Source organism: Erpetoichthys calabaricus, chromosome 10 (assembly GCF_900747795.2).
Source record: "Erpetoichthys calabaricus chromosome 10, fErpCal1.3, whole genome shotgun sequence".
Taxonomy (NCBI): domain Eukaryota; kingdom Metazoa; phylum Chordata; class Cladistia; order Polypteriformes; family Polypteridae; genus Erpetoichthys; species Erpetoichthys calabaricus.
The window spans coordinates 105,539,300-105,611,388 of record NC_041403.2 but is presented as its reverse complement, the minus strand read 5'-3'; the positions used below and the strand labels follow the sequence as shown (position 1 = coordinate 105,611,388).

At 39.7% G+C, this 72,089-nt stretch overlaps 1 protein-coding gene across 1 annotated transcript; it reads right to left on the bottom strand.

Annotated features, from left to right (window-relative positions):
- Positions 1–12,167: 12,167 nt before the first annotated feature.
- Positions 12,168–62,696, bottom strand: srms (src-related kinase lacking C-terminal regulatory tyrosine and N-terminal myristylation sites). The gene is made up of 8 exons (XM_028811700.2): positions 61,961–62,696; positions 29,556–29,677; positions 28,359–28,525; positions 21,728–21,872; positions 17,982–18,140; positions 15,413–15,594; positions 14,973–15,129; positions 12,168–13,102 (listed from the first exon to the last, which is right to left on the bottom strand). Exons 1-8 carry the CDS (start codon positions 62,308–62,310, stop codon positions 12,918–12,920), a joined length of 1,467 nt encoding a protein of 488 aa, XP_028667533.2. The 5' UTR covers positions 62,311–62,696; the 3' UTR covers positions 12,168–12,917.
- Between the last annotated feature and the right edge of the window lie 9,393 nt (positions 62,697–72,089).

The window sequence follows — 72,089 nt, the reverse complement described above, 5'->3', positions numbered from 1 at the left end:
TCTTTAAGGAGATTAAATATTACTGAAGAAAGAAAAAAAAAAATAAAACAGCCAAATGGGGCTATGCATACGAACTTAAAAGGTTTAAATAAAACAGAAATATATATTTTATTTTTACTTGCTTAACTTGTGGAGGGTGTATCCTGTAGCAAAGCCCTAACTTTTTTCGTGAAAGCCCGTTTCAGTCAATAAGTCTTAAAAACAGGTGTAAAGATATTGACAATAAGCTACGCAAACCCAGGAAGACATGGAATCGTTTAAATCAAGTATCATTACATCTTCCTTTCTTAAAGAGAAGTAAGGCAGTACTTACAAGCTTAAATATTTATATATAGACATACATACATATATATATATATATATCTATATCCGAAGCCGTGCAAGCACACTCTTGAGAATGCAACGTATAGTTGTACAGAAGAAAAGCAATCTTGCCTCAAATGAATGGCAACCTTTTGTAGGTCTATGAACTTAATTTAAACTTTAGGTTTACACGGTTGTTTCTTTCCGAAGTACCTGCACTCATGAATATGTCTGTATGTGTCAGTCGGTCAAATCCACGCGCTTCGCACCGGCGAAGTACCGATTTTAAATTTTTATTAAGAAGAAAAGAAAACCTTGTTAAATTGAGGGAAAATATACTAATAACAGTTTGTTAAGGATCTGTTTTTTTGTGAAGCTGCCTTCACTCGAGTGATCACTTCGAGCTGACTTGCTGGCCAACTATAAGCGTTACCTGGTAGGTAACCACCCATACAATCAGATTGTGAATCAGACTACGAATGCCGTGAATGTAATTACCCCGATCTACATGTTGTCAAATAAACGAACCACACACCGTGGCGCAATTTTAGGGGCTTCGCCTGTAGCGCTGATGTCCGAGGTTTGATTCCCGTAAGGGAGTGAAGTGAGTGGCTGGTTACCTACCAGGTAACGCTTATGGTTGGCCAGCAAGTGAGGTAACATCAGCCACGGTGCCTTCAGTTGTGAGAAGCAGATCATAGAATGGTTGAAAATAGTTTACTGTCAAATAATGCAAAGAGTACGCGACACGTCTTTCCCCCTTATTCTTGGCTCATCAGGCGTACACACTCACTGCACTCGCTTACGGTAATCGAACCTCGGACGTCAGCGCTAGAGGGGCTTTGCAGCGGTGAAGTATTGCTTTTAAATTTTAATTAAGAAGAAAAGAAAACCTTTTTAAATTAAGTCTTAAAAAGAGGTGTAAAGATATTGACAATAAGCTACAGAAACCCACCAAGAAATGCAATCGTTTAAATCAAGGCGCGAGTCGAAAAACACCATCCCATAATATTAGTTAACGATTAACACATTTGTATATGTATTGTAAGCATACAACTGATAATATGTTGCACTTATTTATCTGGTGTACCGACATTTTTGCGCGTTTAACGTCTGAAATCTAACGTGGTTTGTGCCCTTCAGAATGAAAACAGTTTGCATTTACCTTTTTAATAAAAGGCGAGCTTTTAAGCCTGAGAAATCACCCTGTAAATGCACACGTTTAATTGCACATGTGTTAATATGTATGCTTACACAGTATTAAAAGACACTGAAGAACGTCATTTACCTTTGTTCCCGCGTTTGATAAAAGGCAAGCTTTTAAGTCTGAGAAATCACTCCGTAAATGCACACGTTTAATTGCACATGTGTTAATATGTATGCTTACACAGTATTAAAAGACACTCAAAAATTAACAAAATTTACCTTCGTTCCCGCGTTTGACTCGTGCTGTAAATCTCTTCCTTGTTTTTAGTTCACGTGATTGCGTAGGAGGCGTGATGACGCGATACATGACTCCGCCTCCTCCATTAGAGTATATGGACAAAAAACAGGTTCCAGTTATGACCATTACGCGTAGAATTTCGAAATGAAACCTGCCTAACTTTTGTAAGTAAGCTGTAAGGAATGAGCCTGCCAAATTTCAGCCTTCCACCTACACGGGAAGTTCAAGAATTAGTGATGAGTGAGTCAGTCAGTCAGTCAGTCAGTGAGTCAGTGAGGGCTTTGCCTTTTATTAATATGTATAGATAAGCTTTTCACCTATATACCTAGCATGCTTATGAAATATTATTCCTTCATATGCAAAATATAATTTATTTCTGCCTATTATTATTATTAGCAAGCTTTTTTATATGTCATATGTTTTACATTCATGTTTTTTTGCTGTCTATTTGTGTTTCTTGGTTTGCATTTCAGAGAAAGTTCATTGTTTCCTGAGAGTTCTAGCAAGGGGATGTAGCTTCTAGTTAACCCTCCGTTGGGCTCAACTGATCTAACAGGCACACAGATGATGCAATTTCTCATGTTCGGATTGGTGGAGCTGGACCTGCCACTGAACCATCCTCACACATCACGGGCCTGTAAACCACGTGATGAGTAATTGCAGATTTGACATCATGGAAGGCAGACATGGTGTCAGAGATAATTGCATTGCACCTGATGGAGGGTTAAACACCGATTGGTTTCTGTTACCACACAGTATTATGTTAAAGATACTCAACCTTTTAATACAACTGCTGGCTCATGGGTACATGATGCTCCCCCTTGTAGGTCAGAATGCATTGAGGCATGTAATTGAAAAGCTGAGGGAGTGCGCTCACTCTTGTATATGAAATCATAAAATGTGGGAGGAGGTTCCACTTGGAGATCACAATGCATTTAGACTTGTATGCGACTTTGAAAAATTGAATGTTGTACTCTTATTGGAGATCAGAGCACTTTCATAGTTTTACGTGCTATCAAAGAACAAGGGACAAGTCCTCATTTAGTTATGCGCAATGTGCTATAATGACTTTCAATAGATGGAGGGGTGTTGGAATTTGCCTTGGTGACCCTAGGCCAGTGCCTACTTAGTCTTAGCCTAGAGCCGGCCATAGTTAATAAACACTCTGGGTAATTAGAGCCCTACAAGTGACCCACAATTGCCTCACTGGGGTAAGTCCTGTAGGTCCATGGGGAGAAAAACAGACCCAAATTGTGACACTCCTAGCTCCACAATAGACAGCTGAAAGGCACAAATAGATTTTGTCATGGATAAATACATTAAGTTTAAACTATCCCTTCAAGACAGAATTCCTCCAAAAACATGTAGAATCATTCAGACTTTTTTCTACAATCTGGTAAATTTAGTGTGACATGGTGCAGGAATGACAGGCTGTGCAAAGGTAAAAGTGGGGTCGTCCTGCTTGATCAACAAAAAAAGTCCAACAAAGGAAATGCTTCCTGGCATCACATTTTATCCTTTATGCAAAGGATACACAAAATAGGTCACCATATTAGGGGGTCGTTCACATGAGCCATCCGGCGGGTTGCTCTAGTTGTAAATGATGCCTCCTTCCAGGGAGACAAGTTACTTATAGTAGACAAACCGAAGGGGCGGAGCTAAGTGCACTCACTGGGTGATTTTTCTCTGTGCTGCTGGGAGAGAATGCGAAGATAACTTTAGCAACAGCACCCTGGTGGGTTACTGCATGCCTCAATCAAGCCTGTGAGGAGATTCTCTGATGTGCATGTGTGACAGTAGTAATTTTCTGTTTTGACAGCAAATGTCTCCTGTCTTGACACAATGGTTTTCCAGTGTTACATTATTTGGTGACTCTAACCTTGTCCCATGTGAATGAACCTCTGTGTGCATACATCCCTGTGAAGGTATAAGCCTTTTTTGCATCCGATGCTGATGGGATAGGCCCTTGCCCCCACTGACACTAAACTGGATGATCAAGTTTAATAATGAGTGGATGTACCATATAAATGTAAAGTCTTGACCAAAACTGGACAAAACAAGATCAGTTTTTACTGTGCTGACTGCTTTACAACATGTGATGAACGGTCGGGTCCCATGCCCGGCCGGGACGCCCCTGCTGCTTATGTTCCGGGGGAGCAAGTATGGGCAGCTCAATACCTCCCCCGGGGATGCTTGGTGGCAGCCTCCCTGGCTGATGGGGATTCCTCAACCTCTCGCAGGGCTCCATGGGAGATGGAGTTCTCCACAGCCTGGTTGGGACTCGGGGTGGCCGCTGAGGGGGTTGGGGTTCTGGATTCAACAGACGGGCTGGACGTATCTTTAGCCCCACCCGGAAGTACAATTGGGACCAGGTGGTCAAACACCTGGAACACTTCCGGGTGGGATATAAAAGCGGCCAGCCACCAACACTTGAGAGCCAGAGTCGGGAGGAGGAGGACTAAGTTTGAGGAGGAGTGGTGGTAAAGGAGAAAACTGTTGTGGGAATACTGTGGTGTTTGGGACTGTGTATTGCCTGTGGGTCACAGGGAAGACGTGCGCCCATGGGTGAAGAAAAATAAAATCTTTGTTTATTTTATACGTGCCTCTCTGTCCATCTGTGTCAGGTTAGGCGCCTACATAGCGCCTTTGTTACAAACAGCATAACCAATTTCAAGGAATAATACCCATGACTAGATCAAAATCAGATTGACGATGGTAGTCAACTGTACACTGTGAAAAAAACAACTGTTATGTTTTAGTTGGACTCTCATTGCTAGAAGGAAAGTTAGCTTCATTGGTTTGACCAAGATTTCCTGTTCTCATGTGAGTAGCAAGGCGCAAACAACAGCAAAAATGGCACTGACATCTGGTGAGAGATCAAAGTAATTGCATAAAGCAAACTACCGCGTGGACGTTTTGCCTATTATCTCTGAACTGTGATAGATAGATAGATAGATAGATAGATAGATAGATAGATAGATAGATAGATAGATAGATAGATAGATAGATAGATAGATAGATAGATACTTTATTAATCCCAAGGGGAAGTTCACATACTCCAGCAGCAGCATACTGATACAAAAAACAATATTAAATTAAAGAATAATAAAAATGCAGGTAAAAACAGACAATAACTTTGAATAATGGTAACGTTTACCCCCCGGGTGGAATTGAAGCATCGCATAGTTTGGGGGAGGAACGATCTTGTCAGTCTGTCAGTGGAGCAGGACATTGACAGCAGTCTGTCGCTGAAGCTGCTCCTCTGTCTGGAGATGATGCTGTTCAGTGGATGCAGTGGATACTCCATGACTGACAGGAGCCTGCTGAGCGCCCGTCGCTCCGCCACAGATGTCACACTGTCCAGCTCTGTGCCTAAAATAGAGCCTACTTTCCTCACCAGTTTGTCCAGGCGTGAGGCGTCCTTCTTCTTAATGCTGCCTCCCCAGAACACCACCGCGTAGAAGAGGGCGCTCGCCACAACCGTCTGATAGAACATCTGCAGCATCTTATTTCAGATGTTGAAGGACGCCAGCCTTCTAAGGAAGTATAGTCAGCTCTGTCCTCTCTTGCACAGAGAATCAGTATTGGCAGTCCAGTCCAATTTATCATCCAGCTGCACTCCCAGGTATTTATAGGTCTGTATCCTCTGCACACAGTCACCTCTGATGATCACGTGGTCCAGGAGGGGCCTGGGCTTCCTTAAATCCACCACCCGCTCCTTGGTTTTGCTGGTGTTCAGGTGTAGGTGGTTTGAGTCGCACCATTTAACAAAGTCCTTGATGAGGTTCCTATACTCCTCCTCCTGCCCACTCCTGATGCAGCCCACGATAGCAGTGTCGTCAACGAACTTTTGCACGTGGCAGGACTCTGAGTTGTATTGGAAGTCCGATGTATATAGGCTGAACAGGACCGGAGAAAGTACAGTCCCCTGCAGCGTTCCTGTGTTGCTGACCACAATGTCAAACATGCAGTTCCCGAGACGCACAAACTGAAGTCTGTTTGTAAGATAGTCCACGACCCATGCCACCAGGTATGAATCTACTCCTATCTCTGTCAGCTTGTCCCTAAGGAGCAGAGGTTGGATGGTGTTGAAGGCGCTTCAACCTTCTCCTGGTATGCGAACTGCAGAGTGACAAGGGCGTGGTGGACCTGTGGCCTCAGGTGGTGAAGCAGCAGCCACTAGGACGTGATACCTTTGGGACTGGGGTGATACAAGATGTTTTCCAAAGCTATGACTTGTCGGACTCCAATTTTCATACAAGTGATCGAAAATGAATGTGAGGTTCCAGCTTTATTTGACTGGTCCCCAGCTAATCACGGTGCTAAACGGGTTCATGTAGCTGATACGCCTACGGCAATGTTCACCAGGGAGGAGTGCCACTTAGCAATGATAAGATGTAGAAACTAGATTGCAATGCACTGCGACTGTGATCGCTGTTGCTGCTGCTGCCTCAGCCACGTGAAGACAGCTAGGCAGCAAGCCTGCTGCACATTCTTGTTACACTGGCAGCAACAGACATTTTATCTTGATTGCTGTGTGAAACCAGCAACCATCACCATAATCAACTATGGATAGCACAGGTACCAATTTTCTTGTTGTCAAAAGTAAAACAGGATTTATTTCACTACAGAAAGAGCAGTTTAAGTTACTGAAGAATTCTTGGAACATGTGCTTTAAAAGACAATTTATCAACCCATTTGCCCAAACAGATAACTGTATATGATAAAACAAGTTCAACTGTATTTATGGAATAAAAAGCCAGACTCGGTGAGACATAGAAAATGTAAAAAATGTAGTATTCCCCTCATTTAACACTGGTTTTATCTGAAGTGGAGACATTTGACTCAAGCCAAAGTGCTGTGGACTGTCTATGGTCACAGAGGGTGCTGAAGCGTAAAGTACAGTATCATCAGCATAACAGCGAAATACAGTTTCAGTGTTGGCAGATATTTTCAACCCCGTTTTCAGATACTGACCAGGTCTTTATACTGGAAAAAAAAGAAGGACAGTTAGACATGGAAAGAATTAGGACTTGAGAAAACCCCATGTAATTGCTGTTTGGCAAGGAATATGGAAACAATTAAAAAAAATTGGAAGAACACATGGTCTATGCCACTGGGGTGTTTTCCAATGCTTTGGTTTTCTACCCAAGGTTGAAGATCTCTTGTTGCTATCAGTTTTTACAGGCTAGCACTGGAAGGGGATGAGCTGGAGACAGGGAGAATGTGACACCAGCGGACATAATTTTCTCCTCCATTCTAATGCAGTGTAGGGTTGACAAGTCAGGGGAACCCCCCATTTTTGAGGGAAATCAGGGCCATTAGGTGAATAAACACGGGCAACTTCCATAGGAGGAAATATAAGGGGACAAAAGTATAACATGGGAAGATTTCTTAAAAATGAGGGATGATCGTTTTCACATGAATAACCTTTTTCATGTGAATTACCTTGAAAGTGGAAGATTTATATCTATGTTTCACTCAATATTCCCAAACTTTATATGAAGATTCAGATCTGGGGCATCAAGCATAACACTGTGCATAGAATTCGCACTATAACATGACGTAAGCACAAAAGCGGAAATGTGCTTACGCGCAAAAAAATCCAGATGCATAAATCTGTGCGAACGTCAGCTTCCACGTTCTTCCACTCCATAAGTCCTGGTTAGCATGAAAAGTAACGTACGTTCACACGCCTGCTGTCCCGCCCCAACTCCTCCCAGAATTACGCCTCTTTGCATATGCAAATCAATATAAATAGCCCTTAAGATCAGCCTTCTGTGAAAAGACAATAGCAGAAGCACGAGGGAAAATAGAAGGATTTCAGTGAATACCAAGTGGAGGCAAGGAAAAACGTACTATTTGTTGGTTTAAACAGTGGTATAAACAACAAAAGGAAGTTGACTGAGTGACAGAGAAACTCGAAAGCTCAGGTTCAAAAAGTCATACAGTGCCCGAAATAAAAAAGAAGTTGTTAGATATCAAAGTCACCATGAAGCGGGCGAGTCACAGCCCACCGTCTGAGTGTCATATAAAAGCTTATTAGGGTACAGAGAAAAAAAAATAGACATTTCGTGCTTTTTTCTCACTGTGTGCCAACTTTAATCTCTAAATTTCCACTTTAATCACATAATTTACTTTGTCATTAAAGCAGAACATCATACACTTCATCTTAAAATCGTTTAATGTTTAGTTTCTCAAATCCCATCGTAACTAAAGTAGCATGTTAAATGCTTTGTTTTGTATTTGATCTTCTATGTGCCCTATGTGTGTGAATCACTATGTGCTTCCAGGCTTTCTCTTCGTCTTACAGGACACAGAATCCATTACATTCATAATATTACAGCTCTCTGAATAATTAAAATACTGAGATGTATATGTGATATCATTTTCATGATGATAGGAGTTAAAGCATGTTATTAAACATGAGAACATGGTGGCGCAGGATGCTTGCTGCACCATGCGCGACCTTCGATGAAATACTTTATTGCAGCAGTACTGTCTCTTTTAAACGTACTAACCCCCAATTCCTGTCCTTACTCTTCTTTCTCCAAATACCCAATCGCCACACACTCAGCTCTGTAATTGAAGTTAAGCCATCTGTAAGCTTAGAACGCCGATTCTTCAAAACTTTTAAGGAACATTGAAATATCTTCATAGTACATGTTTAATTATTCTATCCATCTATCCTTCCAGCACCAGCAAAAATACAGCACAAGGCAGGAACAATCCGTGAACGGAGCACCAGCGCCTCACTAGCGCTGCGGCACCGTGTCCTCACATGTTTAATTATTAACAATATAGATTATTTAAATGAAGTTAAAAGTTTTATCTGTATAATATAATAAACATATTTTGCTGCATTTCATCTTAAAAATGATATTGTCATCATATGTAAATATGTGCTTTATAAAGTGGCTCAGGTTGTGCAATATTATAACTGCATCGCAAGTTTACAGTGAGGTAATTGTACTTATAAGTACAAACAGTTCTACAAGGAGCACTTGATGGACTGATTGAGTGCATTTATAGTTCTTGGGATGAAACTGTTTCTGAACCGCGAGGTCCGTACAGGAAAGGCTCTGAAGCGTTTTGCCGTGGCTGAGGCAGCGTGTGCTTGATGCTGTATACCGATAATTCTCTTTCCGATCAGCTGCTGTAGAGTTGTGATTCCACACTCAGATACAGTGATATAAATACTCAGAGTGGTGCAGTGGGAGTAATATGGAAAAAAATGATCCGCTGTGGCAACCCCTAATGGGAGCAGCTGAAAGAAGAAGAAGAAGAAGCTGCAGTGAGAGTAACAACGCTAAAGCAGCTATTGTATTTAGAATAGTTTGACCATTCTGTGGACCATTATATTGTTACAGGTTAATTACAATCAGATGCATTAAACTAATAAACAATATGCAGTTAATTTCAGTGTATTTATAAAGCCGCGTCAGGGATGTGGATCTAAAAAAGAAAGGGTAACCACATAGAAACAGTAGCACTGCTTTGACGCTGGGTGCCGCCAGTCTGCAAAACTGAGCACAGAACTTGCGTACGCCAGGGTATGAGCTACTGTGGAAATGTGTGTGGGTTTACGCCAAGTTTAGGTTTTATACATCGCGATTTGAACGTGGAAACGTTCTTACGCAACATTTTTGTGCGTACGCACTATTTATACATGAGGCCCCTGGTGACTGTGGAGACTGTGTAAGGCATTCATCATCATATTGGTATTCATGAAACCACTCTTGAATTAGCTTAGGAGTGTGTATGGGGTCATTTTATTCCCAAAATAGGGGAAAAATCCTGAGAAATCAGCATTCGCAACATGGGGTTCACTTGGTCCTGTGAAATGACTGTAAATATTCATGACTATTATACATGAATACAGAGCAATCGCCAGACCTACTGTAATGAATGCCACTAGATAGCTGCTTATACCATGTTCAAGAGATGGAAACTGACAATTTTAGTTGAAGGTATTCGCTGGCTTTTTCAAAATAAATTAATCTGGATATAGGAAATAAAGTAAAAGAAGACTCTGACCCGAGTTCTACACTGATTATTACAAACAAGGCTTCTTGACTCATTGGTATATTAAAAAACTTTATTAAAATAAATCACAGATAACGTCTGTGAATTCCTTTTCTTGTGCTCTACTTTTTGACAGTTTTCTCTGTTAATACTATGGTAATTTAAGTTCTCCATTACTATAATATCTCCCCCTAAAGTTGCACTTTTAATATTATTAAAATCATGCAGATTCACAGTATTATCTGTGTTGGGGGGGCTTATAGCACACTCCCAATTCAGGTATGTATTCTTAATGCTTTCTAATCCAATACATATATCTACAGTAAAACATGGATTATCACCCATTTGCAGCAGATAATCACTCAGTTTGTTTTACATAAACAACAAATCCACCACCTTTTCCTTTTTCCCCCTCTCATCATTCTTACATACAATCTAAATTCATTAACACAGGCAATTTTTTTATGTATTATAGATTTTGTTTTGGTCTAATTTCCTTAGCCTAATAATTTCAAAGTTCTCTTCTTTTATGTGAAATTATTACCCTGGCCTGTCCCTAAACTCGTGGCTCACCCCATTTCTTTATACAATCCCCCACTAACCTACTCATACTCCTCGCCAACACATCGGAGTCAAGGTTGAGCTCCACTAATTCCTGAAAATTACTGGACTCTTCCAGCTATGGGGTTCATGCCCCTGGATAGTGCGCAGAACTTACCTTGAACTTATACCTAACCATGACCCATTGGTCTGTCGTCTTCTCATACTTCATTTTAGATGGGCAAATTATCTGTTCAAAGGACACCAGGAAAATTAACTGAATTCTGTACTACAATGCAGGCTAACTAGCTCCTCCTCAAGTTCAGCAATTCTGAGACTGAGGTGTTATATTAGCTGGTGTCTGCCCTGGATTGAGACCTCCTGGAAACAGTGCTCATAGAAGTAAGCTTCAAAAAAGTCCATAAAAGAATAGGAATGGAATTGTATTCACTATATTTATATGATTTTCTTGAGTGACTAAGCCCTTAAAAATAAAATGTTTAAAAGCAGACACAGATATTGTTTAATACATACTAACCCCCTTTAAACAACGGTATTTGCTATTAAAAATACTTTCACACACTTGCTTTCATGTTTGTTTCCCTTGGTGACTATTCACTGTTTTCTTTCTCTCTGCTCACTGTCGACACTGTACCTGATTCAATGCCCTCTGCTCTGGGAATGTGTACTTTACCTTCTCTCAAGTTGGTGACTGCTCACTATTGGTTAATTATCTACTGATTTAGTTTCCCTCTGGGTGCTGCCTATTTTTGCACTTCTCCTGTGCCACAGATGCTGTAGAACTGAATACAAGTCCTATGTGCACACTATAATATTGTTCTTACTGTAGCAATTTTTGAGGTTGTATTTTGTTGGCATTTAACAACTATCCTGTGAAGTGTCTATCTATCCCTATTGAGCTTCGACTTGCACAACTGTTCTTTTTGTTTACACAATTTGTCAATGTGTGGTATATGTCATTATTTTTGAAACCATTTACCAAGACACACAGAAGAATTTTGCAGTTTTTGTGACCAATGCACATGCAATTCATGAGCAGTATATTTGGCCTCTATGAAACAATGTTTCACCCCATCTTGCTTTGAAAACCCACATATCAAAATGCTAATTGTCAGACTTCTTTCGTTCTGTAGCTGACACATACTGGTAAAAGGCAAAGAACCTAATGAGCCTCACTTTATAGCATCATTTGTAATTGTGATTTCATAACTTTAGTAACTCCTTCGGTACTTGATTTTCCTGTTATTTTGTCCACCCTCTGCATTCTTTCATACTTTTTCCTTACCAGACTTTTCTGGATGCGTGCCAAAGCATTTGTGCATCTTGACACAAAATAAGAACATACCGTCTGGTTTTTGAAATACTGCAGCCATACTTACATACAAATAAAAATATTCCTTATCTATTTCTGTCCGACAATTGTGACTCGTACTTTTTTTTCCCCCAGCTTAGTTCCTGGTTCACTATGAAACTGAACCACACAGCAAAAATATAAAGTACACAACATTCCTCAAAGTTTATTACCAAACAAGACAAAGATACACAAAACAAAGATGACAAGATTATCAATGAAAAAATCTAATATAAAAATACATGACTATTCACTTTAGAAATTACATCTACACAGAATTTTTCAAACTTTATATACAGTAGCAGCAATTTATTTTTTTTAAACTTCAATACTCAAAAACAAGTCATTTTGTTGTAAGTGTATGCTTTGATTATTAAATAAATTCTTATTTAATATAAACATTTATTTTATTTATCGGCTGCAAAGTATTTGCAAACTTAACAAAATACATTTTTCATTATCAAAATTGTGGTTGCTGACCTGCATTCATCTTCAAAAAAGTACACATAAAATGGGTATAAAAGAACATTTTTTAAAAAAGAAATTATAAAAATATGTGAAATTCATATTCCAGAAGAATTTCTGATAATGTAAAAGAGTTACACATACATTTACATCCTTTACATTCATTCAATGCAAATGCAAAAATGATTTTAGAGATAGATAATTATTTACTATACCCTGTAAGAACGGGCCAAAAGTAATTAAAAACAACCGCAAAAAATCACTGTAAGGAATTAACACATACCCTGAGAAGCTGCGTGAGGTATTACAGATTTGGAATACTCATCAATAAGTCCTTATTTGAAGTTGATCACCTTTACCATTTGGGTTGGAATTAAAATCATAATTTAATTTAGATGTAAACTTAAAATTAAAAAAAAAAATAGTATTAATAAAGCAATTTCTGCTGTACCATTGGACAAATGAACTTTAAAATTACAAATCTTTCAGTACAGTTTGAGAAGTCTTTTATACTGTTGACAGCTCCTAGGGAAGAAAATTTCATAATTAAAAAGGACAAGATCCAGAGGGTTAGGCATACAAAGTTATTCAAATATTCCTTGTAAGAACACAGAGGTTCATTTCAGAGGTTTAGAGGCTGCATGTTCATCTTTAATCTAGAGTGAAAGAACAATCTCCAAGAACTCGAGAGCTGAGTCTTTAAAGAATGATAAATAAGTGATAAAGGGAAGCAGTTTACATGGACAAGTAGTTCATGCTGTCCTGCATTTATTTGTGCATCCTTGAAATGAAGGCATGAAGGTGGCTCTGAAGATGATGAAAAGATGGTCTGTCATCAGGATTTTCTTTCCAGCAGTTTGACATTATTGTATAAACCTCACTGGAACAGTTTACTGGGCAAGGCATTCTATAACCCAGATTTAGCATTTCAACCACTTCTTTATTATTCTTTCCTGTAAAGTACAATAAATAATAGGCTGAAAAATCCTTTGTGTAAGAAATGAATTCATTCCTGAATGGTCTTTTATTGAGTTTGCGTTTTCTTTGTTCTTATGTTTTGAGTCCACCAATATTAGAAATGTTACTTACCTTAGACTGTACAGACATTAACATGTTAATATTTTTATTCATATTCTTAATTTTTACTAAATGATATTAGGGTGTAACCACTACAGACAGTCAGACGAGGTCTTGAGGTGCTGCCAGTTATGACAAGCAGGTACTCAAGAGCTATAATACATAATAAAAATGTAAATTCCTCATTTCATCTTAAATAGCCAATCATTGCTGCCAGATCTAAAATGTATCTTAAAATTCAAATGAGGATAAAAACAAAACAAGAAATATAAAGAATCACTTAAGACATTATCCTTTAAGTTGTTTAGCACTATAAATGCATTTATGTTTCATTGATGCAATCAATTATTTTTTGATCACATTCATTCCAATGAAGGGCGTTAAGCAATTTAACATTTATTTATGATTTCATTCTTTGTCAGGAATCCCAAACTAAAAATGTATTTAGTCAAAGCACTTTACAGATCTCTAACACAGAACCATAGAATGAACGATTCTGAATATTTTTTTTTTCACATTAATGCTAGGACAAGTCAATTCACTGCTTACTTCATAAACAGGATTTTTAAAACTGAAAGATTCCTTTTTGGGGTGGCACGGTGGAGAAGTGCTAGCGTTGCTGTCTCGCAGTAAGGAGACCCGGGTTCCAGAGGCGGCCTTTGGGGGTGGCGACTAGGGTAATCGCCCCAGGCCCCGCGCCTGAAGGGGGCCCCACAATAGGAGATTCTTTTGTCACCGTCTGCTCATCATACAAATATGCGGGGCCTCTGCAAGACATTCAAATCCGTTATAGACTGAAATACAGTACGTGGTGGATTTCTTCTAATTCCTGTGACCGTTGCGAGCGCGGAAAGAAGCTTTTCAAAGTTGAAACTTATCAAAAATTATCTACGATCAACAATGTCGCAAAACAGACTGCACAGTTTAGCTATTTTGTCAATCGAAAAGGAACTTGCCTCAACATTGGACTACGAGGATCTTATCAACGATTTTGCTCAGCGAAAAGCCAGAAAAGTGGACTTCCATCTGTGACTGTCAAAGCAGCTGTTTGGCAAGTGTTCGTTTTATTACAAGTGTTCTGGTTCTCTGTAATTAAATAAATTTGCCGACTCCAGCGGGTTCGGCAGAAACGACTGTTATCTAGTTTGTTAATTTTGTGTGCAAAATGTTTCTGAATCATTAATTAAGTTGGTTAAAGGCCACTAAACCAATATAAGAACAATTATAATACGTAATGTAATCAAACGGCCAATGGTACCTACATAAGGCACCATGTTTTTTAACAATAATAAGGCGTACAGCATTAGAGGCGGACAAGCCCGTGAGCATGGTGGTACGGTATATAGCCTACACTTAAGGCTTTCAGCCCCGCATATGACACTCGCCCAAGGCCCCGCGTACTCCTAAGGCCGCCACTGCAGGTTCGCTTCCCGGTTCCTTCCTGCATGGAGTTTGCATGTTCTCCCCGTGTCTGCGTGGGTTTCCTCTGGGTGCTCCGGTTTCCTCCCACAGTCCAAAGACATGCAGGTTAGGTGCATTGGCGATCCTAAATTGTCCCTAGTGTGTGCTTGGTGTGTGTGTGTGTGTGCGCCCTGTGGTGGGCTGGTGCCCTGCCCGGGGTTTGTTCCTGCATTGCACCCTGTGTTGGCTGGGATTGGCTCCAGCAGACACCCCGTGACCTGGTGTTAGGATATAATGGGGTGGAAAATGACTGACTGACATTCCTTTTTATATAGCTTTGCTTACCTTCATAAGGCATTTCCCCATATGTCACAATTTCATACATAAGAATTCCAAATGACCAAATATCAGATTTTATAGAATACTTCTGGAACAGGATAGCCTCTGGAGCTGTCCATTTCATTGGGATTTTGGTGGTACCACTTACTAAATAGATGTCATCCTACAAAAGAAAAGATTTCTTGCAAGTAAGTTTTTTGTTAAAATAAAACTTAGCATTTAAAGAAAACAAACATAAGCTTTTTCAAATGATGTAATAAAAATAAATATGTAAATTAGGTACTTTGTTAATTTTTTTTGTCAATTTGGAACAGCTGTTTATCTTTTGCTTAAATATTGTAACAAGAATAGGAGAAGTAGTTTCAGTGAATCCAATATTTTGCAAGGCAGAATTTTACCATCATGTCAAGTAACAGGAAATGAGTTACATTTAAAATTTGGATTACCTTAATAATACGGGCAAGACCAAAATCTGCTACTTTACAAATAAGCTCATCCCCAACAAGAATATTGCGAGCAGCTAGGTCTCTATGAACTATTTTTCGATCTTCCAGATATGCCATTCCTTCAGCCACCTGAGCAGCCATGTACATCAGTTTAGGTGTGGCTAATGCTTTGCCCTCTTCAGCTAACAAAGGGGAAAAATACAAAACATGCAATTGTTGTAACCAGAATTTGCAATGTTAAGCTCTACTCACTGTATATGATACAAAAAAAGAAAAAAAAGAAAAACATACACAATACATTCAAGGGTACATTTCTAATTGCTGTGTATCCTCGTCCCTAATGTATCTAAGATACACTGCTGATTATTAACGTTTGTTTAATGCTAAAGTTATTCATTTTAAGTCAGCATACATACTAGTAGAGTTTATCTGTGTTAATAAAATTCACAATCTGTCACAAACAGCCTCTCAGATCACTTTTTCCATGCAGTGCTAGCTGGTGTTGTATAACACTGTTCATTCAATAAATGTTATTTATATATTAGAAAAAAACTGGGTTTTTTTTCACTCAGATGTATTTGATCAATATCTCATTGCGGTTGAAGACCAGAAAGTATTTACTGAAAAATATGTAATAACAGATTAACTATATGTGTGTTACTACACAATTTGAAAAACAATGAAAACAGAATAAGCTGAATTACCTAACATATGGAAATTCAGGTTAAACTAGAACCATAAGTCCATAAAGTCCATAAAGATGTGTAGTCTCCACTATATTTTAATTAAGTACAACAAAACTCAAGAAATATTTACTTTCATCTGAAAGACAGCCTTTGAAACTCCCACTTATTTTTCACTTAAAATAATTTTTACTTGGAAAATCCCTTTTAACAATTAAATCCACCAGAAGGAAATTTGCATTAAGCATTTTATTATAAATATTCATCCATCCTTCCATTTTCTAATGTAGGAACCAACCCTCATTGTCAGTTAGCCAACATCTCTGGGACAATGGAAGAAAATCAGAGCGTATTTAAACTCCAAACAGGTAGGGCCCTAACTGGGCTTTTATGTCAGGATCCCACTATTGCTATCTCACAGCTTCTACTACTGTGCCACCACGATGAAGTGATGAAGACAAGTTACATTTATATTTATTTGCTTAGCATATGCTTTTATCTAAAGCGATTTGGAAAATAAGTAATCATCAGTCTGGGGGACTGTTTTGGAAGTTTTTCAGGGGAAGGTTATAAGCTGATCATCACAAGTGAAGCATTCAGAACAAAATACAAGCTAGAGACAATTCCTAAGTTACCAAAACCGAACAGCTAATATCAGTTAGACAGAAATTAATCAAGCACAAGTCTTAAAATGCTTCTTAAACACATTGCGGAAGTAAGAAGTTTGAATGGAGGTGGGCAGCTCATTCCACCAGCTAGAAGCTACACTTGAAACTCATTAAGATTGAGATTTTCATGCTACCCGGAGGTGGCATCACCAGACGCACACTGAAGTGACTGAAAAGGACCTCACAAGTGTCTACAAATGTATACGTGCTGACTTGTTGTCTACTCTGTAGGCAAGAATCAAGGATATGAACTTCATATATGTCACAACATTGAGCCAATATAGTAATCCGAAAGGCTGTGAGGCTGCATTTTGAATTATCTGCAGCAGCAAGAAGACACATGTCAGTACTCCGGGGGTTTGCAGTAGTCTAGATGTGACCAAAGCTTGAATGATGAATTGTACTTCATACTCGGTCAGATATGCTCTAATCTTGTGGATGTTGTATAAAGACAATGAGCAAAACTGAGAGACAATAGCAACATGGTCCTTAAAGGACAGCTGGTCATTGATCACAGCCTTAAGGTTGGGTGCAGACTTGCCGAATATTAGCAATGCTCAGTCAAGCTGAACAGGGATGGGGTGTTGAATAAATAGATGAGCTAGAATCACAAGAAGATTCCTCTTTAACAGACTGAGGTAGTGGTCCTTCTTCCAGTTTGCAATATCAGTAAAACATGCAGAGATTCTAGCTGAAACCATGTGGTCCTCTGGAGGGAATGATAGGTACAGCTACTGATAAAAGAAATCATGGGACTTGATGGTAGGGAGAAGAGGAGGGGGCCCAACACAAATCCTTATGGCACACCCTCATGCTTGCCTGATGCACCCTTGACATCTCTTCATTTTCAAGGCACAGGAGAGATCTAGCAGGATAACGACAAATGAGTGTTGGTAGTTCTGGCTCTGTTTGGTGTGCAGTGGCAGAATGTATGTGCCCAGGTGAACTTTAGCAGTTTTTGGCTTCAGAAAGTGTTATCACAGTATGGAAAGCGGACACATAAAGCTCAAATAAGAATGTGAACCAGTAGGCATTTACGGTCAGAGAGTTCCACTTGAAGCTTTTCTGTAACATTATCATACCTAAGTCACAGAAGAAAACAATAAGGAAGAAAGTACTATTTACTGACAGAGTGGTGCACTTAAAGGAAATCAGATGTAAGCAATGTAGTACATTCTATTATTATTATTATTCTAAGAAAATTGTACATTTACTCACAATGAAGAAATGACAGGAGGCTGCCTTTAGACATTAGCTCTGTAACAATGTAAATGGGCTCCTTGCCAGCACAAATTGCATACAACTTAATTAGCTTGGGATGATGAAGATTCTTTAGTGCCTGTATTTCTTTTCCAAATTCATCATTACCTATGTGTTCTATAACCACACAAGAGAAAACAAAGCAATTAATGTACAGAAAAATTTAAAAAATAATAAACTATAAATGCATCCCTATCCTGCCCAGGACAGGAACATACCATGCTAACAAAAAGCAGAAATTGAAGATGCTTAAAATGCTTAGTATTCAATTATCTTTAGTGAAATTAGATTAAGTTCAATTAGAAAAAAACTTTAAATATTAATTCCTTGGGGAAATTCAAATGCATACAGCAGCAGAAAAATAAAAAAACAAGAATACAGTCTCACAGGACAGATCATCCAATGACTCAACAAATTATTAAATAAATAAACTTAATGAGTACATCATGTGGAAGCAATGAATTGCCCGATAGCAGTGGGCAGAAAAGACTCCCAGAAGTGTTTCTTAGCACACTCCAAGAGAAATGCTAAACTGTAAAGAGTTACATTTATTTGACCGATTTTAGATTTTACTGGAAACCTTAATGAACTTCCTTGTTCGGGCATGATTACAAGAAACTAGTTTTACAGCATATTTTTAAGTATAAACATTTGTTTCAAGTTAAACCTCTTAAAATGGCTTTGAGTTTATAATTATGACTTTACTTCAGTGTTGTCTTCTTTTTCAATTCCTACAACTGGTAGAGTCAGGTTTGTAACAAATGTCACTGCAATGCTTCCATATGCTGTACTCTGCAGTATTAAAGAACTCCAGAGTGACAGTACTAAACACTGCACTGCTGTACCACAGCTTCACTGAAATGGAAGCAATTTTTTATATATTGTAATGGGCGGCATGCATGGGCTGGCATTCCTGCTGGGTTGAAACAAGTACCCTTACCTATCCAGAAGGCCAGTATAATGGAAGGAGCAGGGAACAACAACAACAACATTTATTTATATAGCACATTTTCATACAAAAAGTAGCTCAAAGTGCTTTACATAATGAAGAGAAGAAAAATAAAAGACAAAATAAGAAATTAAAATAAGACAACATTAATTAACATAGAAAGGAGTAAGGTCCAATGGCCAGGGTGGACAGAAAAAACAAAAAAAAACTCCAGAAGGCTGGAGAAACAAATAAAATCTGTAGGGGTTCCAGGCCACGAGACCGCCCAGTCCCCTTTGGGCATTCTACCTAACATAAATGAAATAGTCCTCTTTGTAGTTCGGGTTTTTTCGGGAAGACTATCAAGTGTGAATACTTACTCCCCTGATCAGGTAGATGGCAGCATCCCTGGGCTTTGGTACCCACAGGGCTTACTGAGAACTGGAGTCCCAGGATGCAGCCTTGTTGGGGTCTATGGGTGCCACCAGGTGGGTGCTGCGGGGATTTACAATCTCTACTTTATGAGAATTCTGCATGGCCCGGAAATACTTCCAATGGACCTTGTCCTAACACCAGAAATACTCCTGGGTCTTTGATATGGAATCAGGTGGAAGAAGGACAAAGCCTATCTGGGAGGACAGGAAAAGAAAGAAAGAAAGAAAGAAAGAAAGAAAGAAAGAAAGAAAGAAAGAAAGAAAGAAAGAAAGAAAGAAAGAAAGAAAGAAAGAAAGAAAGAAAGAAAGAAAGAAAGAAAGAAAGAAGTGAGTATTGGTTCATGCGATTATGGAGAAAAGCACCTGTGTGAGGCATTATTGTAATAGACCTTGCCTTTGACTTGTGCCTGGGGTTTGAGGTGTTGCAGTGCCCCCTAGTGGTCACAATCTACTCTCTATACAGTATATAAAATCCTAAGCCTAAAAGTGCAACGAGTTTGTGCAACAATTTTATGTGACGATTTTATGTCACTTTTTTTGCCCTCTTTAAATTAGGCTTATTTTAAAACCTACATATATATGTTTGGTATCATTCTTTTCAGGATTTATTGAACTTTAATGTGATGTTGCTAGATTTTCAGATTTGTATTCCATTTTTAAATTATAAACTAGAAAATATCAAGAACTCATGTCCCGCGAGACGAGACTTTGTGCCAAAAGATTTAACGAGGCCGGAAATAAAAGACAAAGAGTAGGATAGCTGCTGTACAGGCTTTTAAATGTTCGAAGCGCCATGCGAGATGCATCTGCATCATGCAGCATGGCAGCAGCAGGAAGCCAGCAGGTGAATGAGCAAAGAGGAGGTAAAAAAAAAAAAAAAAATATTTGTTTCCCATTGTATCACCATTTAAGAGGGGTTTTCAGAGGGGCAACCGCGTCTCCTTAGGGTGCGTTCAGCCCCCCTCTTTACAACGTGATCGGCAGAGACGCGAAGTGGCTGGCGTGTAGTGCAGGCCGGGAGGGTTGGCAAGTGAAGCGAGCTGGGGGCGAACCCCCTAGTATAAGTATATAATTGTAATCAGATATTTACTGAGTGAAACATCTAAGGGACTGAGGCACCAGATTAATTTTAATTGCTTTGATGGCAATATGGGTCATTGGCCAGATCCACTGTAAAATACATACTAATCATAATATATAATGATGATATAAAGGAACAAATCAAACCGAAACTGGCCAAGAAAATAATATTTTTTAAAATATTGGTTAAGGACAGAACCGTGAGGGATGTGAGGTCTTGTTGCTACATTAACCATTGCGGTAAAGGCTTTCAAATTGCTTTACTTTTGTGGGGGACAGGTGGTGGTGCATGTGGTCAAAAAATATACAGTGGGATGGAAGAGAATAACAGAACTCCTTACAGTATATCTAAAAAAGCAAAGAATAAGAACCTGTACTTTAGCAGCTGAAATGCCTAAATTTCAGAATCTTTAAAAATATTTACAAATGTGTTAATACTCAGCTAAATCCTGGGCTGAAAGGAAATGGAGAGTTCATCGATTGGTAGGGCCTCACTGAGAAATGCATGAATATGAGTTGGCCAGCTTGCATAGGTGGTCAGGTGTGTTTCAGTCTGATGTCATATTATGAAAACTAAGGACCAAAACTGGGAAGCTGATACCTTACAGTGAGGTAAGTAGAAGCATTTTTTTCTTTTTCATTCTCCTTATATAAAATGTTTATGGAAACATTACAGATCTTTTATGAACATTTTTTAAGTGGATTTTCATTACTAAATCTGTTTTGCATTCTGTTTTCATAAATCTCCCAGGCAGAAAAATGACGCTAATGATGCTGTCAGTATTGTCATTCACAGCAAAGGTGATGTACTCAAGATCAATAGCATGTCATCCATTACAGGCACTAAGGTGGTCCTTAATCCGTGTATAACATCTAAAATAAGAATCATACACTTATTTAAGTAAAGTAAATGGTTATTTTTTTTATCAAACATTTTGACTGCTTCCATCTGTCAATTTACTACTTTATACAGCATTATTTGTTGCACTTATTCATACTTAAGGTAGACCTTTGGATTGTGTAAATAAAACGTTATGTACATAAACGTTGTAGAGCTGTAAGGTAATAACAAATAGCAGTAGCTATGAATTGTTTATCAAAGCATAAATCCATAATACTCAAATTCAAACATTAAAGTTTAAATATGTCAATTTCTTTATGTTGAGTCCTTTGCTGGTATTTTCACAACTATTATTAATGCAAAAGAAGAACAAAAATTGTTACCACTCAACAAAAAAATAACGAAATAAAAGAATTCACACCTTGTTTTAACATTTTGATTGCTACATTTTTCTTTTCTTTCTTCCAAAGACCCTCCCAGACTTCACCAAACTGCCCCTCGCCTAGTTTCTTTTTAAGAACAAACTCTTCATGAGGTTTCTCCCAGGAATCTGGTAAGTACTGCCTCTGGGGGGGAAAAAAAGTTACAAAAAACTTACATACCACAGATCAAGTCTTTCTTACACAGAATTAATCATTTGAAAGCTGTTTTCTGTTTATAGACTACATTTGAGGAAAATTAGAGGTGACATGTTCAAAATTCACTGCAGTTCAATTATGTCCAAATGATTTACATATATGGCTCTGGTAAAATTACCAACACTGGTCAAAAAAGCATATCTTGTCCAACTGGTAAAACAAGAATAGCATGTACATAATCATCATATATAATTATTAAAATATAACAAACTGTAAGTACACCCATCATCTAATGTATTAAAAAAAGTTGAACCAACTGTTTAAGTCCGTCAATACTGTCTAGGAAATAAGAAAGGTGCTGTCAGATGAACAAGAATATGTGGTTTTTTAAAATCACTCAGCATAAACACTGTTAATATGTAAATAAATCATACTAATTACAAAATAAAAAGTCAAAACCACTTCAAAAGTAAACCACGACACTAGAAGCAGATGTTAATCTCAAAATTAAAAATAAACAAAAAATGTATTTCTGAAAGCAAGTTAGACAGCACAGTAGCAGCATTATGGACTGGCCTTACTTTTCTTCTTCTTGATCAGGTGAGGTTCTTAGGAGGCAACATGACTGACTGGAGTGACCAGATCAAACTTTTTGTAGTAAGATCTTTTCGGTGCCTCTGAAGTATTCACTGATACTTTAAGGCAGTAGGGTTGTATTGAAACAATAATAAATATTGCTTTTAACATTTTAAAATTACTACAATACTGATTTTCATGGTATCAGTTCTACAGCCTATATTATAAATGTATTTCCAGCTCGCCATGGCTCAAGCTGCAGCCCCATTTCCTTCCACTCATAGGTGGATAATAAGATGTCATTTTCAGCTGGGTTGGACTTTTCACCAGCACACTTAACTGACAAAGAAGGCTGCAGGACTGGCGTCTGGAAATACTCTGGCTTTGAACAAAATGGGAATGGAAAACCACAAGATTTATGCAGACCTGTATTCAAGACTTCCAAGCGAGTCAATACAAACTAATTTGAGAGGTATGTTATTTCTAATTTATGAAAACATTAATAAAGTATAAACCTGTAAACTTTTATGTTTAAAGTAGGGATGTGACATTTATTTTTTTCTACAGGTTAAAATTTTTTTGTTGCCAGTTAAAAATTGAATACATCAAGACAGGTGTCTGCAGCTCACTTTTATCCTGTACTGTACATTCAGAGCAACAGTCTTTAGCACTATCAGGCTCCATCGCTCCTTCAATTTTTAAACCCTCTCTATGAAGTCTGCTGCCATAGTGCATTACTTGCTTTTATTAATTGTGATTTTAAAATTATTTTCATGACATTATTTACATAGTGCTTGGGTGCATAAACAGTGGAGTTACTCTACTGTGTAATCATACCTGTGTTTCAGAGCATATATTTAGTACATTTGTGGCCCAACAACAACACGCCCTGGCCTCATGGAGGAGCACGTTGACATGCTAGTCTTTCTTGCAAAAAATCTGGAAAGTTACAAAGATATTGTATTTTATTTACAGAAAAATGCAATATACACTAATTGCATTTATGCAAAGCTTTTAAGTGTCTTCATTTTCTGCACATTTGTGTACAAAAGTGCATATTAACATTCTTTTGACTTGAATGTTTATTTTATGTTAATGTGTATTTTTATGTATACTGCTTACCAAATGCTTGCAATTAACATTTAATGACATTCGTAACATTTCACTGTACTACCACAGTAAGAGCATTTGTTTTCAATGTAAAAAACTGTGGACAGGATTTATACATTTTTTTTTCATTGTTGATAAAACTTTACTCATTTTGTACAAAAGATTGCACTACTTGAAGTATCTGCATTTAATGACTAAACTTTCTATTATTCGTTTTCATCCATGTTAAGATTTTGATGTGGTAATACTTTAGTTTAGGTACTGCAAAAATGCATCCGTTACTCATTTACCATTATGAAACTAGACCTCATCAAAGGCTTCTTTTGGTCTTCATAATAGTTATAAAATATCAGCTCATATTCATCTCTGTGTGGTGTGACATAGTGACAAAACCTAAAGGTGTTACCTTTAATGCATACAGAACTTCAATGTATTTAAATACCATATACCCATACCCATATACTGTATTGGGAACTGAAAGGGGAATCAAATATCATTATTTTTCATGATATTATATCAAAGTTTGAAATACTGGTATTGTGACAACCCTAGGTCATACAAGAGTAGATGCTTCTGGACTATCTTGTATTTGTCCTGATGGACAGGTAGCCCACCTTTGGGAGACAAAAGGGGCATCCTCACTACAAATCCAATTCAGCTAGTTTCTTTTAATTTGAAAACACACACACACACGCACACACACACCCACACAAAAACTGGTTCTAAAAATACTGAACAAAAAAACATCCAAAAATATATTCCAATTAATAACAAATGTTTGCTCTATTGACAGGGTCTAAGAAAAACTGCTGTTATTACTTGTAACTGCCACATTCAAACTGACATCTCATCAGATTTTTGCCTATAAAAGGATATGTTCCTGGTGTGTGTGGAGCAAAAGTGCACTATTTTACAGTGTCAATTAACATATTTGTTATTTAAGAAAACCACAAATTCAAGTTGATTATGTTTCTTCACTAATTCTTAATTTTAAATATTAAATAGAAAGAAATCATTTTATCCTCAAAAGAGATGTTAATTTACCGACTGCTTTAACAAATCAGACAATGAACCAGAAAGTGAGGTTTAAACAACAAAATTTGCTAAAAAGTATATGGTTTTTAAATGTAAAAGTAGCTGTAGCAATGGAAAAATATGTGCAAATGAGAAGAGTCCGATATTACGGACTGGTTATATCTTGGTCAAAGTTAATTCAGTTAATTTGAAGCAGGCAGGCACATTCCTTTGTTCACTTTGAGATACCATATTCAGGTGATCACCCCATGTAAGATTACAAATTGTCACTTAATTTTCTGTTCTATCAATGTTAAGCACTGAAAAAAATATTTTTTTTATTTAGACTTTAAGACAATAAAATAATAAACCAGTTCAATTAAAGAAGAAAGATGACACATTTCACTTATCATAGTACATTAGCGTGATGTCTTTACCCAAGGCAATGTTCTGTACAGGATTTTGATACAGCACAATTCTTTATATATACTTTGTGCAGTTGGAATACAGGGTAAGTGACTAGTTCAGGGTCACATTTTGAAAACCAAAAAAGAAATCTTGTGCTTTAAAATTCTTAGTAATAACACTATAATAACAGCACCCTGTAAGATAGTTACACATTTTTTAAAATGAAGGTCATATAAATGATTATACCGACTGTAGATTTAACAAAGGAATAGTACACACCTGTATATAAAGAATAGATAGATAGATAGATAGATAGATAGATAGATAGATAGATAGATAGATAGATAGATAGATAGATAGATAGATAGATAGATAGATAGATAGATAGATAGATAGATAGATACTTTATTAATCCCAATGGGAAATTCACATTCTCCAGCAGCAGCATACTGATACAATAAATAATATTAAATTAAAGAATGATAATAATGCAGGTGAAAAACAGACAATAACTTTGTATAATGTTAAATGTTAACGTTTACTCCCCCCCCAGGTGGAATTGAAGAGTCGCATAGTTTGGGGGAGGAACGATCTCCTCAATCTGTCAGTGGAGCAGGACAGTGACAGCAGTCTGTCGCTGAAGCTGCTCTTCTGTCTGGAGATGATACTGTTTAGTGCATGCAGTGGATTCTCCATAATTGATAGGAGCCTGCTGAGCGCCCTTCGCTCTGCCACAGATGTTAAACTGTCCAGCTCCATGCCAACAATAGAGCCTGCCTTCCTCACCAGTTTGTCCAGGCGTGAGGCGTCTTTCATCTTAATGCTGCCTCCCCAGCACACCACTGCGTAGAAGAGGGCGCTCACCACAACTGTCTGATAGAACATCTGCAGCATCTTATTGCAGATGTTGAAGGACGCCAGCCTTCTAAGGAAGTATAGTCGGTTCTGTCCTTTCTTGCACAGCACATCAGTATTGGCAGTCCAGTCTAATTTATCATCCAGCTGCACTCCCAGATATTTATAGGTCTGCACCATCTGCACACAGTCATCTTTGATGATCACGGGGTCTATGAGGGGTGTGGGCCTTCTAAAATCCACCACCAGCTCCTTGTTTTTGCTGGTGTTCAGGTGTAGGTGGTTTGAGTCGCACCATTTAACAAAGTCATTGATTAGGTCCCTATACTCCTCCTCCAGCCCATTCCTGATGCAGCCCACGATAGCAGTGTCATCAGCGAACTTTTGCACATGGCAGGACTCCGAGTTGTATTGGAAGTCCGATGTATATAGGCTGAACAGGACCAGAGAAAGTACAGTCCCTTGTGGCGCTCCTGTGTTGCTGACCACAATGTCAGACGTGCAGTTCCCAAGACGCAGAAAGTGTAATTCTGAATGATGAAGAATTCACCTCAAAACACTCTGTACTGCTTCTTTCAAACTACAAAATAGTCAATCTGCATTTCTGATGTGAATGTGGGTTTTTGGTAATGGCATCCAACCCAACACACCAAACATTTCTTTTCACGTTTATGGATGCTTCAGCTTTAGCTGTGGATATGTATAACAGCATGGAAATGCTATAGCTTGCTGTGATTTTAGTGTGTCAAGGTACCATGAGCAATTATCCGAAACACTAGAAAGTTTTGCTACTGGTTGAAAAAGCACACTAATAACAAGCTAAAATTTAGTAGTACTAGGGTGTTGTACCATGTTAGCCATTATGAATGTAGTGAAAAGTCAAGCAAAATGACACCTTTTATTGGCTAACTAAAAAGATTATAATATGCAAGCTTTCAAGGCAACTCAGGCACCTTCTTCAGGCAAGATATACATTACATCTTGCTTGATGAAGGGGCCTGAGTTGCCTCGAAAGCTTGCATTTTGTAATCTTTTTATTTAGCCATTAAAAGCTAAAAGTTGTAATTAGATAATAGTTAATTAGTGTAATTAGAATATAGTTATTCTATTCCATTAATTCTAAAAATAATTGTTGTTTTGAGCTTAAAAATCTCTTTTTATCTCAAAGCATATTGAAAGATCCAAAAAAAAAAAAAAAAAAAAAAAAACGAAAATACAGGATCTGAAGAATCCACAAATGTTATGACCAGGTTGCTGGCAGCTGGCACTGCTGTCCTTGAACTCGGGACAGCTATAGTCACAACTGAGGATGGACTCAGCAATAAGGTCACACAAACAAGCAAGAGTTGGTGTAAAATGCATTGTAGAAATTTTTTTAACGAAAGTGTCTGAATAAATAAGGTTCAGTGCTCTTTCAATAAATAAATAATCCAATAAAAACCAGAATGCATGTGGGGGTTAAAATCCACATCAATAAATATATCCAAATACTGTTTAATAGCAGGTCTAAAACACAGACAGGATCTGTCTCTGTTAAAAACTTGCGCCCTAGTGTGTCCATCCAATACTATGTCCCTGCAGCTCACCTTACAAGGTTTACTCAGCTATAGGAGATGCTCTTCCAGCATGTGCAGTCAGTCCTTTAACTGACTCCTACTCTGCCACCACTCCTTTGGGATTTATGGGCAGCTCCTTCTCTCACCTCCAGCCCTTGTTGCACATGGGACCTCTTGGAAATGGATGGACACCCTTGCTCTACTTTAATGTTCAGCAGAAAGCAACCCCACTCCAAGAACATCACTGCTCCACATGAGGCCTCTTCTGGAGCTCCATGACTCCTGTCTGCTCCACCAGCCCTACTGTGATCCCGACTTTCCTCCCATCATTATCTGATGGATTTCTCTACAAATCACTTATCCCAGGCTCCTTTGATAACTTGTGGGTGCAGGTGTCTCAATTATGCTCCCCAGAATGCTAAAGAGGAACTGGCGGAACTGAACACTTCACATGAATAGCTTGATCAGCCATGGACCTCTAACACACATTTTTACAACAAACTTTTTTACTCCCCCAACATATTCATCAATCACATATACAACGAATTTACAAAGGAGCGGCACATTCTCAGACAGCTGATGTGCCACAGAGCAGCACCAGGTAAGATAGTGTTAGGACAAGCAAGGCTTTTATGTGTCCATCTTTTCAGAACAATTGCTATATTCCTTCCTGGGCTCTGTAAGGGAAATACAAAATTCTGCCACTAGGCACACATCAAATCTAATGAATGATAAGATTAAATGATTTTTTCTTGTTTATTAATATTATTTTCTTATGAAAGAACAATATACATAAACTTTAAAATTCCATTATTATTGTATGCATGTAGATAATTAAATTATCACAGAATTAAGAGAAATTTCAGCTTTTCAAGTAAAAGGAAAAGGTCTAATTCTCTTCTAATGGTCTCCATGGTGCATATAAAAGAGATGGTGTAGCCTTTGATTTACGTACCTGTTGTGCACAAGGTCTTAATAATTCCACACCTAATGCTTGCCACTGGATTTTATGAAATGCTATCAGATCCTCCAGAGATTTGAAAGTCTTTTGGTTCGAAATACAGTAATCACCATTGTCTGTCCGTGATATTCTATAATGATTTACTTTGGTGTGATTACGAGCTACAAGGAAAAAAAATCTGTTATTGAAAACCTTTTTATTAAATTTTAAAAACTTGCACATACATATTGTAAAGCTTATCACTTTATAAAACTAATTGGAAACCTGAACCATTTATCAAAGCCATGTATTCAAAAGTGTATACAAAGGTGTTGCTTGAAACTAAGAACTGAATAAGGCAGCACAGGAGGGGCAGTATCAATGAGATAAAAAAAAGCACAAAAATATAATCAAAAGATTAAACAGGTCTAAAAAGCAAAAGAGGTATTGTGGGACTTCAGTCATTATTAGGGGTATTAGCATTGAGATGAAAACAGCTGTCTATGAAGGCTATTTCAGCCACCACAAGCCTTTTTAGGATCAGTTTTTTTAATGGTATTTTAAATTGCTATTAAGAAATGTGTATTTTATGTACTGTACCAATATATGTTATTACAATCTATTACTACTTATTTTTGGATATGACTCATTGTTGCAACATTTTTTAATAAAAAAATATAATATCTGTCTCTTTGATTAGCTAAACAATAATGTTCCAACTTTGAAAACTATATCCCTAAGCACACCTGAACTTTACACCACGCACATGTGTTCAACCTATTTTGAACATAAGACTCAATTGATGACAAGAAACTGACTTTTTGAGATAAACTGATATCGTCACTCACTGTATATATGTGCTCAAGCTTAATTTAAAAGTTTGTCAACATCACACGATGACTTTTATAACAACTTCTCTAACCTCCAGAAATACAGAAAAGGAGCCTACAGGTAAAAGAAATGTATGCCAAAGCAATCTCACCATTAAAATAATTTTACAAGATGATCATATTCTGATCATATGAAAATGTCCCCCACTAGTGGTCATGTAAAGCAACATACTTTTAAGACTGTAGATGTTCTGCAATTAAGCAATAATACTGTATGAAAATGTCCCCAAACTAGTGGTCATGTAATGCAACATACTTTTAATACTGTAGATGTTTTGTCATTAAATTTTAAAAAATACTGCATTCAAATAAAAACTTTTACCTGATAGGGAATATTCATCAGCATTGCTTTCACTGATTCGGACTAAAAATGCACCATATGCATTTGCAGAAGACATTAACAGACTCTCTGCATCCTTGCGGTTTATTGCTCCAAAATACCAGCTTTAGAAAAGAAAAAAAAACATTATTTAATGTTGTATTGGATTTACATTCACTAAATTTGCTCATGAGTCAAAGACACCAAAGAGGTTAATGCATTATTACAAAGCTTTTTCCATGGATCTTCAGTATTACACCACTACCAATTTAATCAGTGTCTATGTTGTCAGTCACACTATATATTCTAAAACAATCACATTTTTATTGCAGTTGAACAAGAAAGCAACAGTCATGACAATTATTAACAGTTATTAACAATCAAGGTACAGTAAGAAGTACAAACTCCCTTTGCACCACCTACCCCCATCCATCCCACCCAGAGCTTCTCTGTAAAAGAAGTCCCTGAAGGATCCATAGTTATTGACTCCCACACAGACCAGGGAGAGATGTACGACAGACCCTGAGAACCCAAAAGCAGAGAAGAGAAGAAAATAGAGACAAGAAATTAATGCTGGAAACACAATTCAAACCACCAATCCACCAGCCCACAACCAAATGTACAGCGAACACCCACTTCTCAATATTGTTCTATTCCTGCCGCTGAAGGTTCAGATAAGACTAGGTTAAAGAAAGAGGTTTCCAGAAATTGACAGCAATCTTACCAAGACAAAATATACTTTATTAGATAAACATGAGGGTTAAGAGTTAAGATGTCCAGGAGAAGAAATGCTTAAGAAAAAAGGGAATACTAATAGACAGAATAGAAGATTGGCAGTTGAAAGTTGAGACTGCAGTGCAAAACATATAAAGAAATGTGCAAGGAACATTTAAGGGACACAAGTGGAAAATGGGATCAACTGCTAAATGCAGAACATAATGTTTGCAAGGGGTAAGGTATTTAAAGTGAACATGCTGATAACTGAGGTTAATAGAGAAAGCAGAGTGATTATTAAATATAACTTTCCATGAGATGGGGAGGAAAAGAAGGGAGTTCGTATAACTAGATTAAAAAGGTAGAGGCCTAACAGTCACTACTGGCCTTATGTTTAAAGATAAACAAAAATGTTATAAAATGGGGTGGTAAGAGATTTAAGAGGATGTTGGGACACCATCTGCCTTAATAACTGATAGGAGTTGGAAATTGGAAAAGAAGGAGGAAGAAGAAACAAAAAACCTGGACCCCAGTAGCTGAAACTTTCCAAATCTGGTTATCATAAATGTCACCAAATTTTGAAATATTTTGACCTGCCCCAGGTGGAAATCAAAGATGGGTTTACCACCAATACAAAGATTGGGGTATCACTGTACCAAACTACAGAAGTGCCAAGATGTTTGTCAAATTTTGGGTCAAATCTGGAGAGCATATGAAGCAAGCCTTTAAGTTCAAAGAAGTGATGGGAAGAACTGACAGGGATCTATGGTAAGACTATGTGGAGCTCAATAGGAAAAAAAGATGGTGGGTTATTGAGAAATATTAACTCACTGTGTGCTGGTTGAATGATAATATAAATTACCGAGAAAAAAGCAAAATATCAAAAACAGAAGTTTAATGATATAGGACATAACCTGCAAGAGCGGCAGTCAAGTCAAGTTTGTGGACAATGATAGCAAGAGGCTAACGTGAGGAATTAAAATGTAGGGGATCATAGCAGACAGTAATTTTTGGTAGCTTTCTGATTATGAAATCAGGTGGTCAGATTGAACATCGTTATTGGTATATAATTCAAATTTGTTTTAAAAAGGTCTTGTTCAAAGGTAAAAGCCGATATTTGTTAAGAACAGTTGCTTGTTATACCCACAATAATTATGATATAGTGTTACTCCAGATGTGCTATAGAAAAAGCTGAGTGAAGGAAGAGATACTTACAAAGCTAAAACAGAAAACAAACTCATTCAGAATGACAGGAATGATGTCTGGAATGGACTGGTTATAATTACGGGATTCAAGCAATCTAGGCTCAGTTGCTAGAATAGTATGTGGACAAAGCGAACACCCTAAAATAATTTTCATAAAAAATTTTCCCTCCCACTGACACTTTCATCCAATGATCAGTCTTTCCACACCATCCCTACTACATTAACAACTCCTACATCATCAACTGGAATTGCTAGTGGCAAGTCCTCCTCTGACAATCAGCGTGGACTGTCCATAACTAAAGACCAAATAAGAAGACAACTGATGGAAGCTACACACAGGAAAAGCTGCAGGACTAGATGGAGTCCTTGAATTCTTAAGGCCTGTGCTGATCAACTTTATGGTGTCCTCCGTCATCTGTTCAGAAAGTGCCACTGCTGTGGAAAACATCCTGCATTGTTCATATTCCAAAGAAGTCGGGCACCTCTTCACCAAATGACTACAGACCAGTGGCACTTAAGTCTCACATCATGAAGATCTTTGAGAGACTGGTCCTGGACTATATGAGCCCTCTTGTGGTATCACCTGGACCCAAAGCAGTTTGCTATTGGACAAAGATTACAGTGGAAGATGCAATTATTCTCACCTGGACAATGCTGGTAGCACTGTGAGGATTATGGTTTTTTATTTCTCCAGTGCCTTCGATACCATCCAGCCATCCCTGTTAAGGGGTAACCTCAGAGATATGCAGGTGGATGAACCTATGGTGTCCTGGATAATGGACTATCTGTTGGGGCAGACAACAGTTTGTGAGACTCAAGGACTGTGTTTCTGATATGGATGTGAGTAACACTGGAACAACACAATGAACAGTCCTGTCTCCTTTTCTGTTCACTCTGTATACTTCAGACTATAAATATAAAAACTGGTCATGTCACTTGCAGAAATTCTCAGATGATTCTGCACTTATGGGGTCTATTGTTAAGGCGGATGAGACAGAGTATAGGAGTCAGGTGGAGAACTTTGTTTCTTGAAACAGAGAATTATCTACAACTTAACATCAGCAAAACCAAGGAACTGGTTATTGACTTTCGCCACACCAAAGAGCCTCTGCGTCTGGTGACTATTCAAAGACTGGATGTAGATGTGGTCCACTCCTACAAATACTTGGGGGTTCACATTAATGACAGGTTGGACTAGTCTTGGAACACAGAGAAATTAGATAAGGAAGAACAGAACAATCTCTTTTTCCTTAGGAGACTGCATTCCTTTAACGTGGGAAGTGACATCCTTCACGTCTTCTAAAACTCTGTGATGGCCAGTGCAATTTCCTAGTCTGTGGTGTGCTGGTCTGGTAACATCACTTCAAATGAGGCCCACCGAATCAAAAGGGAAATTAAAAGTGCAGGCTCAGTTATGGGATACATTCTGAACCCCTTGGAGGTTGTAGCAAAGGAGAGAATTAAAACAAAACTGAATGCCATTATGAACAAAGCTGCACATCCTCTCTGTGACACACTAACACTGAGGACTTACAGCCAATGAATTATTCAGTAGAAGTATGTCAAGTAACACTACTGGAGGCTCCTTCATACCAGCAGCAATACATCTGCATAATGCCTCACTGTGAGTGTGGCTGTGACAGCCAAATCAGAACTTTTCCTTCTTTTTAATTTTCTTGCTTTGTAGTCATTTTGGTGTGTGTGTATATTTATTTATTCATCTATTTAGGTATTTATTTATTTATTTAAAGAGCTCCTGCAAAAAGCCAAATTTCCCCCTGGGGACAAATAAAGTTCTGTCTAATCTAATCTATACAAAGCTGCAGTGTTTTACTGATCTGTCTTCACTTCCACAATCAGCCTTTTTGTTGTTTTGAAAGGTTAGCTTGTTATTTTCATTAGTAAAACTTACAGTCAGACCCCTTCACAATGCAAAGTTTTGTTTTTTAAACACATTTTTCTGAACTTCTGATCTATCTATAAATGTACTCATAGCAGTTCTTCTGAACACTTCTCCTGTACCCTAAAATTAACTTTTACAACTGATTCTATCCCATTCACTCTTAAACCTAATATTCCTGATTATTGTTTAATGCTAAAACTGTCTCATTAAAGCAAATGGAGAATAAGTGTCATAATTCAATACGCCTGGCCCACAATTAGTCTCTGTCTTACGAGGATGCTGGTTTGACATGTAATGCATAAAACACTGAGGTGTAATTAATAATATTTAGGCCACATTTATTCAAATATTGCTGTATCAATAAAGGTGAAGATAGTAGATAGATTATGCAGATCCTGACTTCATACTGTAACAATTGTGTTTTTCTGGATGAGTTCACCAGGTGCCAACTCGCTTTTTATTCTGAATGCTGTGCCATAAATGGTACTCTGCCATTGTCCTTTGGACACTTCCAAAACAAAACAAGTCTGCCTTCAACCTGCCAGCCTTTTGCCTTCTTTTTTACTTTACTCACTGTTCTTGCCCTGCTGCTGCCTTACTAACTCACCTGTATTCCTCCTGATGTTAAACCACTATGCCTATCACTGTTTGGCAGCAAGACACGTCATGTTTGCACCACAGAACTTCAACTAAATATGGCAAGTGAGACCCATGCAACAGTTTCATAAGTGGTTCAGGATTTACAGATGCACAAGCAAAAAAAGGAAAAAAAAAATACTAATGTGGCAAAACGTGGTGCCGGTGTGTTTGGCTCATATGGATTTCAGCTCCTTTTTGTGCCTCACTGTTCCAGGCAGAACTTTTGCACAAAGCCATCAGTATTAGACTATATAAAAGGCAGCGGTGCAGATGCAGAGGATTTTGATGGCACATATACTTTAAAAAATATCTGAGAAGAGTACCGCTGGGCTTCTTTTTTTTTTTTTACTCTTTGTTTTTGTTCTTGCTATGGCTGCCAAATTGGCCATTACCATAATAAAAGCACATATAAATGCAAATGTAATGTCCATAATCATTTACTCGATTTTAATTTGAATATTTAAACCTTATTATTTGACTGATTCGGCAGACCTAATCTGAAAGGACTGAGAAATAGTAAGTTGGTAAGAATGAATGCAATTGTGGAGAAGTATAACTATCTTGATGAGTTTATAATACATCTCACCAAAAGGCCGTCAAAGAAGGTAACAAATATTATTCTCTGGTTGGAAATTATGGATAAAACCAGCACGATCCAGGTGAATCAATTTACAAAAAAGAGAAAGAGGAGACAGCAGAGTTCAGCATCTGCATATACAGTATAGTGGTGCTATTTGTTTCCAAAAGAGCTCAGAAGGTAACCCATCCGACCTTGGAGGTTTCCCAGAGCTCAAGGAATCGCTGAACCTGTGTCCTAAGTTTTTCAATGGCAACTCCCCCAAAGAAGCCAAGTAATTCTAAACCATGCTATACATTACACAGGCGGCATCGTGGTGCAGTGATAGCGCTGCTGCCTCGCAGTAAGGAGACCTGGGTTCACTTCCTGGGTCCTCCCTGCGTTGAGTTTGCATGTCCTCACTGTGTCTGCATGGGTTTCCTCTGGGTGTTCTGGTGCTCAAGTGTGTGCTTGGTGTGTGTGTGTGTGTGTGTGCCCTGCGATGGGCTGGACCCTGCCCGGGGTTTGTTTCCTGCCTTGCGCCCTGTGTTGGCTGGGATTGGCTCCAGCAGACCCCCCGTGACCCTGTAGTTAGGATATAGCGGGTTAGATAATGGATGGATGGATTTACATTACAAAATATTAAACATGTGTATGTACATATGTAGCTACATCCTAGAAGGGGAGTACAGAAAAAAATAAATTTTTTTATCTTTATCATAATTTCCTCACAACAAATTTAGCTATAACCACATTTTTTCCTATCACTCTGAAAAATGCTGATCTTTTGGTACAGAGTATGCAAAGCAGCACACAACTAAAACTTTGTATTTTACAGCAAAAACCTTCATTTTGAATTGTTAGCTTGCATCAGGTCAGGTCAGGTCAGGTTGGGGAGCATGCACTGGTACAGTGCACTGCCCCAACACCACATGTTTGGCAACCCTCCAGGCAAACACCCGGTCTAGTCCCACCGCCTGGAAATGACCATCGATCTGCCACAGCCAGGTGGGCATCCCCTCAACAATGAGGATCCTGCGAGCCAGATCACCCTCAGGGAATCGCACCACATGGCCATTAGTGCTGTAACTGACGTTCTCTCACAATGCAGGTAACGTGCCTCATTCAGAACTCCGTAATCAACTACTCATTTGACACAAACTCAAACCAGCGGTACCCAAGGATTCTCCAAAGAGACACAGTACCAAAGGAGTCCAGTCTTTGTCTCAGGTCACTGGAAAGCGTCCATGTCTCACAACCATATAGCAAGACAGGAAGCACCAGGACTCTAAAGACTTGGACCTTTGTCCTTTTGCATAGATATCGGGAGCAAAATGGGTAGGATTCTGCTTATTAAACACAACAGATTTTTCTACTCCACTCTCTGATCTTGGATCGGAAGTTTTACTAAGAAGTGGGTTTTTCTGGTTTCTTTGGCACCATAAAGTATTGTTCATGTCTTGATCCTGTTCTGGTATGCTACAACTGCTTAATTATTGACTATAGCAAGCAAAAGCTGGAATTCTCTCACATTGAAGACAAATGAAAATAACCACCAAGTTTCTGATTTTCATTTTTGTTACTATAATAGCTGTATAAAAAAATAAAAAAGAGCCTTTTCAGTGTCAGCAATGCTTGTTTAAGCTATGTCAGCCAACATGCAGTTTTACATGTACTGCAATCTGCATCTTCATTGGCTGCTGGCTTGAGAAACTAATGCCTAAAACAATAAGGTGAAATGAAAAAAAAATTTAAGTCACTAATATTATATTTTTGATGTGACTGTAAGGGGGGATTCCACTTAGTCCCACATGTTTTTACTTGACCATCTGCTTCTGCTCACAGCACTCAACTTGTGCTCTGCATACTTTGTAGTGTTTTGTTTAATTTTTAAACTGCTAGAAAAAACAGGAATTCATTAATGACTGCATTTATCATGTCGGCACAAACACCAGTGATTCTGTTGTTTTTAGATGGACATTACAGTTACAAACACTCGGCGTAAACTGTGAACTGGGACCCATTCCGCTTTCTCTTTGTCTGTCACCTTGTTGATGTGCTTTTAATTGTCACTTTCATTAGGAGGCAGCATTTTTCATCAGCCTTTTTATGCAACTAGCACACCCATTGTTAAATCACAAATAAAATATTTTACAGGCAACCATATATACATTGGGCCTTGTACAGGGCCAGAGATAATATTAATAAAATCTTAATGCTTAGAGTCAAGCTTATCAGAAAACTGTTCATGGCAAAGAAAGCAGGAGTAAAACTTCCAACAAGCAGAGTGAGACAAAAGTATCAGGATATCAAGTTGCTTCATCGCATACGTATAGTAAGAGAGGCTCACTGTTTAAAGCAACAGTGAAAAATTAAGTCTAATCCACTGAGACTGGGGCCAAGTGGAGAAAATCTAAAACCTTTTAGAGGATGGATTTAAAATCTGAAAAGACTCAAGTGGTTTTGAATCTTTTAAAAAAACTGCACACTAAGCAAGGTGATTGAGGGACTGGGACTTCACTGGGAAAGAGGATCTGGCATTACATCTAATAATGAATTAAAAGACATTCACATATCTACCAATAATAACCTTGGCTAGGTGTAGATGAAAGGAACAATGATTGATATGTGGTTGGTGAATAAATGCAGCAGAGACCTATTTTCCTACCACCTATCTCCATTAGTACATAACAGAATCTCCTGGCATGGTCTGAACCTGTCTCAAGTGTTTAGACTGCAAGTTGTACTTGAGAAGAACAACCACTCTGCACTTCATAGAGCTACAGTAACCGACACAGAAGTGGCTATGAACACATTTTTAGCCAACAACCTGGATTCCTGAATAAACACAACATCAATTTTCTTGTGCCATAAGAGAAAAGCCAAGCAAAATGACACCTTTTATTGGCTAACTAAAAAGATTACAATATGCAAGCTTTCGAGTCAACTCAGGCCCCTTCTTCAGGCAAGATGTGCCATAAGTAACAGAGGACACTGTGCACTTACTTTTGACTCCAAGTCTTTCGGTAACTGAAACATTAACTTTAACAAAGTGAAGAACAAAAGCCAAAATATGAAGCTGAAGAAAATAAATAAGACAACAGCACCTCTGCACCAGAAACACACGTATCAAAAACAGCTTACACAGCTCTCCTTGTAAACACCGCTCTAACCAACACAATGACAATCCACATCCAAAAACCCACCTCCACATCTTCACTCCTACCATTCCTACATACAGACAACCCACTAAAACAATACAGAACACCCTACACTGGGCAGCAGCCTATCGGCTGAACTCTTCCAAACCAAAGAATTAAAACATACTGAACCCAGATAGCAAAATTTTTTAAATTAATAAAATCGCAGAATGCAATCAAAAACTCAAAACAAGTACCAGTCTCAAAGATGCATTGTAGAGAAAAACTGAAAAATAGGAAGGTGTTATAGGCATGTGATAATGCAGGTTATCAACGGTTTACAGAGCTCACTTTGAATTATCAAAGATCGCATGTCCCAAGGCATGTGAAATCTTGCAGAAATGGTCACAAACTCAGTTCAAAAGCTCTTCTCATCACTGACACCATTGGGTTCTTGCTTCATCTGTTGCCAAACTTAAGTCAGGGGAAAGACAATGATTTGATGACCTTTGTAAGGCAGATTTGGAGTCTTCTTTGCATTCCAATGAATAACCTTGGATAAAACATGATTATTCACATAGAGTAGATTCTATGGCACCTTTCCACTACAGGATGAAATAACACAAGGATGAAAAAAAAACTGGTCAACGCTTATTCAGAACTACAATGGAATTTTCATATTCTGGGTTTTCTTCAGTTAACAAGATAGAAAACGAAGAAATAATGTTTGCATCTTTTAGTTCCACAAGCTTAAAACTTAATGATGCTAATAAACATTCCAGTGAAGTATTCAACTTATTATGGTGGGTGGTAGATACAGCAGCTTCCAGGAACATGCTAAACTTCAATAAGAAATTCTTTGGCTCAGTTTTAATTTTTTTCATGTGTTTTGGAGAGTACGGAAAATCGTCCAGACTGAGTTTGGTAAGGATTTGTGCTCAGTGTAGGGCTGGTCAACCACAAACTGCTTCATGATTATTAAAGAAAGCATCTGCATTTGATCCGCCAGTATGCTCAGGCATGCCATCTGATATAAAAATAATTTCAATAGAGATACAGTACTTTTGCGCTAATGTGTATATTGCTGCAATGATAGGATAGCTAGAAAAAAAAATACATACTGCATTAGTGCCTGGCTCAGTCTGTTTAATTTTTAATATAAAAAAGTACACATCCTATAACAAATAAATACCACACATAACTAAATAAGGGCTGGAAACTATTATCCATTAAAGTAATGATCATTTTTTTTTTAAATGAGTTTCAAAAATTAAAAATTCTGATAGCGAAAGAATAAAAACTATCCACAAATCTTTTTGTTCTACTTATAATGCTCTTGTACCGCCTGTTAAGAGGGCAGTACAGTGATCCCTCGCTATATCGCGCTTCACCTTTCGTGGCTTCACTCTATCGCGGATTTTATATGTAAGCATATTTAAATATATATCGCGGATTTTTTGCTGGTTCGCGGATTTCTGAGGACAATGGGTCTTTTAATTTCTGGTACATGCTTCCTCAGTTGGTTTGCCCAGTTGATTTCATACAAGGGACGCTATTGGAAGATGGCTGAGAAGCTACCCAACTTACTTTTCTCTCTCTCTCTCTTGCGCTGACTTTCTCTGATCCTGACGTAGGGGGTGTGAGCAGGGGGGCTGTTCGCACACCTAGACGATACGGACGCTCGTCTAAATATGCTGAAAGATTATCTTCACGTTGCTATCTTCTGTGTAGCTGCTTCCTGAAGCGACATGCTGCACGGTGCTTCGCATACTTAAAAGCTCGAAGGGCACGTATTGATTTTTGACTGTTTGTTTTTCTCTCTCTCTCTCTCTCTCCCTGCTCCTGACGGAGGGGGTGTGAGCTGCCGCCTTCAACAGCTTTGTGCCGCGGTGCTTCGCATACTTAAAAGCCAAACAGCCCTATTGATTTGTTTGCTTTCCTCTGTCTTTCTGACAGTCTGTGCTCCTGACGCGCACTCCTTTGAAGAGGAAGATATGTTTGCATTCTTTTAATTGTGAGACAGAACTGTCATCTCTGTCTTGTCATGGAGCACAGTTTAAACTTTTGAAAAAGAGACAAATGTTTGTTTGCAGTGTTTGAACAACGTTCCTGTCTCTCTACAACCTCCTGTGTTTCTGCACAAATCTGTGACCCAAGCATGACAATATAAAAATAACCATATAAACATATGGTTTCTACTTCGCGGATTTTCTTATTTCGCGGGTGGCTCTGGAACGCAACCCCCGCGATGGAGGAGGGATTACTGTAGTGTGAACAGTGAGTGGCCAGGATGTGAAGGGTCTTTAATGATTTTCCTGGCTCTACAGAGACATTGGGCACTTCTTTCAGGGAAGGCATAGAGCAGCCAATAATTTTCTCTGCCTGGAATGTCCCTCTGCAGACCTTTCCTGTCTGCTGCTGTACAGTCAGCATACCATGTTGAAATATAGTCCTCATACAACAATTACAACAATAATAAACTCATCCCTTGACACTGGCTCTGTGCCGCTCACTTTTAAAATTGCTTCTGTAACCCCAACATTAAAAAAGTCTGGCCTTGATGCTGACAATCTTAACAATTTCCGGCCTATTTCCCACTTACCTTTCCTGTCAAAAGTTCTTGAGCGTGTTGTAGCTTCCCAACTCACCAATTACCTAACCTCTAATAATTTGATGGAACCCTTTCAGTCTGGTTTCAGGGCGCGGCACAGCTGTGAAACTGCTCTGCTACGGGTAACCAATGATTTGCTTATGGCAGCAGACTCTGGACAAACCAGCATATTAATTCTGTTAGACCTCAGTGCAGCATAGACATGACATCCTACTGTTCAGAATGGAGAACATGCTGGGTATCTCTGGCACTGCCCTCCAGTGGTTCAAGTCCTATCTGACTGATAGGCAAGAGTTTGTTAGTCTTGGCAACAGTAGATCCAGCTCAGCGCCAGTCACACAAGGAGTCCCTCAGGGCTCTGTCCTCGGTCCTCTGCTTTTCTGTATTTATATGCTTCCCCTTGGCCATATTATCTGTAGTTATGGATTGGGTTATCATTTTTATGCAGATGATACTCAGCTCTACTTCAATGTTAAAAGTGGAACTTCATCAGAGCTTTCTCAGCTCACAACCTGCCTTAGTGAAATTAAAACCTGGATGGAGCAGAACTCTTTAAAATTAAATTGCAATAAAACTGAACTCCTGCAAATTGGGACTAAAATGCAACTTAATAAAATGAGCTCCTTCCCAGTCCATCTTGGCAGTGATCTCATCAGACCTGCCTCTACTGTAAAAAATCTTGGTGTCATTTTTGACTCCCTCTCACTTATTCCGCCCACATAAATCACATTAAGAAACTTTCTTACTTTCACCTCCATAACATATCCCGTGTTCGCTCCTTCTTCTCCTTCTCTAATGCTGAGAAACTTGTCCATGCTTTTATCACATCCCGCATCGATTATTGTAATTCCCTACTGGCAGGTGCCCCTTCTAATCTTATATCACAGCTCCAGCTTATTCAAAACTCAGCTGCAAGAGTCCTTACTCGAGCCAGCAGCAGCGAGCACATCACACCCATCCTGCTCCGCCTTCACTGGCTCCCTGTGTCCTACAGAATCGAATATAAAATCCTACTAATAACCTACAAAGCTTTAAATAAGCTCGCGCCAAACTACATCAGTGACCTTCTCCATCACTATGTGCCTGCCCGCCCACTAAGGTCCTCTGATTCTGGTAATCTTGTTGTGCCCGTCACTAATCTACACTCCATGGGTGACAGGGCCTTCAGCTGTATAGCGCCCAGACTCTGGAATGACCTACCAAAATTAATCAGGTCAGCTGACTCCATGAATTCTTTTAAAAAACAACTCAAAACTCATCTGTTCAGGAAGGCTTTTAGCTCTACTTGACTTTATTACCTTTCTCTCAGTTTACTTCTCTGTCAAGATGCTCATGTAACCTGTATGTGTGTGCGAGACCATTAATTATGTTGTCTGTTTTTTTTTTCAGAATTTACTGTCTTAATCTTCTTTGTTTATTTATCTGGTTTGTACAATGCTATATACTGTATATTCTGCCGTTCTTTATTTATTCTGTAAGTGCCTTGAGCATGGGAAAGGCGCTATATAAATAAAATGTATTATTATTATTATTATACATAATCCTGTACCAATCTTACATACTTCTCTGCCACTTCCGACTTCTTCATAAAGTACCACAACTCCTCTCTAGGCACCCTGTCATATGCTTTCTCGAAGTCCACAAAGAAACAATGTAGGTCCTTCTGGCCTTCTCTATACTTCTCAATCAACACCCTCAGAGCAAACATTGCATCTGTAGTGCTCTTTCCCAGTATGAAACCATACTGCTGATCGCTAATCCTCACCTTCCTTCTTAATCTAGCTTCCACAACTCTTTCCCATAACTTTATGCTGTGGCTCATCAATTTTAGTCCTCTGTAGTTACTACAGTTCTGCACATTCCCCTTATTCTTAAAAATCAGCACCAGTACACTTCTTTTCCACTCCTCAGGCATCCTCACACTTTCCAAGATTGCATTAAACAATCTGGTCAAAAACTCCACTGCCATCTCTCTTAAACACCTCCATGGTTCCACAGGAATATCATTTGGACCGGCGGCCTTTCCATTCTTCATCCTCTTCGTTGCTGTCCTTACTTCCTCCTTGCTAATCCACTGCACTTCCTGATTCACTATCTCCCCATTATCCAACCTTCTCTCTCTCTCCCTCATTCTCTTCATTCATCAGCTTCTCAAAGTACTCTTTCCAACTGATCAACACACTCTCCTCACTTGCAAGTACATTTCTATCTTTATCTTTTATCACCCTAATCTTCTGCACATCTTTCCCAGCTCAGTCCCTCTGTCTAGCCAATCGGTACAGGTCCTTTCCTCCCTCCTCAGTGTCCAACCTCTCATACAACTCATCATATGCCTTTTCTTTAGCCTTCGCCACTCTCTCTTCACTTTATGCCTGATCTTCTTATACTTCTGTCTACTTTCTGCTTCTCCCTAACTCTCTCACTTATTCTTCAACAACCTCTTCCTCTGTATACTCTGCTGTACTTCCCTATTCCACAACCAGGTTTCCTTATCCTCCTTCATCTGTCCAGATGTCATACCAAGAACCCTTCTAGCTGTTACCCTTACTACTTCTGCTGTAGTTACCCAGCTGCCTGGTAACTCTTCACTGCCACCCAGTGCCTGCCTTACCTCCTCCCTGAACTCAACCTTACAGTTTTGCTTTTTCAGCTTCCACCATTTGATCCTTGGCTCTGTCTTCACCCTCCTCCTCTTCTTGATATCCAATGTCATACTACTGACCACCATCCTATGCTGCCTAACTATACTTTTCCCTGCCAGCACTTTGCAGTCTAAAGTCTCCTTCAGAAAGATTATATCCTATACAGGTGGGTCAAAGTGTGTGCATCTTCCTCCACTCTTGTACATCACCCTGTGTTCCTCCCTCTTCTTAAAATACATATTCACCATGGCCATGTCCATCTTTATCGTAAAATCCACTACTCTCTGACTTTCTGCATTTCTCTCCTTCACACCATACCTACACCTCCTCATTTCCAGTGTTCCCGCCACCAACATGTGCATTAAAATCTGCTCCAATCACCACTCTCTCCCTTTTGGGTACACTCTCCACCACTTCATCCAACTAATTTGAGAAATCTTCGCACACCAAACTTGTGGGGCATATGCACCAACAACATTCATCATCGCACCTTCAATTTCCAGCTTCATGATCATCACTCTGTCTGACACTCTTTTCACCTTCAAAACAGTCTTGACATACTGTTCCTTCAGGATAACCTCTACCCCATTTCTCCTCCCATCCACACCATAGTAGAACAATTTGAACCTGCCTTTGAGACACCTGATCTTACTCCCATTATATCTTGTCTCTTGTATGCACAATATATCAACCTTCCTTCTCTCCATCCCCTTACCAGTCATACTAACAACATTCAAAGTTCCTACCCTCATTTCCACTCTCTTTACCTTCCTCTTCTCCCCTTGCCTCTGGACACGCCTTCCCCCTCTTCAGCCAACAGTAGTCCAATTTCCACCATTACCTTGTTGGCTAACAGTACTGGTGGCGGCCATTGTTAACCCGAGTCTTGACTGGTATGGAAATCTGCATTGTTGTCCGCACATTGGTTTGGCAAAATTTTACACCGGATGCCCTTCCTGACATAACCCTCCCCATTTAACCGAGCTTGGGACTGGCACAAAGAAATGGGGTTTGTGCAACCCCCCTAAAAAACAACATGGTGCCTGATGTTGATCCAAATCAAAACCGTTTAATATAAATGTTTGACAAGTATAAAACAGCCTAGGCTTTCCTATTACTAAATAGCTGCAAAGTCCAATGGCAAAAGAGCAAGAGGAATACAGAAGTGAATTTGCCACTCAGCAGCGTTTATGTTGTGTTAGTTTATATTACCGGTACATATTTTTACATAAATAATTTATCTTTACTTTATAGGGAGCAAATGATGTCTTCTTAAGTTTCTACTAGTAAAATCTATGGTGGCAAAATATTTAAACAAGTGGCACGCAAAAAAATAAGAGGTGAGTTGTGCAAAATATGAGGGGTGTCTACACTAAAATGAGGCATGTGCAAAATCATAAGGATGGAAGCATTAACAGGTGGTGAGTGCAAAATCAAAGTTGAGTGTATGAAAAATGTAGATATGAATTTTAGAACTGAATTATATATAGTTGTCGGAGCATATGTGAACACTGGAGAATACCTTTTGCAAGCCTGATTTCAGCTCTGATGCTATAGTTCGAGTTTGACAAGAGAAAACCTAAAAATCACATTCGTCTGTTACCTTTCATACATGTACAGCGAGACAGACATACAATAACCAAGATAAATTAACATTAATGTTGTTATAGCTTTCTATTCATTAATTTATTATCTGTGGCTAGGCAGCAACCAGAATGCAATAAAACAGCCACAGACCAAATTCTATCACATAGCCTTACCCATGCTGACTAACCCCAAAAGCCAACCATCCTCCACACCTTTGCCACTTATCCAGTCTTACTTCGTTTACAGATTTAGTTGTTCTGTCACCTCACATATAACCTACATTTGAAAAGATAGTATTTGTGTGTTAAATACACTGGAATTGTCTGCTTTGAACTGCCCACTCTCTGACAAATGTTAAGACATGTTATGAAAATGTTATAATGCTACCACAACTAAAATTCAATTTATTTTCTGCTAGATTTTACAAGCACATAAATGCTCTTTGCATGCAAGATGACTGAAGAACTAAATCTGTCAACAAGTAAGACCAGTACGAACATTACCATTTTGCAAGCAGCACTATTAATACAGTATGTGTACGCTCACACAAATGTGTTTGAATTTGCTAAAACACCTGAGAGCCACACTATTCTCAAAGACATGTTTATTGACTTTAAATTAGCAGAAATAAATGAATACAGTTAAGTATTTGTTGTGGCATTAAGTCCAAGGCTTGTTTATGCCTTACTTTGGTTCCTCCCCAACCTAACAACAGTGGAATGTGTACAGACATGCATACTGACATTTACATTTATTTAATTATCTTGATTGTTCAACGGTGGAAGTGGAATTGTAACTGTTACATACACAAAGCCCCCAGTGGACTTGCATGCAATTGAAAATTGGATTGATTTTATAGTTTACTTTTATTAAACTAGAACATCAGCATCAGAGCTGAAATCAAATTTGAAAGTAGTATTCTTGTATACTGATGTATGCTCCAATAACTATGTATAATTAAATATAAAATTCTTGTCTACATTAGAATATTAGGGCAATGTAGATGAGAAAAGGCCATTCAGTGCAAACAAAGCTTGCCATTACTATTTACTTAACTCTTGTAAAATGACATCCAGCAGCTCTTGCATTATTCTTTTAGAGGTGTAATGTGCATTTTTACCAACATTGAGATGTTGTAAAAAGGAATAACCCATTTCTTTACAATGTTCCAACAGCTTTTCAAACAACATTGTATGTGGCAACTCATTTTTTGCCAACCAATACATGGATCTTAAAGCTCCCACAAAGGTATCTCTCTGTAAGTTATTTAACACAGATACAGATCTTTCAATTTGACCAATTCCAGTTTGCTCTAGTACACGCTTTTCTAAAAGGTCAGCAGAAGACTCAATGTGTGTTTTACTTTTTTAATGTTCCAGCAAGCTTTCTTTTTGAATTCTTGTACATGGCACGTTTACCCAAGGTACCTCCCTCCTTGAGGGATGTTTGTTTGAATATTTCATGCACAATGAGCACCACATACCATTTTCTTTGACCATTAGCCAATCAAAATCTTTAAACCATTGTTTGTTTATGCCGGATAAGCAGTGCTTAGATTTATCAATTGGCAGAGCGTGTGCTGAAGAAATTTCCCCTGATGGACCAGCCTATGTAATGTCTTTGTCTGAAATTGCTACATCAGGAGTTGACGCCGTACCTTCATTAGTTTGTGACGTCTCTTTTCTGAAACAACTGAGCAGTGTTGTTTTCTGAACACTTTTTTTGCTCATGTTGGTAAAACGTTTGGAAAAAATTAAAAGTACCTATTAAGACTTTTGAGTGGGAAAGTGAAAGCCTGTTGGATATTCAATGCACACTTGCACTACGGCAGGGCAAGATATGAACAAAAAAGGAATGGCAGATGGGTCACTTTAACAAAACCCTCAGCAATTCAGTGACAAAACTTTTGCTCAGGACACAGTGTGTGCTGCAAGGGTTTCTGCACACTTGCAATATGGACGCAGGTCCAAATATAAGCAAATATAAGATGGGGTCACTTTAACAAAACCCTCAGTATAAGCAAATATAAAAACGGTAGAGGGAGTCACTTTAACATGAACCACAGTGAGTGCTACAAGGATTTTTGCACACAGAACACACCTAATGCTTAAACAACTGTATATATATTGGTTTGCTATGTACTGAGCAAGAAGAGAGCAGCTGTACGCTTAGCAGCACTACACAGGCTGCACTGACACTGAGAACAGAGTTGTCACTTCCTGATGCCCTTTTTCTGATATCTGACAGGCTGGTTCCACTAGTTTTTTTTATTTTATCAGTCCTCCTCTCGCCCGCCCACCTCCACATCCTCTTTGCTTGTGAACTGCCGCTTCACTCCCGCCATTAGCATGTACAGCCCCCTTTCGCCTGCCCACCTCTCCATACTCCTTGCTACTGTATTAAGCTGCTCCGCCCCCACTATTACCATGAACACCCCCATCTCGAAAGCCCACCTCCCCATACTCTTTGCTTGTGAACTCCGCTTCGTTCCCACTATTAGCTTTAGCATCAAGTGACCGGCAACATCCTGTCCCGCGCCTCTCCCCTTGCCACTTACGATCCATCCATCCATCCATCATCTTCCACTTATCCGAGATCGGGTCACAGGGGCAGCAGCTTAAGCAGAGATGCCCAGACTTCCCTCTCCCCAGCCACTTCATCTAGCTCTTCTGGGAGAATCCAAAGTCATTCCCAGGCCAGCCAAGAGACATAGTCCCTCCAGCGTGTCCTGGGTCTTCCCTGGGGCCTCCTCCCGGTTAGACGTGCCAGGAACACCTCACCAGATCAGATGCCCGAGCCACCTCATCTGACTCCTCTCGATGCGGAGGAGCAGTGGCTCTACTCTGAGCCCCTCCCGGATGACTGAGCTTCTCACCCTATCTTTAAGGGAAAGCCCAGACACCCTGTGGAGGAAACTCATTTCAGCCGCTGCTATTCGCGATCTCGTTCTTTCGGTCACTACCCATAACTCATGACCATAGGTGAGGGAAGGTGCGTAGATTGACTGGTAAATTGAGAGCTTTGCCTTACGGCTCAGCTCCTTTTTCACTATGACAGACTGATGCAGAGCCCACATCACTGTGGACGCTGCACCGATCCGCCTGTCGATCTCACGCTCCATTCTTCCCTCACTCGTGAACAAGACCCCGAGATACTTGAACTCCTCCACTTGGGGCAGGATCTCGCTCCCAACCCTGAGAGGGCACTCCACCCTTTTCCGGCTGAGGACCATGGTCTCGGATTTGGAGGTGCTGATTCCCATCCCAGCCGCTTTACACTCCTCTGCGAACCAATCCAGAGAGAGCTGAAGATCATGGCCTGATGAAGCAAACAGGACAACATCATCTGCAAAATTCAGTGACCCAATCCTGAGCCCACCAAACCGGACCCCTTCAACGCCCTGGCTGTGCCTAGAAATTCTGTCAATAAAAGTTATGAACAGAATCAGTGACAAAGGGCAGCCCTGGCGGAGTCCAACTCTCACTGGAACCAGGTTCGACTTACTGCCGGCAATGCGGACCAAGCTCTGACACCGATGGTACAGGGACCGAACAGCCCTTAGGGGGTCCGATACCCCATACTCTCGGAATACCCCCCCACAGGATTCCCAGAGGGACAAGATCGAATGCCTTTTCCAAGTCCACAAAACACATGTAGACTGGTTGGGCAAACTCCCATGCACCCTCCAGGACCCTGCTAAGGGTGTAGAGCTGGTCCACTGTTCCACGACCAGGATGAAAACCACACTGTTCCTCCTGAATCCAAGGTTCGACTATCTGATGGACCCTCCTCTCTAGGACCCCCGAATAGACTTTTTCAGGGAGGCTGAGGAGTGTGATCCCTCTGTAGTTGGAACACACCCTCCGGTCCCCCTTATTAATGAGGGGGACCACCACCCCGGTCTGCCAATCCAGATACACTGTCCCTGATGTCCATGCGATGTTGCAGAGGCATGTCAACCAAGACAGTCCTACAACATCCAGAGCCTTGAGGAACTCCGGGCATATCTCATCCACCCCCGGGGCCCTGCCACCAAGGGGTTTTTTGACCACCTCGGTGACCTCAGTCCCAGAGATGGGGGAGCCCACCTTTGTGTCCCCAGGCTCTACTTCCTCATTGGAAGGCATGTTAATGGGATTGAGGAGGTCTTCAAAGTACTCCCCCAACCGACCCACAATGTCCTGAGTCAAGGTCAGCAGCGCACCATCCCCACCATATATAGAGTTGACACTGCACTGCTTCCCCCTCCTGAGACGCCGGATGGTAGACCAGAATCTCCTTGAAGCCGTCCGAAAGTCGTTCTCCATGGCCTCCCCAAACTCCTCCCACACCCGAGTTTTTGCCTTAGCAACCACCGAAGCCGCATTCTGCTTGGCCTGCAGGTGCCTCCAGAGTCCCACAGGGCAAAAGGGTCCTATAGGACTCCTTCTTCAGCTTGACGGCATCCCTCACCGCCGGTGTCCACCAACGGGTTCGGGGATTGCCGCCACGACAGGCACCGACCACCTTACGGCCACAGCTCCGGTCAGCCGCCTCAACAATAGAGGCATGGAACATGGCCCATTCGGACTCAATGTCCCCCACTTCCCTCGGAACGTGGTCGAAGTTCTGCCGGAGGTGGGAGTTGAAGCTACTTCTGACAGGGGACTCTGCCAGACGTTCCCAGCAGACCCTCACAATACGTTTGGGCCTACCAGACCTGACCGGCATCCTTCCCCACCATCGAAGCCTACTCACAACCAGGTGGTGATCAGTTGACAGCTCTGCCCCTCTCTTCACCCAAGTGTCCAAGACATGTGGCCGCAAGTCCGATGACACGACCACAAAGTCGATCATCGAACTGAGGCCTAGGGTGTCCTGGTGCCAAGTGCACATATGAACACCCGTATGCTTGAACATTGTGTTCATTATGGACAATCCGTGATGAGCACAGAAGTCCAACAACAAAACACCGCTCAGGTTCAGATTGGGGGGGGGGGCATTCCTTCCAATCACGCCCTTCCAGGTCTCACTGTCATTGCCCACGTGAGCATTGAAGTCTCCTCGCAGAATGAGGGAGTCCCCAGAAGGTATGCCCTCTAGCACTCCCTCCAGGGACTCCAAAAAGGGTGGATACTCCAGACTGCTGTTCGGCGCATACGCACAAACAACAGTTAGGACCCGTCCCCCCACCTGAAGGCAGAGGGAGGCTACCCTCTCGTCCACCGGGGTAAACCCCAATGTACAGGCTCCAAGTCGGGGGGCAATAAGTATGCCCACACCCGCTCGGTGCCTCTCACCGGGGGCAACTCCAGAGTGGTAGAGAGTCCAGCCCCTCTCAAGGAGAATGGTTCCAGAGTCCAAGCTGTTCGTCGAGGTGAACCCGACTATATCTAGACGGAAACCTCTCGACCTTGCGCACTAGCTCAGGCTCCTTTCCCTTCAGAGAGGTGACATTCCAAGTCCCAAGAGCCAGCTTCTGTAGCTGAGGATCGGACCGCCAAGGTCCCCGCCTTCGGCCACCACCCAACTCACACTGCACCCGACCTTCTTGGCCCATCAATTTCTAAAAGACCAGATAAATAATATTATATGCTCCACTTTGATCATATCCTTTTGTTGCTTTCTCATAGAATTCCAGCATGTTAGAAAAACATGACCACCCTTGTCTGAACCCATTGCTGACTGTTCAGAAAAACTCCTGTTCTTGCCATGTGTTGCTCAATCTTATCCTTAATAATTCCTTCCATTAATTTACCTGTGATGCACATTAAGCTTAATGGCCTATAGTTTCTTGGATCTGCCCAGTCACCCTTTTTAAATAATGGGATAATGAGACATTGGAGTTATTAATCTTATACAGCTGTATTTTCCTTTGCAGCTTCTTTTTTTAACTCTTGTGGAACATGACCCGGACACAGACAGGCAGACACGTTTAAATCACCCCACACACGTATATTTACAGGATCCATATTTACAAATGTGCACCACAGTCCTCAAGCCCCCAAAGTCCTGGCCAACAACAACAATGCCTTCTCTCTTTTCAGGCCGCCTCCTTGCTTCCTCCCAGATCTCGCCCTTTTCCCACCTGACTCAAGTCCTGAATGAAGGGAGGTGGCCCCTTTTATAATCACCCGGATGTGCTCCAGGTGCATCCCGACAATCTTCCACCGGCACTCCCCAGTGTGGCGGAAGTGCCGGCTACGCACCCGGAAGCACTATGGGTGTCCCCGATCCTCTTCCCCCCAGCACTTCCCGGTGTGGCGGAAGTGCTGAGGCCCAGGACTCCCAAGGCATTGGGGCGCCCCCTGGCGGTGACCACGGGCCCCTGCAGGGTTGAGCTTCCAAGCTCTGTACCCGTGGTCCCCATAACCGCCAGGGCGGTCGCCCCCAAGTGATCTGGGGAAGGCGTAAGCCCTCTTCCAGTCCTCCGGGGCGTCCCGGCCGGGTCGCCCCCCCAGCCACCTGTGACACTCTTTATTAACCCACTGTGGAGTTTTTTTAAATTTCCTTCAAATTCCAAATTTAGGCGTGTACCTGTCTTGCATTACATGTAAAACATTTTTAAACCTGTTCCACTGCTCCTTGACTGTCTCCATGCTTAAAAGCTTATCCATGTCAATCCTCTTTAAACTTGTCAAAATCTGAAAATAATTTGCCCTACCAAAGTTAAACAGTTTTAGTCTTTACATCTGCACTCTTCCAAAACACTGAGAAATGTATTGTATTATGGTCACTTGAACCTAGTGGTTCAATCACCTCCACACCTTCAATTCTACATTGATTATTACAAAATACTAAATCCAGACAGGCTTCACCCTGTGTATGAGCTTTAACATACTGTTTTAAAAAACAGTTACTGATTATGTCTAAAAACTCCTGGGGCCTCATGTATAAGCGGTGCGTATGCACAAAAATGTAATGTACGAACGTTTCCACGCTTAAATCGTGATGTATAAAACCTAAACTTGGCGTAAAGCCACGCACATTTCAATGGTAGCTCCAACCCTGGCGTACGCAAGTTCTCCGCTCTGTTTTACAGACTAGCGGCACCCAGCGTCAAAGCAGTGCTACTGTTCCTGTGTGGTTACCCTTTCTTTAGATCCACATCCCTGACGCGGCATTATCGTATACACTGAAACTAACTGCATATTGTTTATTAGTTTAATGCATCTGATTGTAATTAACCTGTAACAATATAATGTTCCAGGGAATAGCCAAAGTATTCCAAATACCATAGCTGCTTTAGCGTTGTTACTCTCACTGCACCCTCTATTTCTTCTTTCAACTTCTCCAGTTAGGGGTTGCCACAGCAGATCATCTTTTTCCATATTACTCTCACTGCACCACTTGGAGTATTTACAGTATATCACTATATGCGAGTGGGGAATCACAGATCTACAGCAGAGAATTATCGGTATACAGCATCAAGCACACGCTGCCTCGGCCATGCTGCCTATTTGAACTGCTGTCACTCGGCAAACACTTCAAAGCCTTTCCTGTACAGACCTCGCCGTTCAGAAACAGTTTTATCTAAAGAACTATAAACGCACTCAATCAGTCCATCAAGTGCTCCTTGTACAACTGTTTGTACTTATAAGTACAATTACCTCACTGTAAACTTGCGATGCAGTTATAATATTGCACAATCTGAGCCAAATTATAAAGGGCGTATTTACATATGATGACGATATCATTTTTAAGATGAAATGCAGCAAAATATGTTTATTACATTATACAGATAAAATGTTAACATCATTTAAATAATCTATATTGTTAATAATTAAACATGTGAGGACACGGTGTCGCAGCGCTAGCTAGTTCAGGGACTGTTCCTGCCTCGCGCTGTATTCTTGCTGGTACTGACACGACACTGGAAGGATAGATGGATAGAATAATTAAACACATACTATGAAGATATTTTAATGTTCCTTAAAAGTTTTGCTTCATCGGTGTTCTAAGCTTACAGATGGCTTAATGTCTATTACAGAGCTGATTGTGTGGCGACTGGGTATTTGGAGAAAGAAAAGTAAGGACAGGAATTGGGGGTTAGTACGTTTGAAAGAGACAGTACTGCTACAATAAAGTATTTCATCGAAGGTCGCACATGGTGCAGCAAGCATCTTGCGTGAGACATGAACAATCACTGCGCCACCGTGTTCCCATGTTTAATAACATGCTTTAACTCCTATCATCAAGAAAATGATATCACGTATACACCTCAATATTTTAATTATTCAGAGAGCTGTAATATTATGAATGTAATGGATTCTGTGTCCTGTTGGAGGCAGAGAAAGCCTGGAAGCACGTAGTGATACACACATAGAGAGCACATAGAAGATTAAATACAAAACAAAGCATTTAACGTGCTACTTTAGTTACAATGGGATTTGAGAAACTAGTAAATTAAACGATTTTAAGATGAAGTTTATGATGTTCCACTTTAATGACAAAATAAACTACGTGATTAAAGTGGAAATTTCGAGATTAAAGTTGACATTTCGTGCTTTTTTCCCCACTGTGTGCCTTTTTTTTTTCTGTACCCTAATAAGCTTTCATATGACAATCAGACCTGCGGTGTGTTGGCACCCTGCCCGGGATTGGTTTCTGCCTTGTGCCCTGTGTTGGCTGGGATTGGCTCCAGACCCCCGTGACCCTGTGTTCGGATTCAGCGGGTTGGAAAATGGATGGATGGATGACAATTAGACAGTGGGCTATGACTGGCCTTGTCACGGTGACTTTGATATGTGACAACTTCTTTTTTATTTCAGGCACTGTGCGACTTTGTGAACTTGAGGTTTTGAGTTTCTCTGACACGCTATGTCACTCGATCAACTTCCTTTTGTTGTTTATACCACTGTTTAAACCAACAAATAGTACGTTTTTCTTTGCCTCCACATAGTATTCGCTGAAATTCTTCTAATTTTCCACTGTGCGTATACCATTGTCTTTTCACAGAACGCTGAGCTTAAGGGCTATTTATATTGATTTGTATATTCAAAGAGGCGTAATTCTGGGAGGAGTTGGGGCTGGACAGCAGGCGCGTACACATGCGTTACTTTTCATGCTGACCGAGATTTATGTTGGCGTACGCACAAATTTATGCATCTGGATTTTTTTGTGCGTAAGCACATTTCCGCTTTTGTCCGTACGCCATGCTATAGTGTGAATTCTACGCACAGCATTATACATGAGGCCCCTGCTCTTTTGCTGTGCTATTTGCAAGGTCACCCCAGTTAATATTCGGGTAGTTAGAGTCCGTCAAGACTATAATATCCCCCTCCAAACTTGCCTTTTTAATATTACCAAAAAGATGTGCATCGAAGTCATTTTCTACATTGAGCGGTCTGTAACAAACTCCTAAAATAAGGCCCCTTTTCCCAATGGTTTCCAGACGAAGCCACATGTCCTCACTAAGATGTGTCAAATCGTTCAACTGAGGAGGACTTGCATTTAAATTCTACTTAACAAAAACAGAAATCCCATCTCCGTTTCTGTTGTGCTGATTTTTCCTAAAAATGTATAACCCTCTATATTATACTCATCCAAATCTTTGTTATTTAGACAGGATCCTGTTATTGCTATAATAATAAATTATGCTGCGATACATATGATTCCAACTTACCTCTTTAATTTTTGATACTTCTAGCATTAAGGCAAGATATTTTCAATGTGTTACTCATTTCAAATAAAAAAGAATTAACATTTCACATCTGTACACAACTACTGTCCAACGTACACTCAAGCCAGACTGACAGTTCTTCCCACCAATTAGCATTCTTCTTTTGTTTTGAATTAATACCTAACTTTTCTCTACATTGAACTCAGACTTTGCATGTGCCACCTGTTTTACACACCACCTCTTAATGCTGCCATCTCTTTGATTTTGCACACATCACCTATTAATATAAGTATCCCTCATATTTTACATACACCACCAACACCTCTTATTTTGTGTGCAGCACTTGTCTTAATTTTCTGCAGCTTGCCACCATAACAATCCGTATAGTTCTGTGGGGGGCTTTTAATAAGGGTGATTTGCTTCATAACAAGACCTTATACTGTATATTAAATCAGTCTATCATTATCACTCAGAAATGAATCTAATTAAAACTTAAATAGTTTTCATGGATTTTATGTCCCAGGGAAAAGACTGGACACTCCAATAATTTAATTGGAAATTAAATCTTCACAACTAAACCAATCAACATGTTTTCAGTTTTTGTGCACTTGTTGACCTCCCCGCACCATTTAATGTATAAAGTGTACAGGGGAACAGTCAGAGCATTCAACTCAGCTACCAAAATTGAAATGCTCTCCATTAACTTTTAGGACAACTAAAAATTCATCTCAAATATTAAGTATTAATTGTTTTTTACTTCGGGCGGCATGGTGGCGCAGTGGGTAGTGCTGCTGCCTCGCAGTTGGGAGACCTGGGGACCTGGGTTCGCTTCCCGGGTCCTCCCTGCGTGGAGTTTGCATGTTCTCCCCGTGTCTGCGTGGGTTTCCTCCGGGCGCTCCGGTTTCCTCCCACAGTCCAAAGACATGCAGGTTAGGTGGATTAGCAATTCTAAATTGAGCCTAGTGTGTGCTTGGTGTGTGGGTGTGTTTGTGTGTGTCCTGTGGTGGGCTGGCACCCTGCCCAGGATTGGTTCCTGCCTTGTGCCCTGTGTTGGCTGGGATTGGCTCCAGCAGACCCTTGTGACTCTGTGTTCGGATTCAGCGGGTTGGAAAATGGATGGATGGATGTTTTTACTTCTTTACCTAATAGCATTCTAATTTGAATTGTTCTCTCAAAACCCACAATAAGAACAATAGTTGAGTGTGATGAAATGGATGCTTGGGTAAATAGATTTGTATTAAATTGACTGCTAACAGTGGGTTATTATTATTATAGCCCAGTACTATATGTGTACCTTGCACAAGTAAAACTCAGAGATTAGCAAAAGAAAAGAACTGACGTTCATGACAGGATTGCGTTAATAATTTACCTGAATTAATAACAAAAGGTTTTCATATCAGATTTCTTGGTGAGAACAACTGTTGTGCAATTCAGTGCTTCAGTGCTTCCACCCAATATACTCAATGTACTTGTTAGGTTTATTTCTATCTATCTGTCTATCTGTTTATTTATTTACTAATTAACTGTATTAAAAACTCAAAACACAAAACTCTGGGCTGGCTGTATTATCTGCCTTGTGAGTCTGAATCCTTGTTTTTTTATGTTTCTGCTGTTATATGCATCTGAATTTCCCCCAGTGGAATTAATAAAGTTTATCTTATCTAATCTAATGTTCTTGTGCAATCCTAGCATACATTACAGATGGTTTTAAAAATAGCTTTTCAATAAAAATACTATGTGACAATATAATTTTGTACATATATAAATCCTTGACACATATTTTTAGAAAGTCACTACACACTGGGAAATTCCAAAGGACTGAAAAATGGCAAATATGATCCCATTACATAAAAATGGTGATTGAATAGATCCAAAGAACAATAGGCCAATAAGCTTAACATGTATCACAGGTAAATTAATGGAAGGAATTATTAAGGGAAAGATAGAGCAACACATGGCAAGAACAGGGGTTTTACTGGACAGTCAATGTGTTTTACCAACATGCTGGAATTCTATGAGGAAGCAATAAAAGGATATGATCAAAGAGCAGCTTATGATATTATTTATCACATCAGTTGTAGTACTATACATATTTATTCACTTATGCTATTTATTAAGAAAAGAAAATCTGCTTTGCTGCTTTGTAGGTCCGCAGTGAACATGGTGCATCAATAGTAGACAGAGCTGAAGTAACAGAGTTCTTAGCAGCAGGAAGGTTTTTGGAGTATGAGACAGGGACTGCAGAATTGTAGTACAGATAATGGTCTAACTCCTAATCTGATAGCACCTAAATGACTGCAGTGGCATTTTCGGCTTAAAAGTCTAAAGGGGCCAAAACAGAATTCTCCTTAATGTTAATGTTACAGGAGTCTGCACATATAAATTTGCCTAATTAATAATCTCTGTTCCTTTTTTGCTAATGCAAGATATTCAAGTCCGTGCACCATTTGCATCACAAAAAAATAAATTAATAATCAATCAAACTATGGAATGCCAGTGCCTGGTCTGTCTCAATTTACATCACATCATCATGATACACTCTAACATCATCATCATCTGACAAAATACAGCAATATAATTGAAATTGAAACAGCAGCACCTCAAAATTTGAATCGGTAAAAAAAGGACAAGCCATACAAACTCTGAAAGTACACACAGACTATGCACAACTCAAACACCAAACTCTGGGTTGTCCCGTACCAGCAATGACCACTGTGCAGCCAGGCGTTCATTGGGCAGCACTGTGCCAGCAACCACTGAAGAAACAATTTCTACTGTACACACCTACTCATTCTGCACTAACACGTCATTGAAACAAGGGCATCAAACTGCTGTGTTTACTATTTATATTACTGTGTACTGAATGAATCTGGAAGTTTCACTAAATTATTGCATGGATAATTCTTTTATTTCTGTAACTGATTATTTCTGTACTAACTGCAAAAAAACAACCCGAAGACTTCCTAACAGTTGTACTATATTCGTGAACTTGGAGACACATCAGCTAACACTTAAGTATTACCCAGGGCTGAGGACATGGACCCACCTGTGCTTGCTGCCACACTGGTTTTTGTAAGAAGAAACTGGCGATACCACACATTGTGGCTCTTCATGTGTGTCATTAGCACAACGTTGTTATTGCGTGGCGGTGTTTGCTGCACACATGTCTTTTGTAGTGACTTGAATGCAAAGTGCCAAAGAAATTTTAAATTGCGTGCATGGGCCATCTGTTGGCTGTGGTTGAGCCTAAGCACAGCGGACTGCTCCATACACACACATAGGTCTTTCATTTATAAATGTCTAATTCTAAAATATTTAAATTATGCATCTTTTTTAAGCCATGTGAGTAGTATGCACTAGGACAATACTGCATTAAGACAATAAAATTCTGTTCTCTCATGTCCAAGGGAGAATATTGTGTTAACAACACAGGTTAAGAAAATGGATGACTGGAGGGATGGACAAGTAATTAATCAAAAACACAAACTAGTGGAAGAATGTTTTTTAAGACAGTGGTAAGACCAGCAATGATCTATGAAGCTGAGACATGAGCAGTTAAGGAAGCACAGGTTCGAGAAGCTGGATGTGGCAGAAATGAGAATGTTGAGATGGATATATAGAGTTACAAAAAAGGACAGAATAAGAAATGTGACAATCAGAGGTATGACAAAACTAGGAGAGATATCTAAGAAAGTACAGGAAAGAAGGTATGTGGTATGGTGGTATGGAGACATGATGAGGAGAGGCGATGAATATGTGGGAAAAGGAGTACAGTACTAGTAATGGAACTATAGAGGAAGAGAATGTGAGAGAGGCCAAAGTAGAGGTGCGCGGCTAAAGGAAAAGAAGAACTGAAGGAAAAGGACTTGGCTGGTGAGGAGGTGCAGGCCCGAGCTGTATGGAGAAGGTTGATCAAGCATATTGAGCCCATATAGAAGTAGGGAAAGATGAAGAGGAAGAAGAAGAAGAAGAGATGGAAGATCTGGCCATGGATGAAAGTGGGTGAAATTAAAAGCGAGAAACAGTGATGTAGCCTCTTGGGTCTAAGTTTGGGATCACAAATCAATCGATGTTCTAAAACAGAAAATCAAAAAGAGTAAAACATCACCACAGAAACCAATTGTACTACAACATGTCTACAGTAAGTCCTTTACTTAGCTGTCCAAATTTTAAACATTACTATACTGACAACCTTCAGGATTAATATGAGTAGTTTATTAATAAAACAACAGTACACTATAGTCACACACAGGACACAGGGGTTGTTGTGATGTGAGATTTTACATATAACTTGATAAATATTTTGTATGTCTTTATTTGTAATTTAGCCAAAGTAATGTAATTTAGTGTTTACCCCCCCCCCCCCTTGTATGACTGAGTTTCTTTGAATTTTATGACAACGTTGGGGTGGGGGTGTGCTTTAAACCAGTTTGGAAAGTGTTTCTCTGCTAAAGTCTTTCAACCCCCCGCAAGAAAGCCATAAACACATATGGTCTTGGGGGTGGCAGGTTTTAAGATGTTGTATTCCCCCACTGGTCTGAGGTATGGCTGTTTGGAATTGGCTTGTGTCAGACACTTTTAAGTGCCATGATGTCCTATTGGCTCTAAGGGTTGGACAGAACATCTATAATTGTACGTGTTTAATCTCACAATCTCTCTCTCTTACTAACCAACATCTGAAAGAAGCATCTCTCTTGCTAACCTGTGATGATGAAGACAACACAATGAAGAGCGGAGTTTAGCAGCCATTTTGAACAGACGTGGCTGAAAGCTGAGCACCAATGACGCCTTAATTAGAGACATTTAAGCAACTACAAGTCTGTGTGCCGCCTGAAACTACACATCACCATTTAATCAGGTTGTATGGTTGCCAATATTCAAATATACTTTGCATTTTGTTATCATTTATGAATATTATCAATAATACATTATCTTATGTGTAACTTAACTTCTGCTTGTCTTTTTACTACATCTAATTGCCTGAGGTTATAGATATAGAAGGGAAGGTGGGGATAAGTTATATACTATAATACCTTATAAACAGTGGTAAGTCTGTGAGATTACGCATTCTGACAAAGGCTACATATTAATAATACAATAGGGGAAAGTAGAGCAATATATATTACTCTACCATGACAAAACAGGGGTGTAGTACTGCCAGAATGTTATTTCACAGCCTAGACATTGGAGGGGTGTAAACTAAAACTAATACTACATGAACTGTATAAATGCTTCATTTTAGGAATTATTAAATATGATATTGTAAATGTACATATAAATGTAGCTTTGGCCTTCATTCTACCCATTGGACTGAGTATGTGTCTATTGAAATCCATTTTTGTCACAATGATAGCTACATGAGATATGTCCTAAAAGTGTTTTTTGAAAAAAGCACTATAGACTCAGGCAATAAGTTTCTGCCAAAGTCAGCCTTTTGCACAACAGCAAGCACAGCTCAGCAGAGTGTGAAAGATAAGTTTTACTAAATGGGTCTGATCACATTGATCCTGTAAGCCTGTGAACAGAAGAGGGCACCCCAATATGCAGATTAATTGGCTTTTACCCACAAGCACAAACATTTTTATTCAGCAGATCGCTACACAGACTCTACCTGTCTAATGGCAGACAGCAGCTAATTATTTATTCATCATTTTACAAGGCACATTTCACAAGACGCTTTACAAAGTGCACAAGCACTTCAAAGCTGGATGATAAAGTGCGGTGCAATATAATTCAGATGCATTATAAATCACAATCAAGGGTCGGCTGAGGGCAAACTCATATACATAGTATGCCTACACCAGGCCAATTTAAAGCTTCCATTTAGGGCATTACAAACATCTTTGGGATGTGGGAGGAAAAAAAACAAGAGAATCGAGAGAAAAATACACACAGTCTACTAAAGAATGTGCAAACTCCAGACAAACAGCTCCCTAGAACACTGAGACAGACAGCCCTGCTAAGCAAAATGATAAGCAGCACAGTAAAACCAGCGAAAGTAAGTGAGCTACATACAGGAAGACTTCGACGGGTACAAATATAGCGGGTTTAGAACACAAAAGAAGAGCAGGAGGGGTTTGAGCTGGGATTTAAATTCCCATTCCAAAATGAGTCTTGCAGAAGCATCAAGGCCCAATCAGTAGGAGCCACAAAGCCAAATGAGGGCCTACTGATTACTAAGATGTCATGTTTTAGTAGAGGACACAAGAAACTGAGTCTCATTTGTATGAATACCGAGTGAACCAGACTCCCATGGCAGCTTCAGTTTCAGTAGATGAGATGTCCAGCCCTGAAAATATTCCACTTACATTTGACAGTCAAAAAAAGTTGGTGGAGCTAGACATATCCAAAACAAATCCTAAATTCACAAAGTGTGTTGATGCTCTTGACAACTGTTCTCTTGGAGTGAATAAAAATTGCATTACACCTCTCATTTTTACTTTCTCATATACAAAGTAAAGGGAAAGTACTGGAATCCTCCAAAAAATTCCATTTCGAGATTTTGATGAATCAGATGTTTTACGCCTCCCTGGTCCGGAAAATTCCGAAAATACCATTTTTGGAATTATGTTTGTGTGTCTGTCTGTGTGTGTGTGTATGTAAACACGATAACTTGAGAACGCTTTCTCTTAGGTCAACCAAATTTTGCATACAAATATTTGGTACAAAATGTAGATTTCTATCAATTTTTGGGCTATTTCCGCTAACCGGAAGTGGTACTTTACCTTTTATTCATGCAGCTGCAGAGTCTGAATTATTCAACTTTACTTTTATAATAATTGTTGAATATATTATTCATTTGATTTGATTTGTTGTTGATGGTTCTTTAATGTACATAATATAAAAATACACTCATTGTCTTGTGGTTTACTCCTCAAATATCCATCCCCATATCGGAGTATACAAGAAAGTCTACGGGAGACCAATCCTGATTTTTTTTATTTTTAAACTCTAAAATGAATCCATCCATGTCATGAAGACCTTAATTCAATTTAGGATCGCAGCCTGTCTGGAACATGTTTGGCACAAGGCAGAAACCAGCCCTGAACTGGGCACCAGTCCATTACTGGCCACAATCACACATGCTCTAATGCCAAAGCCAGTTTAGAGTTGGCAATAAAACTAACATGAGCTTTTGTTTTGTGATATGAAAGAAAATCCCAAGAACCTGGAAAGAAACTCGCTCACATACAGATAAAGGAACACATTGTTCAACTCAGAATTGCTAACTACTTCAACGTTGTTGACCCTGCAAATTAAATGCAACCATTTTCATGCCTACTTAACCCAGTTAGGGGGGGCGAAGCCTATCGTAGCTACATTACTCACACAGCAGGAATTAACTCTGGAGGGTCGAAAATTAAAAAACACTGTGCTTGAACCTGTGACTCGTTAATTATGTATGTTAAATTTAAATTATCCGTGAGTTTTCTAAAGCTGCATTATTGTATTCCGCATCATTGACAATCTATGTCTATTTCAATCAAGAAAGTAACCAAATCTGGGTCTGGATGCCAGCCAAGTGCAAATCAATTCAGAGTTGTCAACCACGATAAAAAATCAATAACAATAAATTAAAGTCTGTAGTGTTTACAAAATAGAAACTAATGTACACAATTAAGAAATGAATGAAGCTCAGGGTGCACTCAGGTGACGGGTGCAACTCGGCGGCCAACTCTGAGTCAGCTGCCACCTCATAAGCAGGTAATGTGTGCTTCGTCTCCAGTGCGAGTTTCGTTTCTGCTCAACGGTGTTACGTGAAACTGACATACCTGGGAGCATCAAATGACAGCGGCGACTGTGAACTTACGGGTTTTTGGCGAACTCGTCGATAATCAAAGTCACGTAGTTGGCGGGTACCAGTCCCGACTCTGTGGATCCGTACAACTTCTTAGCCCGTACAAAGTCCCCCAACGTGTCGATCACTTCGAGCGTTTCTCCTTGTTTTATGCTCATTTCGTCCTCCGTTCTCGCTTGGAAGTCGTAGAGCGCTGTGTACATCGGGTTAGGCTGTGCAGGTGGACTGTGAAGGATCGAGATTTCCACCCGGCGACCGTCAGGAACGCCAATGTTTTGGTTGTACAGGTTAACTGGAGGGGGCCAAAACCAGTCCCATAACTTTACCAGGCAGGGCAGGTAGCGCCTCAAAAATGCTTCCATTTCTCGGCGGCGTCCTATATGCAGAGAGCCGGTTGTGACGACGCCGTGAAGGATTTCAACACTTAAAAGAGGCGGAGGTCGGCGCAGAGAATTCCTTTCGCTCCACAACTTCCTTCACCATTTGTTACCAAACCGGTGCGACCAGTTAAGAAGTCTGAAAGACTATGCGAGTGGCAGGAAATGCGAAAGCAGCCGGGTGAGATCTTCAAGGAGACAGCAGCGACTTTTACTAAAGCCAAAGTTACGTGATTACGCGTGTCTGTACACATGCAGTACATAGTAGTCTGTCTGACGTCGGCTTTCCACGAAGTTGTCTGTAACAAGGGAGCATGTGAAAAGTCGATTCACAGATTCCTTTACTGAACCTCCTGTCTTTGTTTCAGCTCAGGGTACACTCCATGTATACACCCGCTCCAAGTCATACAGATTGTTCAGATCCAATCTGCACGTTTGCGATGTAGCCAATAAAACAGATATGGAATGAAAAATATGCAAACGTCATACTGAGAAAGAGCAGTAGGATTTAAACCAAGAGGTATGCAAAACAACACCTCTGGGGACTATGTCACCGTGCCACTTATCAAACTAAAAATATATATAATGATATCATACAGGAAATGTACATTATGGCAGGAATGGTAGACAGGCACTGTAATATATGTGTGGCTCTAAAGGATGGTATTCTGGACATACTGTATATGCAAATATCCATGAAAAGAAATACAACAAGGGATGTGGCCAGATCGTCTGACAATCTATCTGAACGCAGCAAAATTCCCAGTGTTTAATGAACAGGTCAAGTGTACAGTATACAAGGGTTGACACTTTCCATATCCACCGACCAGCCACAACATTAAAACCACTGAGAGTTGAATAACAGGAATTATCTGGTTATAATACCGTCTGTCAAGGGGTGACATATATTCATTTCTTGAAGGTGATGTGTTGGAAGCAGAAAAAATGGACAAGGATAAGGATCCTAGCAACTTTGCCAAGGGCCAAATTGTGATGGCTAGATGACTATGTCAGAGCATCTCCAAAACGACAGGTCTGGTAGGGTGGTCATGCTATGCAGTGGTTAGTACCTACCAAAAGTGGTCCATGGAAGGACAACCTGTGAACTGGACACAGGGTCATGAGCACCCAAGGCTCACTGATGTGCGTGAGGAGCAAAGCTAGCCCGTCTGATCCGATCCCAGAGAAGAGCTACTGTAGCACAATTAATGCTGACCATGAGAGAAATGTGTCAGAAATCACAGTTCATTGCAGCTTGCTGCGTAGCCCACAGACTGGTCAGAGTGACCATGCTGACCCCCGTCCATCGTCAAAAGCGCCAACATTGGGCACATGTTTCCTTAAGAGGCATTAGCTCTCTGGAAATGTGTTCTTTTCAATTGCGGCGTTTTAATTAACCTGAATTTAAATAAAAAGTTATTATCCCTCCCCAGCATGCAATATGACGGTTAAAAAAAATTACACGAGAAGTAAAAGGATAATCTAGCTCTTTACTGACGGGTTCACGTGGTATTACAAGCGGGAAGCTTATGACAGACATATCAAGCATGTGGGAGACTTGACCTACGCATTCTTGCCATCTTTCGTCGCCACGCTGAAAGGATTTTAACCGTACAGAAGACATAATCTTCTGCCCGGCCTCAGACGGAAGACATACTCTTCCGCCCGGCAGCTTCAAAGTGTTGGCCGTAGGTCCATCCTTATATTCTGGTTGCTCCATGTGCAGGCTCTTGGCTCCGGATCCAAATAAGGACAGGAAAGGGCTCAAAGCCCACCTTCAAAAATACAGGAATAGCACAATGCCTACATACAGTTCTCATCCTCCCAACAAGGAAAGAGGATGGTATACTGACAGAAGACAGAAATATACTAGTCTGTCTTTAGGCTGACTACTCAATTCTCCAGTTGTCCTTTGGCTCTCTAGTCCTGTGCTTGGCTCGGCAATACTAAATACTGATGCTGTGCCCTGTGTGCCATACTTGGTCGGCCTGTATGAATGAGTCCATAACAGTGGGCACAGAGAACAGTGACATTAAACTTAATAAAACGTAGTATAACGGCACATGATCATCAGAACTGGATCATGGAGCAATGGAAGAAGGTGGCCTGGTCTAATGAATTTCATTTTCTTTTAGACTATGGGGTTGGCTGGGTGCATGTGCATTGTTAACCTAGGAAACAATTGACAGCAGGATGCACTATAGGAAGAAGTCAAGCCAGCAGAGGCACTGTGATTCTCTGCACAATGTTCTGCTGAGAAACCTTGGGTCCAGGCATTCATGTGGATTTTACTTTTACACATACCACTTGCTTAAAGAGTGTTGCAGAGCATATACCTCCACTTCATTGCAATGGTATTCCCTAATGGCAGTGGCACCTTTCAGCAGAATAATGTGCCCTGCCATACTTCAAAAATGAAATGGTTTGAGGAAAATGATAAAGAATTGAAGGTGTTGGCCCAGCCTCCAAATTCCACAGATCTCAATCTATACAAGCATCTGTGGGTTGCGCTGGAAAAACAAGTCTGATACTTGGAGGCCCCTCCTCACAAGTTACAGGACTTAAAGGATCTGCTGCTAATGTCTTGGTGCCAGATACCACAGGAGACGTTTAGAGGTCTTGTGCCTGTTTTGACAGCACTAGGAGGGTCTACAAAATATTTGGCCGGTGGTTTTAATGTTGTGGTTGATCGGTGTCTGTGAGTGTTTTATATATATATATATATTTATATATATATATATATATATATATATATATAAATATATATTATACATATACTGTATATATATTGTCATAGATGGCCGGGGCCCTTGCCTGGCCAGTACACCTCTGCTATGGAAGGACCGGGGGAGTCAGTGTGGACAGAACACTACCTCCCCTGAAACAGTAGATGGCTGCTGCCCTGTGTGGCAGCCATACCTTGGACTCCCACAGGGCTTCATGGGAGATGGAGTCCAATACAGCCCTGTTGGGATCCGGGGGCACCCCAGGGGGCGCTGCAGCTGTACTTGAGCCCTTGTGGGCTTTTCTTCCGGGTACCTTATATAAGGGACCAGTGTAAAGTACACGGTGAGCCAGAGTCAAATGGAAGGTGGACAAAGCTTGCCGAAGAGGTGTAAAAGAGAAGAACAATTGTAAGTAGTGTGTGCTTTTGTGTTTGTGGGACTGAGTTGTGCCTGTGGGAAACGGGGAAGGCATTTCCCACCTGGTGAAGAAAAAAAAGTATCTTTTGTTTTATAAGTTTACCTCTAGTGTCTGTCTTCATCAGATTGGTTGGCTGGCACGCCCTCTAGAGTTGTTACTATATATATATATATATATATATATATATATATATATATATATATATATATATATATACTAGACAAAGAGCCCATTTCGGCAACGTAAGATGAATTGGGCATGAGTTTGTGTCAGCAGTGTATGAAAATCAAATGATAAGTAACAAAGAAGTTGTTTTGTAATGATTATAGTCCGCTTTACTCATTACTGTACAGGCTTGTACTGTTAGTTGATGAATTTTCCAGGCCTATAGTATAATATTGAATGATGAATGTTCCAGTACAATATGGAATAGTAATAAGTATAAGCACCACAAACCTGATATAGGTGTATTGAATGAATGCGTAATTGAATCAGAATGCCTAATTAGGCCTCGAGCTGTAGTCGAAATCGCCTTTCAGGCCTCTAGAGCTTTAATCGAAGTTGCCTTTCTCTTTGAATTTTTGCGGCCGTAAATCCGCCGCCTGCCGCGATGCTGGGGTTGGATGTTGGTCTCGTAAGGTTTTTCGGGCAGCTGCGCAGAAGGCGACTGTGCATTCGGCTTCGGACGGACGTGAGTGAGTGAGTGAGTAAGGAGGCAGGCGAATTATGAATTAAGATATATAGTACTTTATTTCTCTGCAGGGGGAAATTTGGCTTTTTACAGAAGTTCATCATTTCTATTAATAGATAGATAGATAGATAGATAGATAGATAGATAGATAGATAGATAGATAGATAGATAGATAGATAGATAGATAGATAGATAATATAAATACACACAGACACACACACACTATGGTCTGAACACCCACTAGAATTACTAATAAGGAAGGCACTGGAAAAGAAAACTTCAGACTTGCCAGTCCCAGTCCCAGTGAGGCATTATGCAGGCATATTGCTGTTGGCATAAAGAAGCCCCAGTAGAGTTTCCTAGCACACTTCTACTGAATGACTCTTTGGCTGAAAGTCGTCAGTGTTAGTGTGTCAGAGAGAGGATGTGCAGCATTATTCATAATGGCACTCAGTTTTGTTTTAATCCTCTCCTTCATCAATGACAGGTTTGGCTGGACTCATAACACAGATGAACTATATAAGAAAGGGCAGAGCAGACTCTTTTCACTTAGCAGACTACAATCATATATTGTGACTAGTGACATCCTTTGTGTCTTCTATAACTCTGTCATGGTCAGTGCAATTTTCTACGCTGTGGTGTGCTAGGATGGTCACTTCAAGAGAGGCCCACCGAATGAACAAGCTAATTGAAAGGGCAGACACAGTTAAGGGATGCTCTCTGTACAAAAAAAAAAAACATTATTCTGCAACACATTGCCATCCTTACACTTTTCACATAGTTCTACACTCATAAAATTATCTGATGCTTTTTGTTTTCATTCATTAATTTTAAATTATGTAGGTGAAGTGTAGGATCGACTGAACAGCTTTCCATATCTGCTTCTTTCTGTGACTAACACATTTTCTTCATTTTACCAGAATTCCTCCATAAAAATTAGTGTTTGGTCATTTCCAATTTAAAATTCTTACTCTTCAACACAGCCATGTAGCCAAATTATGTTTTTTTGCAAAATGTGCAGTTGTATATAAGAGACAGCAGGAGTAGATTTTGATTGTGCAGTATAGTAAAGATTACTGGCAATATACTTCTAGACTTTCCCACCAACACAGCAGGTATGATCATCCTTGGAAATTTGTTCTCACACATTTCTGTTTAGTTTTTCAGAATAAATTCTGTCACTTTTTCACTTGTCTAGTAGCAATTAAAATGCCCTACACTCTGCCAGCCCAATGAAAGTGGGAAAGTAGTGTAGCATAGTAGACAACTTTGGAGCTTAAACCACACGGTTTTCAGTTCAGTCCTGGCCTCCAGCTTAGTACAGGACTCTGATCACATCTATTTTAAAACTGTAAGAAAATGTAAACATCTCTAATGTATCATGATCTTGCAAGCTGACATGTGTAAATGAGTTTGCCAAATATACAATAATAATATTATTGAGCTTTAACTGGTGAAAAACAAGAGCACTAAACACTTTCTTTTCGGCCTCCCAATTTTAATTCATATACACATCTGAGTCTGAGACAAGTGATGCGTCAACAGGTATAAACACTGCCAAATGAATATTAGTGGTAATTAGCTCACGATTAGCTGTTATGACTGCTATAGCTGAATGATAATTAAATACTGTACATAATTTGAAACAAGCTCTGCTGACTCCTTACTGGTGGAGGATTGAAATGCATGAAAGAAAAAGTCAAGCAAATATCTGGGGTCTAGTTAACTAAAGTAGCTAACCTTGATCAGTCCTTTTAAGCGTCACACTAGATTGTTTTCACTTTTAAAGTAATCTAGTAGCTATCACATACATGTCCACAATTCTATATTAGATAGATAGATAGATAGATAGATAGATAGATAGATAGATAGATAGATAGATAGATAGATAGATAGATAGATAGATAGATAGATAGATAGATAGATAGATAGATAGATAGATAGATAGATATACTTTATTAATCCCCAAGGGGAATTCTCAGACCCACTTAATCCAGTTCAGGGTTGAAGGGTGGTGAAGTATATACTGGCAACACAGGCCACCAGTCCATCACAAGGCCCACTGACGCACTCACCAATATTTAGACAGGGACCAGTTCATAAACCTGTACTGCCTGAGGGACGTAAGAGAAAATTTGGACTACCTGCAGAGAACCATATTCAGACACAGGGAGAAGGTGCCAACTCCACAAAGACAATGACTGGACATGAAATTCAGACCAGGGATGCAGAATTAGTGAGACAGGCGCTGTAACCAGTATGCCACCATGCATTCCTTCCACAGATCTAATAAGACAAAAGGGAAAATTTTAGTACTTTCATTTTACAATGTACTGTTCATTATCATTATCAGGATTACTGTTTACTAATATTAACACTTTTCCATTCATTTATTAATTTCTTTCTTGGACCTGGTTATTTCAGTACTGGTCAGACATTGCTGGTGCCTATTTCGGCAGCGTCGGGGGAGGAAACAATATCTGATTGGGTGCTAGTCCTTCAGCCAGAACACTCACTTACACAAGCAAACTCAGTGAATTTAGAGTCTACAGTTACACTAACCTGTCCATCTTTGGGATGTGGACGAAAATTGGAGTACCTGGAAAAAATCAAGTGGGAAAATGGGGAAATATATAAAGTTCTTACAGACAGTGTTTAGGCCAAGATTTAAAACCAGGATTCTAGAACTGATGGACTTTATTATCAAGATTACACTTCAAGAGGGAGCATCAATGACAAAATTCAATTAAAACATACAGTATGTACAAAATTCCTACTTTTAGGTCATTGTAACTTTCTTGTGCCTTAATATATCTTTTTTTCTTTTTCATTGTATATAATATGCATAATATTGAGTATGATGACCCTTGTGCTTATAATAAATAATGTTTTCTAGACAGTTTACAGCACTTCCAGTTTCTGTGTCAAAACCAGTTCACAGAGGATGTTATATCCCTTGCACTTGATACCAGCCTGTTACACCTGGAAATAAAAATTTCTATACAAGAGTACAGTTTAAACAGCACAGGTCAGTATTAAACACTGCTATACCATTTCCAAGCTCCTAGACTTGGGACCTAATGTCTCCCTTTGAAACTGGATTTTGGACTTCCTAACTGATAGGATTCAGTATTTGTGAATTGGCTACATCACTTACTCCATACTGATCTTCAGCACAAGCATTTGACAAGATAGTATGCTGAGCCTCCTTTTGTTCTACTTGTTCATCTATGAATGTGTGGCCAGACACATCTCTAACTCCATTGTTAAATTTATGGGGTCCATCATCATAGGCATGATCACCAACAGTGATCACATGGTTTACAGAGAAGAGATTTAACTTCTGACAGTGTTGCTAGAACAGTAATCTCTTCCTTAATATTATTAAAACCAAGAAGCTGATCATAGACCTCAGAAACTGGGGTGGACGACACTCCCATGAACATCAGAGAGGATACTAAGGAGAAAGTCAGCATCTTTAAATTACTTGCCATCACCATTACAGAAAATCTGGAGTGCACAACATATCATGTTTCTTTCAAGAATGTCCAAGAATGCCTTTACCTACTTTGATGTCTGAGGAAAAACCCAGATGTCTTCATCTTTGCTCACCAGCTTCTACAAGAATCAGTTCTCTCTGATAGAATAATACATTTACTCAATTCAGGATTGCAAACCAGTACAAAGGGTGATCACAGCAGCACAGAATATTACTGACATGCAGTTCCCCTCTGTTTATAACAAATATAACATCTGCTGGCTTACAAAGCCAAACCTTATTATTAAAACAGCAGCCATCCCACGCAGTCAGTTTTCTATCTCCTCTGTTCTGTAGTTCACTGGCACTTGTACCAGTGGATTCAGCTTGAGTTTTTATTCATAGCTTCTAAGGTTACTTAAAAGCTGGCAAACAGTGAGGCCTCTGCATTTTAGGCAGGCAGATCACTGCCCCCCAGAAGATGGTGATGTTGTGCAAAATTGAAATAATTAGTAAACTCACCTCATTAATTCAATATATTGTTAAAATGTTTATAGCACACTCACGTAAATCCTCATAATCAAATGTATCTAATTTTCCATGATATCCTCAATGCAATTTTTTATCTAGTAAAATAATTTTTTTTTGGATTATTAGCACATTTCTTTGAGCCTAGATGTGCTTTGAGCCTAAATGTGCTTTATTAGCACATTTTCTTTGAGCTAGCTTATTTCTGGATTGCTGGGGCAGATCCTTTAGTTCTTCTGTGTTTTTGGCCTTCTCTTGTTCATGTGTACACATGTGCAACCTGAACACGGAGCCTGAAGGTTAGCGCCTTTTAAGCCACCCATCGATTGATTTTCTATGCTGCGCAATTTATAGGAAGGGAACTCACTATTTTGGAGTAGTTATCATTATTATCATGAATGAAGTTGATTGCTTATATTAAATCTGACTTGGCACTTTACCTAAAAAAGAAAAGTTGGACATTATGACATTACGTACAGCCGCCCTAACCCCGACAAAGACAGACAGGAGACAGGTTTAGCATCCAGCACATGGTTTATTGACAGTTCTTCACAGTGCACAAATCACCACAGACCAACACAGTCCCTTCTTTGCCGCCACTCCTTCTACCTCCAGTCCTCCTCAGGCTTTGTTCTCTTCCTGCCAACTCTGGCCATGAAGTGGTAGTAATTGGCCCCTTTTTATAGGACACCCGGAAGTACTCCAGGTGTCCAATGTGCTTCTTCCGGCAGGTGTGTTACAGTCAAGTTAGTAAATGATCTTATATAGTGTATGCAACAAAATATTATATCATCCCTGCTGGGGTGAATCCTGAAGGCTGAGGGACTGTTGAGTCTAGTGGGGAGGCTGGAGAGTAGTGCAGAGAACTGCCATCATGAAATGATTGAAGTTAGAAAGAAGAAAAGGGATGGTACCCTGAATGGAGGAGCTGGAAATTGAGATGGGGATTTCTGGACATTTCGGTGGACGATGGGAAGGTGTGGTAGATAAGGATGCGGTACAAGTGTGGGGGGAGGAGGATTCTGTGTAGGGAACCGGATTTTTTCTATTAGGGAATCTCTCAAGGCCACGACAATGAGAGATTTATAGATAACTATAAATAGTTCTAGTTCAGTTTCTTTTGTTTTACATTCATGTATTCTTTCACTATTCTGAGTAAACTGTTCTACAGTCACTTCTTTGTCCTGATATGATTAGTTGAAACTTAAGAAAAAGATTGAAGAGGCTGATAGTGTACTTCTTACATAGCATGCTGTGTAGAACATGAGACAAGGCACATCATGCTTAAGCTATAACATGAACTTGAGAGACATCATCTGGAATACTTCATTCAGTATTTGTCCACATATTACAAAAAGGACCTGAAAACCTTCGTGAAAGTCCATAAAAAAGTGCTAAACTAGTTTCAAGGATATGGATTAGGAGCTATGATGATAAACATTAAAAAATAAATCTGTTCAGTTGAACCACACAGAATTTAAAAGATGAAATGGCAGACACATCCAGATTTTTTAATCTAGTTTCTATGGAGGATGTCAGCTATTATTTTGCATTGAGTTCATCAACATGAATATGAGGAAAAGACTGAAAGTTCAGAACTTTAAAAGGATTTGTTAATGAATATAGAATTAGACATGAGAAACTGGTTACCAAGTAACACAGTAGACAGTAGTATTTAGAGATTTTCAAGCCTTGACTCAATGATATTTTGAAATAGTCTGGTGAACAGAAGCTAATGAGCTATATGTCCTCAAAATCTTTCAATTTTCTTCAATATGGAGAGAATACCTTTGAGTGGATCTCAGAGTTTATTATAATCTTCCTGTGTTATAAAGGGCTTAAGACAAAGTTACACATTTAATGCTTATTATACTACTGTAAAACTTATTATGATTAAATATATACACTTGTTGGTTAGTAACT

Bases quoted from the DNA above. Each gene is read 5' to 3' on its own strand.
- srms (XM_028811700.2), bottom strand. From the start codon at position 62,310: ATGGAAGCATTTTTGAGGCGCTACCTGCCCTGCCTGGTAAAGTTATGG. The intron at 21,873-28,358 runs GTACGTAAATCA...TTTCCCCCCCAG, and splicing joins TAAGACCTTGTGCACAACAG to AGGCAGTACTTACCAGATTC. The intron at 18,141-21,727 runs GTGTGAATTCTT...GTGTGGTTATAG, and splicing joins AATCAAAATGTTAAAACAAG to AACACATAGGTAATGATGAA.